Here is a 72,089-nt window from a genome sequence, read left to right as displayed (position 1 = left end):
GCAGGTACTATTTTCTAAAATATTTATTCAGTATGACAGCACATGGAGAGGTCAAATTGTAATCCTATTCTATATGAGAATGGTTGAAGTTGTATGAACCAGAATGAATCAGCAATAGTAAAAAGGAAAAAAAAATCTGCAGAAGATTTATAGGCATAATCTCCTATGGTGCATCTGGTACCTTTAGATAGCTAATAGAACCGATTTACCAGGAATGACATGTCAAAGCCTTAAGAGAAAATGACTCCTGCCAGATGCCACCTAATAATCACCTTCTGCTGGTTCTAATATCCATCTCTCTGTGGATGGCCTCAATCCATTCTGGCAGACAAAACAGAGAGAACAATGTCATTAGACATCAGAAAGGAGGGTGAAGTGTAAATGAAAATACTTCCACAGACAGAGTCACTTCACAGACTCAGGACATAGTGGTTTAAGAGTGTTAACAACTTGCTTCATTTTAATTCAATGTTATCCCAAGCTGTTGGAAGTATTTCTGAGGAAGAATGACCTTCATAAGACACTTTGTTGTTTTTATTGTTGTTTAGTCATTTTTTCAGTCGGGTCTGATCCTTTTAGAGTTTTCTTGGTAAAAATACTGGTATTTCATTTCCTTCTCCAATTCCTTTCACAGATAAGAAAACTGAGGCAGAGAGAGGGTTAAGTGCCTGCTAGTTACACAGCTAGTTAAGTGTGTGAGACCATATTTGAATTTCCATCTTCCTGTCTCTAGACACAGCACTTAATCCACATATGACCTAGCTGCCTTCATGAAAAACTACTCAATCCTTAAATCAAGGCAAGATTACAGTACTGTTTTATAGCACACTCTACTTTCTACATTTGCTTTTTTCACAAAATCAGACCAAAAGGAGGAAATGTATGCACATGAGACACATATCAGCACATCATCCAGAAATATTCATTACCAAGGAGTTTGAATTTTTCCAATTTTCAATGACATTCCAAGTATTCCCATTCCTTAAAAAATTTAATCTTAACATTCTTATTAGGTAATATGATAATCTTCCTTCCCTTACATCCAAATCTAGAAAAATCTATCTAAATTCATTTTCTCCTCTTTCTTCTTTCTACTTTTCTTTTAGAATGTTTATTGATGGTCTTTTATTTGCATGATTTTCACTTCACTTGCTCAAAAGAAATGATTCTTATGACAAAAAATTACACTCAAGCAAAAACAAATCACTATGTTAACTATGTTGGAACATGTGTGCCTCATCTTCCTCCCATAATATAGCACTTGTATGATGAAAGGAAGGTAGCATTATTCATCATCGGTCTTTTGAAGTTAAGATTAGTCAGAACTTTGATCATTTCCATAGCCTTTCATTGTTGTTTTCTATTATATTTTTGCAGTCATTATATAAATTGTTCTGGGTTGGCTTACTTCATTATCAGTTGATAAAAATCTTCACAAATTGCTCTGAATTCCAAACAGGATTCAAGGCTTTTAATTAACCTCATCTGTTGCACAGCTGTTCAACAGATTATTATTTAAGTTTTTTTTTAAGCTTTTTATTTACAAAACATATTCATGGATAATTTTTTTTCCAAAATTGACCCTTGCCAAACCTTTTGTTCCAAATTTGCACCCCCTTCACTCCACCCTCTTCCCTAGCAGGCAGGTAATCTAAATATGTTAAAATACATGTTAAATACAATATATGTATACATATTTATACAGACATCTTGCTGCACAAGAAAAATCAGATCAAGAAAAGAAAAGAAAAACTGAGGAAGAAAACAAAATGCAAGCAAATAACAACAGAGAGAGTGAAAATGCTATGTTGTGGTCCACACTCTTTTCCGATAGTCTTCTCTCTGAGTGCAGATGGATCTCTTCATCATTGCACAAGTGGAACTGGTTTGAATCATCTCATTGTTGAAGAAAGCTGCATCCATCAGAATTGATCATTGTATAGTTTTTGTTGTTAAGTGTATAATGATCTACTGGTTCTGCTCATTTCACTTAGCATCCATTCATGTAGATCTCCTCAAGTCTTTTGGAAATCATCCTGCGGGTTGTTTTTTATAGAACAATAATCCCCCATAATATTCATACAGCACAATTTACCCAACTATTCTCCAAATGATGGATGTTGATTCATTTTCCAGTTTCTAGTCACTACAAAAAGAGCTGCCACAAATATTTTGGCATATACAGGTTCCTTTCCCTTTTTTAGTATTTTTTTTGGGATATAATTACAGTAGTAGCACTGCTGGATCAAAGGGTATGCACAGTTTGATAAATTTCTGAGCATAATTCCAAACTGCCCTCCAGAATGGCTGGATCCATTCACAGTTCCACCAACAATGTATCAATATCCCAGTTTTCCCACATCCCTTCCATCAATCATCTTTATCTTTTCCTGTCATTTTAGCCAATCTGACCATCTAACATCTTAGTAGTATCTCAAAATTGTCTTAATTTGCATTTCTCTGATCAATTAGTGATTTGGAGCACCTTTTTTTTCATCTGACTAGAAATAGTTTCAATTTCTTCATTTGAAAATTGTCTGTTCATATCTTTTGACCATTGATCAATTGGAGAACGGCTTGAATTATTATAAATGTAAGTCAATTCTCTATGTATTTTAGAAATGAGGCCTTTATCAGATCCCTTGGATGTAAAAATGTTTTCCCAGTTTATTGCTTCCCTACTAATTTTGTTTGTATCAATTTTCTTTGTACAAAAACTTTTTTAACTTAATACAATCAAATTTATCTATTTTGTGATCAATAATGATCTCTAATTCTCCTTTGCTCACAAATTCCTTCCTCCTCCACAAATCTGAAAGGTAAACTATCCTATGTCTTTCTAATTTGTTTATAATATTATTTATATCTAAATCATGAACCCATTTCGACCTGATCTTGGTATATGGTGCTAGGTGGGGGTCTATGCCTACTTTCTGCCATATTAGTTTCCAATTTTCCCATCAGTTTTTTTTTTTCAAATAGTGAATTCTTATCCCAAAAGCTGGGGTCTTTGCTTTGTCAAATACTAGATTGTTATAGTAACTGGCTATTTTCTTCTGTGAACCTAACCTATTCCACAATCAACTTCTCTATTTCTTAACCAGAACCAAACTGTTTTGATGATCGCTACTTTATAATATAGTTTTAGATCTTCTACAGCTAGGTCATCTTCATTTGCTTTTCTTTTCATAGATGAATTTCATTGTTGTATATTTTAAGTCAGCAAAATAATTTCTTGGGAGTTTGATTGGTATAGTACTAAATAAATAGATTAGGTAGCATTATTATCTTTATTACATTTGCTCAACCTGCCCAAGAGCACTTGGTATTTTTCCAATTGCTCAGATCTGACTTTATTTGTGTGGAAAGTGTTTTGCTTATATGGTCCTGACTTTCCCTTAGCAGATAGATTCCCAAATATTTTATACTATCAGCAGTTATTTTAAATGGAATTTCTCTTTGTATCTCTTGCTGTTGGATTTTGTTACTGATGTACAAACATGCTAATGATTTGTGTGGATTTATTTTGTATCCTGCAACTTTGCTGAAGCTGTGGATTGTTTTTAAAAGTTTTTCAGTTGATTCTCTAGGCTTCTCTAAGTATAACATCATATCATGTGCAAAGAGAGATAATTTGGTTTCCTCATTACCTAATTTAATTCCTTTAATCTATTTTTCTTCTTTTATTGACAAAGCTAGCATTTTTAATCAATATTGGATTGAAATGGTGATAGTTGGCAACCTTGTTTCACCCCTAATCTTACTGGGAATGGTTCCAAATTATCCTCATTACATATGATGCTTGCTGATGGTTTTAAATAGATACTACTGACTGTGTTAAGGAAAATCAATTTATCCCTATACTTTCTAGTGTTTTTAATAGGAATGAGTGTTGGATTTTATCAAATACTTTTTCTTCATCTATTGAGATGATCATATGCTTTTTGTTAATTTGGTTATTGATAAAGTCAATTATGCTAATAGTTTTAATAGTTTACCTAATATAGTACCAGACCTGCATTCCTGGTATAAATCCTACATGGTTGTGGTGTGTTATCTTGGGGATGATTTTTTGTAATCTCTTTACTAATATTTTATTTAAGATTGTTGCATCAATATTCATTAGGGAGATTTGTCTGTAAATTTTCTTTCTCTGTTTTCATCCTATCTGGGTAGCAGTACTATGTCTGTGTCATAAAAGAAATTTGGTAGTAGTTCCCTATTCTTTCAAATAGCTTATATAGTATTGGAGTTAATTTTACTTTAAATGTTTGGTAGAATTCACATGTTTATCTATTTTGGGGGGATTTTTTCTTACTGAGTTGATCAATAGCTTGTTCTATTTCTTTTTCTAAAATGGGAGTAGGCAAATAATTTATTTCCTCTGTTAATCTTGGCAATCTATATTTTGTAGCTATTCCTCCATTTCTCTTAGGTTATCAAATTTATTGTCGTAAAATTGGGCAAAGTAACTAGTAATTATTGCACTAATTTCCTCTTTATTGGTGAATCGTTCTCACTTTTCATTTTGAGACTAACAATTTGATTTTCCTCTTTCCTTTTTCTATTCAACTTAACTAAAAGTTTATCTTTTTTTTTCATAAAAACAACTTTTAGTTTTATTTATTAATTCAAGGGTTTTTTTTTTTTTGACTTTCAATTTTATTGAGCTCTCCTTTTATTTTTAGAATTTCAAGTTTGGCATTTGATTTCTTCTTTTTTTAGCTTTTTTAGTTTCAAGCCCAATTCATCGATCTTCTCTTTCTCTATATTATGCAAGTAAATTTCTAGAGATAGAAAAATTTCCCTTATTACTACTTTGGCTACAGCCACAAATTTTGGTATGTTGTCTCATTATTGTCATTACTGTCATTCTCTTGGATGAAATTATTGATTGTGCCTATGAATTCCCGTTTCACCTATTCATTCTTTAGGAAGAGAATTTTTAGTTCCAATTATATTTTGATCTATTTCCCCCTGGCCTTTTATTGGATGCAATTTTTATTGCACTGTGATCTAAAAAAAAAAAGCACTTACATTTCTGCCTTTTTTATGTAAATTTGAGGTCTATGTCTTAATATGTGATCAGTTTTTTTTATACATTCCATATACTCTTTTCTATCTCCATTCAATTTTCTCCAAAGATCTATATCTAGCTATTCTATTATTCTATTTAGCTCTTTAACTTCTTTCCTATTTATTTTATGTTTTCATTTATCTAGTTCTGAAAGAATAAGGTTGATATCTCCCACTATTATAATTTTGCTATTTCTTCTTGCAACTCTCTTATTTTCTCTCTTAGGAATTTAGATGCTACACCACTTGGTGAATATATGTTTAGTATTGATATTGCTTCATTATCTATGCTACCCTTTAGCAAGATATAGTGCCTTTCCTTATCTCTTTTAATTAGATCAATTTTTGCTTTTGCTTGATCTGAGATCAGGATGACTACCCCTGCTTTTTTTTTTTTTTACTTCACCTGAAGCATAATAGATTCTGCTCCAGTCTTTTACCTTTACTCTGTGTGTATCACTCTGCTTTAAATGTGTTTCTTGTAAACAACATATTGTAGGATTCTGGCTTTTAATCTAGTCTACTATCTACTTATGCTTTATGGGAAAGTTCACCCCATTCATATCTATGTCAAATCTACTAATTCTGTATTTCCCGCCATCTTATTACCCCAAATTATACTTTTCTCTTTCCTTGTCCCCTTTACTTCCTCCCCAGTATTTTACTTATGAGCACCTCTTGCCTCAAGCAGTCTTCACCCTTTAGAGAACCTTTCCTTTTCTTATACCTTTTGCCCACTATTTTGGTTTTCCCTTCTATTTAACCTACTTCTTCCTTTTTCCCCTTTCCCCTCCCACTTTTCTAAAAGTTGAGAGAAGTTTCATGGTGAAACCAAATACATTTAATATTCTGTCTTTGAGCCAAATCTGATGAGAGAAAGATTCACACAATATTCATCATCCTCCCTTCATTCCCTCAATTGTAATAGAGTTTCTTTGCCTATTCCTGAGATGTAATTTACTTCATTTTACCTCTACTTCCCCCCTTTTTCTGTTACAATCATTCTTCTACCTCTAGTTTCTTTTTTATATGATAACAGTAAAATCAGATTATACATTTACTCTCTATATATACCCAAAACAAATTAAGTTGCCAGGATTTTTTGTTTGTTGTTTGTTTGTTTTACCTTTTGATGTTTCTCTTGAGTTCTATATTGAGTTCTATACTTGGAGGTCAATTTTTTTGTTGTTGTTGTTTAGCTCTGATCTTTTCATCAGCAATAAATTTTCATCTTCTTCCCTGGAAGTAAATGCTCAGTTTTGCAGGATAATTTATTCTTGGCTCCATTTAAAGCTCCTCTGCCTTTCAGAATAAGATTCCAGTCCCTTCAGTCCTTTAAAGTGGAAGCTGATAGGTCCTGTGTAATCCTTATTGTGGCTCCTCAGTATTTAAATTGTTTCTTTCTGGCTGCTTGTAATATTTTTTTCCTTGGTCGGATAGTTCTGAAATTTAGCCACAACATTCCTTGGGGTTTTAATTTTGGGGTTTCTTTCAGGAGGTGTTCAGTGAATTCTTTGAATGATCATTTTACCTTCTTATTCTATGATTTCTGGACAGTTCTCTTTGATTATTTCCTGGAAAAATAGTGTCTAGGCTCTTTTTTTCATCATGTATTTCAGGGAGTCCAATAATGCTTAGATTTCCTCTCCTAGATCTATTTTTCAGGTCAGGTGTTTTCCCAATTATGTAGTTTACATTTTTTTCTATTTTTTCATTTTTTTTTTTTTTTTGCTTTGCTTGACTGATTCTTGTCTCATTGAGTCATTCATTTCCATTTGTTCAGTTCTGAATTTTAGTGAAATATTTTCATGTATTTTTTGTCTTTTTTGTATTTGTCTAATTGAATTTCTAAATGAGTTGTTTTGTTCTATGGATTTTTTTCCATTTTGCAAATTCTGTTTTTTTTAAGGAGTTATTTTCTTTTTCTGTTTCACAAATTCTGTTTTTCTGGGAGTGCTTTCTTTTCCCATTTTATCAAATTTATCTTTTAATGTTATGTACCCTTTCCAAATCCTCTTGCAAAGTTTTCATTTCCTTTCCCCATTTTTCTTCTAGCTCTCCTTTAAGATCCTTTTTAATTTCTTTTAGGAGAGTCTTGTGTGATGGGGACTAGGTTACAACACCTTTTGGAACTTCATCTGGAGACAATCTTCTTTTAGTCTCCTCAGGATTTGAAGTCTGTTCTTTTCTAAGCTTCTTCTACAAGCAGCAGCTTCTTCTATAAATTGGCATGGCTGTGGTGGTTCAGTGCTGATTCATTCCTGGTGCTGGGTGGGCATGGCCAGGTCCTGTGAGATTCTGCCACTTCAAGGTTCACTGTTTAACTTTTGTGTTTGGGTTGGATGTTTTAAAACTTTTCTGCTTATCTACTAGGTTGCAACAAAGGCAGTGTGGCCAACATTGCTGTAGATTCCTTCCTATAGATTCTCTGCCATGCCACATGGAGTCTGTACCTCCCAGCAGAGTCTGCACTGGGACGCTGTATTGGCTGCCCTGGCATCTGTGCTCAGCTGCTTGAGGTTGGCTGCCTCCATCCCATTTCCAATTGAAATAGGCCTTTTCTGGAAATCTTCAAATTATATTCTGCTGGTACTTTATCGCACTCCCAATATTTGTGGGTTCTGCCAATCCAGAGCTAATTCAGAGCTGCTAACAGCTGCCACCTTATAGCTGTATGTATACATAAATACATATATATATATATATATATTCATATTTATGTACACATACATATTCCTCATGCTCATATCCTAACATTTCTGTTAAATGATAATTATAACTAACCTCTGTGTTAGTTTGTGTCTAAAATATTCTTAAGACTTCAGGGCAACAATCTATCATAATAAGGACTAAGAAAAAATGAAAGACACTCTTTAGTAATATTAGTTTGAAAATGTGATTTGCCAATACTAATATCTGGTAGACTGATAGTAATAGGGTATTCTATGTTTGATAGCAGAAATTTCAAATTAGATTTTTTTCCTTCCTTAAATTCAAGAATAATTAAAGGAAATTCTATTATAACATAGAGTCTGAAATAACTAATTTATAGCCAAATAGTGACTCAATTTTTCTTTCCCAAATATTAAAATCAACATTATATTATGACAATTAGCAATGTTCTTTACATTTATGACTCTCAAAATTAATCACTTTAATAATATATCAAGTTCACCTTTTCTTTTTTGATCCTGGTGATCTTGTTCTTTTCTTTTATTTTTCTAATCAAATTAAATAAATGTTTATCTATTTTGGGGGGGGTGTGTTTTTTCCCCACAAAACCAACTCTTAGTTTTATTTGTTAGTCCAATAGTTGTATTTGTTTCAATTTTATTAATCTCTCTTTTGAGTTTCAGAATTTCTAATTTGGTATTTAATTGGGGGGTTTAATTTCTTTTCTTTTCTTGCTTTTTAGTTGTATGCCCAATTCATTGATCTCTTCTTTCCCTATTTTATTCATTTAGCAATTCAGAGATATAAAATTTCCCCTAAGAACAGCTTTGGGTCATCTTATAGGTTTTGTTATGTTGTCTCATTACCATCATTCTTTTGAATGAAATTATGGAAGGTTTCTGTGATTTGTCATTTGACCCACTCATTTTTAGAATTAGATTATTTAATTTCTAGTTGGATTTGAATCTATCTTTCCCTGCCTTTTTATTGAATATAATTTTTATTGCATTGTGGTCTGAAAGGGAAGTATTTACTATTTCTGCCTTTCTGTGTTTGATTGTGAGAGTTTTATGTCCTAATACATGATCAGTTTTCGTGTAGGCACTGCTGAGAAAAAGGTGTATTCCTTTCTGTCCCTATTCAAAGAGGCAGGGAAAGATAGACTAAAATCTAATTAGAAATAATATTCCATTATTTTCATGTATACTACTTGTTCACCCACTCCTCAATTGATGGATATCTACTCATATTCCAGTTCTTTGCTACCACAAAAAAAAGAGGTGTTATAAACATTTTTGTACACAAACATTTTTTTTTCTCCTTTAAGATTTCTTTGGGATACAGACCCAGTAATGGGATTTCTGAGTCAAAGGGTATGCATAGTTTGATTACCCTTTGGGCAGAGTTCCAAATTGCTATCCAAAATGATTGAATTTTTTCACAACCCCATGGACAATGCATTAGTGTCACAGTTTTCCCGCATTGCCTCCAATATTTATCATTATCTTTTCCTGTCATCTTAGCCAATCTGTGAGGTCTGAAGTGTTGGATTTTTTCTATGAGTATTTCCTGCTCTGTTTCTGTAATACTAGGAAAGTTTTTCTTAATGATCTCTTGAAGAATGATATCCAGGCCAGATTTTTTTTGGTCATGCCTTTTAGGCCATGTCTCTTCTTGATCTATTTATGTTATTTTCCCAAAGAGGTATTTCACATTTTCTTCCATTTTTTTTCAACTGAGTCTTCCTGTCTTGCAGTTTAATTAGCTTCCATTTGCCCCATTCTAGTTTTAAGTGTATGATTTTCTTCATTTAGCTTGTGTATCTCTTTCTATTTGGTTAATTCTACTTTTAAAGGTATTGTTTCCTTCAGTGGATTTTTCTTTTGCATTTAACCCATTATGGTTTTTAAGTTGTTTTCTTCAATTTTTCCCTTCCTTTTCCATGCTGTTGACTATCTCTTATATATCTCTCATTTCTTTCCTCATTTTTTTCTTCTACCTCTTTTATTTGCCTTTTACAGTCTTTTATGAACATTTCCAAGAAGCCTCTTTTGTCTTGAAACCAATCCATATCACTCTTTGAGATTTCCTCTGGGAACATTTTTGTCCTTGTCTGAGTTGGTATTTTGGTCTTCTCCATAGTAGCTTTCTATGGTCAAGGTTCTTTTTTGTTCCTTGCTCATTTTCTTTCCTTCCCTTTTGATATTTCCTCTTTTTAAACTTTTATAATTGCCCTCTGATCCTGAGGTATAGGGGGCACTGTCCCAAGCTTCATGTGTAGCTCTGAGCTTTGCCTTTAAGCACTGTGCCCCCTTGCTTGCAGGGAATAATTTTTACTACTGTATTCAGGAAATAGCCTGATGTCCCAGAGTTCTGAGCTGGGGCTGGAGGCTGCCCCCCTGCTGTGCTCCTCTGCTGAGCCAGGCCTAAGGTTTTCACCTGCTGATTTGTTGTGAACAAGACCCTCTACTAGTTTTCTCCAGGTATATCTGAACTGAAGGGAATACTCTTTTTGCCCCTTTGAGACTGATCTTTCTTGAAATTTTTTCATTCTATCTTGAGCTGGAGAGAGGTTTAATTCCATCAAAGTTTGTTCAGAGCCTTGGTTTCATGTGATTTTCAAGGGAAACTTGAAGAACTTGAGCAACTTCCTGGCATTACTTCGCCATCTTGGCTGCAGCCCAGGAAGTTATGTCAGTGGATGAGATCCTTAAAAAAATGGACAGATAGAGAGGAAGTCTATCTCTTCATATTCTGTCATCTTTCAGGTAAGAATTTTTAACTTGACAAAACCTTTAAATGAACTTACAAAGATTTTCTTTGTATAGACCTTAAATCGTGCTGAAAATTTGTCCTTTTTTTTCATAAATTGAGGAAAGGATATTTGCTTCCCCTTCTAACAGACTGAGGCAGACAAAGATTTTTAAGCTATTATACCATCTTAGCAATTCATTAGTAATGTTAGTATGAATAGTAATGATAAACAGTTGAACAGAGGAATCATATTCCAGGAAACATGAGTTATAACACTTCTCAATGCATTTGAAGACACCAAGGTTTTGCTATTCTCTTGGACTCTCAGAAATTATTAATAGATGATAGAGATATCAGAAAATCCAGTCTTAAACACTTGCTAGATGGGCAGAACTGTTCTAGGAAAACCATCTTTTCTGTGAATGGCCCAAGAATTCATCTTAAAGTTACAACATTATACTTACACAAGAAAATTCTTATGGGATTAGAAGATATCTCTTTTGTTATTATTGTTGACATCTTTTCATTAGATACTATTTTAAAGAAGGTATAGCTTGCTCAAATGGAAGAAAAGCTTATAAAACAACCCCCCAAAGTTAAATGCATGGAATATATGGGGTGAATTGTAATATAGCAGTCACAAATTTTGAAGGCAGTTAATACATGTAATTAAAAAAAATAAGAAACATTTTTTTTGGAAAGGGAATAATTTGGAAATGTAAACAGCATAGGTATAGTGACAAAGTCCAGAAAGTCAGAATCAAATACTTTCCATATGGAAACTAGAGATGACCCATTTTCTCCTTCAATCAATAATCCTTCAAAAATATTTATTAAGTACCTATTACATGCCCACCAGTGTGCTTAGCACTGATGATATAGAGACACAAAAGACAGTATTTAATGTCAGGGAACTTTCAATGCAGTGAGAGAGGCAACATTAAAAGAAATATATGCAAAGGAAACTATTATCTATTTAGCTATCTAATCTTGAAAAATAGAAAATTATAAATACAAGGAAAGCATCAGAATCTCCTTAGTAGAAAACTCCATCATTTGAATGACCTATAGCTATTAGGATTTATAATATTTTAACTCAGATTCATTTCTAATATCTACCTGCCAGTTCAATAGACTGTTCTTCCTTCTGAGAAGCTTACACTTCTTTAGTATTTCGTATTTTATATTAAATACTAGGGAAATGCAAAGTTTAGAGAAGACAGTCCCCAAACTTATAGTGATTATACTTTGATTATGTAATAGATATACAAATAACTTTGGTACGAAAGCAAAAATTATAGGTGCATAAGAGAAGAATTTAAAAAAAAAAAAGGTATTTTTGGATGGAAAGAAAGAGAAAACAGAGAAAGACCAAAGAAGTCATAGAAATGATCAACTATCAGTATTTGCCAAGGAAGGTAAAATTTATATTGAACACCTTCTTTTATCATTATTTGTTTCTTAGTAGTAAACAGCATATACAAATGTTTACTCTTCAAGAGAATGAAAAAGGTTCTCAGAATTCCCATTATTTTGCCTTTAAAAGGCACTTCAAAACACAGATCCCTCCCCTCCCCCAAGGCCTGTCATCATATTATTTTTTAAAAGTTGATGAAAAATCACAATGAAAGCTATAAGGTACTGGAGCTATAGTGCAGTGTGTTGTTTAAGGGCTTTTATTTTTTTCAGAAACCATATACCACAAAAATTCATTGCCTTATTCTTTCCTATTTAAGTGTAAAAGTGATAAAAACCCACTTGAAAATGATAGTAACAATCAATGAGACCTATTCACCTAAATGAACACCTATTTCTTTGCAAAATGACTATTTCATAAAGAGCAAAAAGATGAGGTAATCATTGATGTAGAATCATTTAGTATTGATGACTCAGAGGAGAATTCAAAGATTCAAAGGCAGTTGTAGTGATATATTCAGTACCTAGAAAGAGCATGATGGCAGCAAGTGGGGAGGAATGACTTCGACCTGAAGTAAACAGATAAACTTCAATATGAATTTATGATGTTGGTGTTGAGAACACCATGAACACTATGTTCGGCTCATCTCTCTACAATCCTGTACGAGTGATAGTATGCATATATGCAAATATACAGATAAAGATGCAAGTATAGATATAAATCCATGTAATTCCCTCCTCCATGGCTGTTATACCAAGGACCCAAAGGTTTCCCCACTACCTCTCCACATACTGCACCGAGAATATTTTCCAGAGTAAGAATTCTACATTTTTAAACATGCTACAAAAAGATCTAGATAATTTGAATTCAAATATGAAACACACACACACACACACACACACACACACACACAAACACACATGGAGGCAACAGGACAGTAACCAAATCTCACTTGTAATCAAAGGGACTAAAGATTGTGTGTGAAGCTGTGTGTTATGGTCAAGTTGACAACAATGAGACTGAAGCTTTCTTTACTATCACCATGCTAAGAATTGAGAAAAGGAGTAAAATGTTTAATCTCACCATTCCCCAAACTCTCTCTACCATGGACCTTTTACTAATAGATGATTTGTTGTTTTTTTTTTTCTATTTTTTTCTTACTATTTCATCAAGTTGATTCTATTCTCTGGTTTTGTTTCTTTTAAACATAATGATAATCATATCTTCTAGGTGCTGCATGTCTGTACATTAATTAGAAGCAGAAAAGTTAAAATAGAGGAGTACAGAATGACAACCTGAAATTATAAAATATTCTATTAGATTATAATATTCATCCAAAGCATCTCTAATTGAAGACTCCTCAACCTATAGGTATGAAATGATATTATGATTATTATTATTTTAAAGAAACTTTTGTAAATTTCCAAAAAAAAATAGAATTAAATTGCATTTGGGATTTTCAGAAGGGTTTCCTCAAGAATATCTCTCTCAGAGTTATGGGGCTGCCAAAGAAACTTAGATTAAGGAAAATTCAGACCAAGCCATGGGAGGAAAAAAACAAACAAACAAACAAACAAAAACAATCTGCTTTTCCCCTTCTCTGTTGAAGGAAGAAAGGGGAAGAAAGAAAAAAAAAAAAAAGTTAGTAGTGCTGTAGTACCCAACCAAACCTTACCTCACAGTGACATCTTCTGGTTTACACAAGATAATTATTTTAGGTTCCTGTCATTCAAAATCCCTAGCAATGAGCTTATATTTTCAATATCCTGAAGTTGAGCAAGCTCCCTTTACCAACCTACTAAAGAAATGGATACTAAAACATATAATACTAAATAACCAAGCTAATTCCCTTGCCCAGAAATGATTAGATTATTGTAGTTCTTCAGTGAATAAACCATAACACGATATAACAAAGCAAAATTTCAAAGTGATGCTGAATATTGAAATTCCTTTAAGTTATCAGTTTTTCTTTTTCATGCAGCCTCTGAAAGTTTGTTTCAACTCTGATCATGTCATGAAGAACTGTTAACAGTGCTTAAAGTTAGTGACCTATGGTAATCATGAATTTCATGGCAAATAAAGTCACCATGGATAAATAATTTTCTATAATAGATTATGGTACTCTTTACGAGGTCGAGAAGAGTTGTTACATAATATTGAGGAAAGATAGTAAACATTTTAATTTTTAATCTGAACCTATTGCTGTAGGCTAACAGCAGAGATAAATTTCAGAACTGCCTAAAAATCTGAATGGAACTTTTTAAAAAGACAACAAGGGTTGTTTTTCCATATTAAAATATAGAAATCAATATTTTAATAAAAGAGTCATGATAAATTTATACTCTAATATACAAATTTTAAAATGATGATCTCCACTGAAAAAAATTATATTTTAAAGTGAAGCAGCTATTCCTCTGAGATTATGTTTTTTTTTTCTTTTTTTCTTATTTTTTTTATGAAATGCATGCAAAAAAGTGTTGTAATGTGGCAATAGTTGCCCACATCTATTCTTTCTTTAAGAAGAGAGGCAAGAGTAATTTTGAGGTCAATGGCATGAGCAGAAAAAAATTATGTTAGCCAGAATCTTGGGGGCACAGGCACATGGAAGAAACAACTAAGATGATGATCATGAATGCTAGAAATGTGAAATAATACAAATTTACACAACTATCTTCAAATAATAATGTTATTTCAATAAAATATAGATAGCATATTTCATCATGGGTTCTCTAGCATCGCAGTTAGACACTATATTGATTAAGTATTTGAAATTCATTTCAACTTTGTTATCTTTTTAATCTTGTTTTAAAAATTGTTCTAGTTCTATTCACTTTATTTTGCATCAGCTCATACATGTCTTCCCAGGTTTCTCTAACCCACTCCCTTTATCATTTCCAACTAAATAAGAGTATTCCATTGCCTTCCTAAACCATAAATTATTCAGCCATCCTGTAATTTATATCCATAAATTACAGGATGGCTGAATAATTTATGGTTTAGGAAGGCAATTCTTTCCTATTCATTGCCATCACATACACCCACACAAACACACAAACAGGCACATACTATGAACAAATACTTCTATAAATATTTTAGTTCATATATGCAATGTTCTGGTTAGCTTTCTGAAGGTCTCTGGACCAGCCTTGGTTTCAGCAGAATAATCACCTTGAGAATAGTCAGGTTGTCTCCTTCAGTCTCCCTATCTGCATTAGCAGTCTCAGTCAGTCGGCCAGTCAGCAGTCTGTACTTTTCATTGTAATGTCCTGCTTTCTAGAGCCCCCAAGTTAGGGTAACAAAATGTACCATTACTTTTTTAGAGCCCCCACACCAGGGTTGATTAAAATATAGTGTCCAGACTAGCTCTCTGGATGATTTCAGGACTAGCCCGAGTCCTTGGTCTTAGTGGAGAAGTGATAAAGGCAGGAGAGTCACCATGAGACTGGTCTCTCTCCTCTGGATGAGTTTATCCCCAGTTTATATACTCTATTACAATTAAATTAATTCATCATACTGAGAATAAGCTAATCATTATATTACTAAGGAACCATTATTTGTTATAAGATTTAATCTATCATCCTGAACCTGAACTAGAGAACTATAAAACACCATGCTAACCTAGATAACCATTGTCTTATGAATTCCACTGAGTTAACACCTTGTTGTAAGAATCCTTGCCTCAAGTATATTTCTCCAGAGTTCTGGCTCATTACACATATGAGTCTTTTACATTTTCCCTTTGATCTCCTTAGATTATAGGCCCAGTAGCATTATTTCTGTGTCATGAAGTATGTGTAGTTTACTCTCTTTTGTTCATAGTTATAAATCACTTTCTATAATGACTGAACTACTTCACAAATCTAGCAAGAGTATATCAATGTACTGTTTTTTTTTTTTCCCCCAGAGTATCTTTAATATGTCTTTTTTGCTCTCTGGTCAATTTTGTCGAAATGAATTGCTTTAATTTGCATTTTTTCTAATTATTAGTGATTTAGAGTGTTTTTTTTCTTTTCCATATGGCTATTTATAAAATAGAGTTATTTCTCTTAAAATGGCTTATGTGTATCATTTGACCAGTAATTATTTCAGAAATGACTTTAATTCAAATAAATTTAATTCATTTCCCTATATATCTGAAAATGAAATTTTTTTTTATTAGGGAAACATGCTAGAAACACTTTTCCCAATTTCCTGTCTTTAACCTAATTTTAGCTTGCATTGACTTAAGTATCAATCATATTTCTCTGTCTTGTTGGGCAAGCTCTTAAGTGTTTCTATTCGCCCTTTTGATTGGACTCCTCTGGCGTGGAGTTACTATTTATGACCTCTAGATTTCCTAATCTAGTTGGATGTCTTCATCTTTTAGTTGCTCAGTTTTCTAAAGAGTTGATTGTCCAACTAAGCTTATTATGCCCCATACAGTTTTCCATAAAGCCTTTCAGTGAACAGAGAGATACTATTTTCTGGATTTACATAAAGTATCTCCAATCTTTGTGCTAAATCACAACAGCATTTTAGGAGGAAGAAGCAGTGCATTTCAGTACAATTCAGTATAATTCAAGAAAATTAATATTGTGATTATTCTTTTCTATGTCCTTTCTTCCTGATGGAAAACAGTCAGCACTGCCTTTTCCTTAGGATGCATTTAGCTTAAAGCTAAAGTGGTATATGCCTATTCATTAAGCATAGTGATCAAGATAAAAACAAAAGTAGAATTTCTTTTTTAAGCTTATTAAAGCTTCTTATTTAAAACACATATGCATTGGTAAGTTTTCAACATTGACCCTTGCAAAACCTTCTGTTCCAAACTGTCCCCTAAGAAACATATAGTACAATATATGTTAAATATGGTAAAATATATGTTAAATCCAATATATGTATACATATTTATACAGCCATCTTGCTTCATAAGAAAAATCTGATGAAAAAGGAAAAAAACTGAAAAAGGCAACATAATGCAAGCAAACAATAACAGAAAGAGTGAAAATGCTATGTTGTGGTCCACACTCAGTTCCCCTAATATTCTCTCTGGGTATAGATGGCTCTCTTCATCAATATAATATAATTTCTTAAGCATTGTGGGTATTAGACTCTCTCTTCAGTCTATTAAAGGCCAGGGATTTTTTTCTCAAATCTTCTAAATATATTAAAACCATTTAAATTCATAGGGTTACAAAATAAACCCTGAATGCAAGCCATTCCCCAATTGAAAAATTCAAAGGATATGAACATACAATTTTCAGATGAAGAAATTAGAGCCATTTTTGTCATATGAAAATATACTCTAAATTACTATTGCTTACAGAAACACTAAGACAACTCTGAGATGCCACTTCACACCTCTCTGCATGGATAAAATGACAGGAAGAGATAATGACAAATGTTGGAGAGGATTTGGAAAAACTGGGACTCTAAGTGTGAAATTGTGAAATGATCCAACCATTCTGGAGAGAAATTGGGGTTATGCCCAACAGGCTATCAAACTGTGCTTACCCTTTCACGCAGCAGTGTCTCTACTGGGTCTGTATCCCAAAAGAGATCATTAAGGAGGGGAAAGGACCCACATGTGCAAAGTGTTTGTGGCAGCCCTCTCTATAGTGGCAAAGGATTGAAAATCAAGTAGATGCCTATCGGTTGGAGAATGGCTGAATAAGTCATGGTATATAAATGCTACAGAATATTATTGTTCTATCAGAAATGATCAGCAAGATGATTTCAGAAAAGCCTGGAAAGACTTACATGAAATGATGAGTGACATAAATAGAACCAATAGAAGATTGCAAATAAGAAGAGTATGTGATGATCAACTGTGATAGATTTAGCTCTTTTTAACAATGAGGTGATTCAAGCGATTCCAATAGACTTCTGATGGTAAGTGCCATCCACATCCAGAGATAGAACTATTTGTAAATGAATGTAGATTGAAGCATAATGTTTTCATCTTTTGCTGCTGTTGTTTGTTTCCTTGTTTTTTTTTTGTGCTTTTTTGTTTACATTTTGATATGGTTTTTCTTTTGCAATATTAAGAATATGAAAATATGTTTAACAGAATTGAACATATTTAATGCATAATGGGTTGCTTGCTGTATTGGGAAAGAGGTGAGGAGAGAAAGGGAAAATTTTGGAATACAAGATTTTGCAAAGGTGAATATCGAAAATTGCATGTATTTGGAAAATGTAAACCTCTTGAAAGTTTAAAAAATAAACATTATATTGAAATAATAATTTATTTTTAGTCGTTCTTTCTATCTATGTATTTATAACAACTTCAGAGACCTCATGTTAAGAATCCCTACTTTAGGGGAATGAAAATTTAGCCTATCTCATCTATAAGTTAGGAACTCACCCTACATATTTTGGCATTTTCTTGTATCTGAAATTACCAATGTGCTCTTGAGTTTCCCTTCTCCTAAAACTTATAACTTGCAATGAAAAATGCAAAAACCCTTATTCTATCTATTGGAAAAAATTATAATGATAGCTTAAGATTCCAATTTAAGAAACATACAGTATTTTAGAGGATGGAAAATGAAGGGAATATGGTGATTTCAAAGCAGGTACAAACATGTTAACCATCAGATGAAGCAAGAAGACAATAAAATCATTCCATCATTCGTGAAGTAACAGGGGAAGGAGAAAAGGATCATCAAAAGTGATGAATGAACTTGAGATAATTGCATGGGTGAGCATTAAATTTAAGACAACGAGATGCCTTGGGATTGCAGTTTGCTCAAGTTTGGAAATTTCAATGTAAAGAATATTTATGATTTAAATATATATTTTAAGCCATTTATTACTGAGACAGGAAAACATGAATAACTTAATAAATATGCATAATCTAAATGAGATTTTGGCAAAATATCTTTGAAATACAAGGCACTTGTAAATAGACTTTAAATAGACCTTGGTTAAAAGTCATTGGAATTAAAAGCATAATTTTTGGTCAGTGGAGTGTAATAGAAATATATTAAACATAATAAGATTTTAAAGTGATATGTTGTTCCCTCTGCTAAGCCAAGGCCTTTGTGCATGAATGTTCAACTTTACTGAATGTTCCACTTTAAAGGGGAAAAATATAAAGAAAAGAATATTTCACTGAGTTTCAAGATCAAAGAGTAATATTCAGAAAGAATATAATATGCATCAACCTTGGAACTTTTTTTGAAAAAAGTCAGGTATTTTCTTCACTTCAATTTTTTCATGAAAGAAATACATAAGGGAAAATAAATATGGTCTGATTATGACAAGAGTGATGGATAACCAATGGAAAATCCATATGCTCCATTGGCATCTTCCTGATATGAAAAAAAGGTAAGAAGAAGAGACTCCTTTGGTAAACTTATGGGAGAATAGAGATGAGAATTGCTGCCTAGAATGACTTTTCCTTTCATCATTGTCATTAAAACACCCACATTAATCAGACTACAGAATTATTTGAAATGTCCCCCACACATTTTTCTCTTCTATAGTCTCTTCCTGAACTTTTCATGAAGCTAATTGATTTGGTGAGCTACATTACTACATTTTCCCATCCCAACACATCTATATTCTTTTATTAATAATTATGATAGAACATTACAGAATGATACAATCTCTTCCAATCTCTAAACAGTTTCCAGGTTAAAAGCATCATTCTATCCAGGTGTGTCAAAAATTCAGTCTGGTACAGCAGTTAACACTCCATAGTGTGGCCAAAAACAGAATAAAATGTAATATGTTTATGCATTCATTTATTTTAATTAAACATAATTAATATTTATTTGTTTATTTTTGACATAAATAAAATTCAGTGTATCACAGATAACATTATATTTTAAAATTTAGTCAGTGTGAAGTCTGCAAGGATCTTTATGCCTGGTTCAACATTTCCTATTTTTATTTGAGTTTGACATCACTACACTTTACATTGTACACAAAATTTTTACTCTGGCAACAGACCCTGTTGGTTGAAGAAGAAAAGAAGCTCCAACCATAGTAGTAAGCATGAAGGATAATTTGAAAACAAAAGTATATTGGTTTCAATCTCTTCCATTCTCCAATTTAGTTGACAAATTGATATTTATGAGGAGCACATCTGACAAAATCACTTTTGCTCCCAAAAATTCAGTGACTTCCTATTTTCTGTGGAATAAAGAACAAACCTCTATGAAACTAGCCTACCTTTCCAGTCTTCTTTCATGTTACTTAATTTTTTGTACTTTATATTCCAATCAAATTGCTTTTTACTCTCCAGACTCCTGTCTTATGTTTTTGGAGAATTAACCTAACATTGTAATCTGTTAAAATCTTTTGGGATCTTTACTTGTCATTTAGTATGTCAGACATTTTTCTTAGCATTGAATGAGCATACCATCTACTATGTTATCCAAACTATTGATAAAAAAAATACCACAGTACCAAATACAGATACTTTGGGCATTCTCGTGGGAACTTCTATTGTTCTGACACTGAACATCAACAACTATTTCTTGAATTCAACCATTAATTTTCTCTGTAATTGTATTTATTCTCTAGCTCACATCTCTCCATCATTTTCATAAGAATAGAATGAAAGATATTATTAAATATTTGATAAATCTAAGTAAACTATATCTCCAACCTTCCCTGATGTACTTTTTTAGTAATCTTATCAAAAAATGAAATGTGCATTATTTAAGCACAACTCTTTGAAACCACACTGACTCTATTAAATTGGCATTTCCTTGACTAGATGTTAACTGACAACCACTTTAATGATCCACTCTAGAATTTTCCCAGGGGTTAACATTTAATTTAGTAGCCTGTCATTTGCAAGCTCTATTCACTTCCTTTTTCAAAAATTAGGACATTTGTCCTTTACTCTCCCCCAACTCTTTCAGTAGCAGAAAATGTAATTTATCTGAGCCAGGTGGTTTGAAATGATCAAGAGCAACTTGTTGCCTTTTTCTTGACACCTTACTTCTCTAGGTATCAATCCCTGATAGCCATTATTTTTAACAATAAAAGTTAGCATTTAATAGTGCTTTAAGCTCTGCAAAGCACATTAGAAATAATATCTCATTTTATCTCCAAGTCATGGAAGTAGTGCTCTTATTTTATAGATGAGGAAACTGAGGCAGACAGATTTAAGTGATATTCCCATGGTTACATAGCTAAGTCAGTATCTGAAGTAAGATAAGAAATCCAGGCATCCTGACTCCAGATCTAGTTCCCTATTCCTGCACTGTTTAGATGCCTTGCTCTGTCATGTCCATGTCTGCAAAGATAATTCTCCTGCCATAGTAAACAAACAATACAAGATTCAAACAGGCTGGCCTTCTCTTTATCGTCAAGTACATGTGTTCTCATCTACTCAAAGGAGTGATTTTATCCTTTCCTTAACATTAATTACTCTTTTGAATAGAATTCAAAAGAAAACAAAACAAAAAAATTTTTTTTGGCTTTGACTTTTCTTACTGAACTTTGCTCCTCCTAAGCTTCAATATTACTGATACTATTTTTAAACAACCATGATGTGCTCTTGGACTTTTCCTCTATTATATAGCCTCACTTCCATCTTCTTAATGAGTTTCCTGTATATTCATATCAGTCTCTTCAGATAATACTTAATTTTTCTTCCTCGTTAGAATTGCCTGCTTTTATGGTTTCAGAATTTCCTTATTGAGAGTTTTCCATTCTGTCCAGTGCAGAATTTTAAATTCCTTATACTTAAACTATTGAAATCAACTTTTCTAAAGTTCTTAAAATATGTATGTTTGATTACCTTACTTTCTTTTTTTTTCCATAACTCTGAGAGACTGTTCAATTCCTCTCACAGTTACGATTATTGCCACTACCATAACCAGTCTTTCCCGCCTAAAGAAAGCAAGTAAATGTCTAGATAAATGAAGTTTTTCATTGCTAGATTATGCCTCTATTCCAGGTTCATGATATATTCCCCAAACGTCTTAGCTAGTTCCTCTTTTTGTTCATTTTCATTACCAAATCACTTCAATTTTCCTTTTATAATCTTTATAGAAATCTTCTCACTACCCTAATTCTCTCTCTATTTCTTGGATATCTTCACAGAAGCATGCCTTCTTAATGTATAATGCTATTTTCACATTACTAAATATTGTGATAAAGCACTTGATTTGGGCAGAGCCAAGATGGCAGAGAAGGCACATAGCACCTTCTAATATCCTCATTACCAATAATTTTTAACATCAGTTTCAAAAATAGCCCTAGACTGGTAAGGTTCAAGAAGATTAGAAGTACAATAACTCACCAGCCGAAGATAATCTGGAATATCACCAGAAAAGGTTTGTCCTGAGTAGCAGGAACAGACCAGCACAGGCAGGAATAGAATTAGGAGGGAGGGAGGGAGGGAGGGGGCCTCTGCAGTTGGGAGGTTTACATAGAGCTCTCTGCCATACCCTGACTGCTTTGCTTTGGTGGCAGAGTAGTGGAACAGCAGAGAAATTAGAGCTTAGCGTAGAGGGTACTCTGAAGGATGCCAAAGATTAACAGGATCTGGCTGTGCCCACCCAGGACCAGAAGTGACTCAGTGCAGACCATAACACAACTATTCAGTGGTATTCTGCAGCTAGGAGTTCTTGTTGTGGGGCAGTCACACGCAGCAGAGGCACAGCCCAGAGCAGCCTCTCATCTTCACAGTGGGGGGGGGGGGCCTCGACCTGGGGTGATGGAATTTTCCCAGCTCAACTGCCGCAGTCCAGGTAGAGACACTTCCAGTGCAGTGAGGAATTGGGCAACTGCTAATACTCAAAGCGGGCTTTTGTGGGGGGGGGTGGAGGGCAGTGATACTTTTGCTGCTTAACCTCTAGTCCCAAGGCAGTTGCTAATCCTCACAGCAGGGCTCTTCGCAAGGCACTTGCACAGCCTGGCTCTTGATACCCAGGCCTAGTCACTTCTGGTGAGGAGCTCTTCCCAGAGCATTCCTGCAGCTTGCCAGCTCCTCACAGCCCATTGAGAGGACAACTACTGTCCATATACACACCCTTGCTCTGCAGAGGAAGCTGGTAAGCTCCTTGCCCTGAAGACAGACCCTAAAGGCTTTTTAAAAAATGAGTAAAACAATCAAGAGGATGATTGATAGCTTCGATATAGAAAGAGAGCAGGTTTTCAATCCTGAAAAGACTAATAGCAAACAGCCTCCAGATAATACCCCAAATAACTGTCTTGTAGAAGAAACTATTAAAAATCCCAAAAGAGAGAAGAAAAAAGGAAAGAGAAGCTATGCTACAGAATAACAATGTCCTGAAATGTGAATTGGAAAAGGTAAAGAAGTGCAGGGAAACAGAATTAGTGAATTGGAAAGTTTAAAGAAGTCACAGGAAAGTAAGATTTGTGAATTGGAAAAGATAAAGAATTCCCCAAAAAGTAGGATTAGTGAATTGGAAAAAGAAAATAACTCCTTAAAAAAATTAGTGAAATGGAAAAAAAATTCCATAGAGCAAAACAGCATGTTTAAAAGCTCAATTGGACATATACAAAAAGAAGTAAAAAAAGCTAATGAAGAAAGTAACTCATTAAAATCAGAACTGAACAAATAGAAATGAATGATTCATCAAGACAACAAAAATCAATCAAGCAAAACCAAAAAAATGAAAAACTGGAGAAAAATGTTCAATATCTACTTTGGAAAAATAACAGACTTGGAAAATAGATCTAGGAGAAATAATCTTTGGATTATTGGACTTCCCAAAAATTATGATGAAAAAAAAAAAAAGAACACAGATACTATTTTACAGGAAATCATCAAAGAAAACTGCCCAGAGGTAATAGAACCAGAAGGTAAAGTAGGCATTGAAAGAATTCATCAAACACCTTCTGAAAAAGACCCCCCCAAAAAAAAAAAAACTCCACAGAATATTGTGGCCAAATTTCAGAACTATCAAATTAAGGAAAAATATTACAAGCAGACAGGAAAAGACAATTCAAATACCGAGGTCCCATAATAGGGGTCACTTAAGATCTGGCTGCGTCCACATTAAAAGATCAAAGGGCCTGGAATCTGATATTCCAAAAGGCAAAAGAACTTGGAATGCAGCCAAGAATAAACTCCCAGCTATGCTGAGCATTTTCTTCCATGGAAGAAGATGGGAATTTAATGAAACAGATAAATTCCAATTGTTTCTAAGAAAAAAAAAACAGATCTAAACAAAAAATTTGATCTCCAACATAGAACTCAAGAGAAGCAGAAAAAGGTGAAAGGAACTCTTGAGAACTGTGTTTCTGTTGTGTATATACATTAAGACCACATGTATAATTGGATTTTACTGATATAACATAATAAAGGGAAATAGAAATGTAAAGGGGATAGTGTCACAAAAAGGGAAAAGGGGAGATAAAAAGAGGGAAACTACATCCCATGAAGAACCAAAGAAAACCTATCATATCTGAAGGAATTTAGAGAGGGGGAGGAACATTGTAGGAATCTTACTCTCATCAGAATTGGCTCAAAGAGAAAATAATTGACATGTTTGTTTTACAAAGAATTCTCTCTCACCTCATTAAAAATGGGGAGAGGAAAAGGGAAAAGGAAAAGAGTAATAAGGGAAGGGTACAAGAAAGGGGAAGAGATTTAAAGAAGGGAGGAGGAAGGAATACTAAAGAGGGAGGGCCCCTAAGTTTAATACTGAGGAGGGGTTAGGGGGGCAAGGAAAATAAAAACATAATCTGGGCATAATATGATGGCAGGAAATACAGAATTAGTCATTTTAAATGCAAATGTGAATGGGATATACTCTCCCATTAAGCAGAGGCAGATAGCAGATTGGATCAAAAGTCAGAACCCTATAATATGTTATTTACAGGAAACACATTTAAAGCAGGAAGATACATATAGAGTAAAGGTAAAAGGCTGGAGTAGAATCTATCATGCTTCAGGTGAAGTCAGAAAAGCAGGGGTAGCCATCCTTATCTCACATCAAGCAAAAGCAAAAATTGATCTAATCAAAAGAGATAAGGAAGGAAACTATATCCTCTAGAAATTAGATATGGACCCACACTTAACACCATATACCAAGATAAGATCAAGATGGGCCCATGATTTTGGCACAAAGAATGAGATCATAAACAGATCAGAGGAACAGAGGATAGTCTACCTCTCAGACTTGTGGAGGAAGAAGTAATTCATGACAAAAGGAGAACTAGAGACCATTATTGATCACAGAATAGAAAATTTTGATTACATCAAATTAAAATGCATTTGTACAAACAAAACTAATGCAAACAAGATCAGAAGGGAAGTAACAAATTGGGAAAATATTTTTACACTTAAAGGTTCTGATAAAGGCCTCATTTCCAAAATATATAGAGAACTGACTCTAATTTATCAGAAATCAAACCATTCCCCAATTGATAAATGGTCAAAGGATATGAACAATTTTCAGATGATGAAATTGAAACTATTTCCACTCATATGAAAGTGTTCCAAATCACAACTGATCAGAGAAATGCAAATTAAGACAGCTCTGAGATACCACTATACACCTGTCAGATTGGCTAAGATGACAGGAAAAAATAATGATGAATATTGGAGGGGATGTTGGAAAACTGGGACACTGATGCATTTTTGGTAGAGTTGTGAAAGAATCCATTCTGGGAGCATTTTGAAACTATACTCAAAAAGTTATCAAACTGTGGATACCCTTTGATACAGCAGTGCTACTACTGGGCTTATATCCCAAAGAAATACTGAAGAAGGGAAAGAGACCTGTATGTGCCAAAATGTTTATGACAGCCCTCTTTGTAGTACCCAGAAACTGGAAACTGAATTGATGCCCCTCAATTGGAGAATGGCTTAATAAATTGTGGTATATGAATATATACCACATATGAATATTATTGTTCTGTAAGAAATGACCAACAGGATGATTTCAGAGGGGACTGGAGAGACTTACATGAACTGATGTTGAGTGAAATGAGCAGGATCATTATATACTCCAACAACAATACTATATGATGATCAATTCTGATGGATGTGGCTCTTTTCAACAAGGAGATGAACCAAATCAGTTCCAATAGAGCAGTAATGAACTGAACCATCTACATTCAGAGAAAAAACTCTGGGAGTTGACTATGAACCACTACATAGAATTCCCAATCCCTCTATTTTTGTCCGCCTGCATTTTTGATTTCCTTCACAGATTAATTGTACACTATTTCAAAGTCCAATTCTTTTTGTGCAGCAAAATAACTGTATGGACATGTATACATATATTGTATTTAACATATACTTTAACATATTTAACATGTATTTGTCTACCTGCCATCTGGGGGTGGGGGGAAGGGAAGGAGGGGAAAAATAGAACAAAACATTTTGCAATTGTCAATGCTGAAAAATTACCCATGCATATATCTTGTAAATAAAAAGCTATAATAAAAATAAAAAATAAACTGAAGACAAAAAAATAAATTTATTTTAAATTAATCATTGATATACATATTATTTTACCACTTATTAAAAATTTAAAAATTGCATTCTAATGAGATGAATGTGCTTATTCATTTTCACACAAAGCATTAAATCTTAGTGGAATATTTGATACCTTTTGCTGTGACAAAATATTTTGTGACCCCCACATTCAGTTATGTGACCCCATAAAGAATAAGCAACCCACGGTTTAAAAAGCTTTGGGTGAAGTGACTTAAGTGATATCTGAGTTAAAATTTGGTCTCAGAAAATTATTACCTGTGTGATCCTAGACACATCACTTAATCTCTTTCTGCCTAAATTTATTTAAGTGTAAAAATTAATAGTATCAACCCCCAGAGTTATTGTGAAGATCAAATGAGATTATATATATATATATATGTATATATATATATATATATATATATATATATATATATATATATATATATATATATATATATATATATATGTCTTTGGAAATCTTAAAGTCCTATTTGAATGCCAGTTATTCTTAGACCATTTCCCATCAGCTGAGACTTTAAAGAGTTGTTTATGTAAATAATATAGCTAATATATTTTTCTGACATGCCCCTTTTGTGATCTATATCAGGAACTTCTCAACTATGTCATCCATTTATGTATTCTCTACAGTATTATTGTGTCTGATATTTTGTCTCTTCTAATCTAAAACAGGAAATATTCCTCATCATGCTTTGAATAAAAAGATATCATGTTTGATACTGTTGCCATTTTAAGATGACAGAAAAGACAAGGATGAATGTTGGAGGGGATGTAGGAAAACTGGGACATTGATACATCATTGGTGGAGTTGTGAAAATACCCAGCCATTCTGGAGAGCAATTTGGAACTATGATCAAACAGTTCATCAAACTGTGCATATCCTTTGATCCAGCAGTGTCTCTAATGGGCTTATAGCCTAAAGCTTAAAGGAGGGAAAGGGACCCACATGTACAAAAATGTGGCAGCCCTTTGTGTAATGGAAGAAGCTGGAAACTGAATGGATGCCCATCAATTGGAGAATGGCTGAATAAGTTTATAGTATATGAATGTTATGGAATATTATTGTTCTGAAGAAAAGACCAATAGAATGATTTCAGAGAGGCCTGGAGAGAAATACAGGAACTGATGCTAAGTGAAATGAGCAGAACCAGGAGATCATTGTACATGACAAGATTATCTGATGAACAATTCTGATTAATGTGACTCTTCCCAATAATGAGATGATCCAGGCCAGTTACAATGGTCTTGTGATGAAGAGAACCTTCTACTCCCAGAGAGAGGACTGTGGGAGCTGAGTGTGGATCACAACATAGCATTCTCCCTCTTTTTCTTGTTGTTTGCTTGTATTTTGTTTTCTTATTTACTTTCTTTTTTATCAGACTTATCTTGTGCAGCAAGATAAGTGTATAAATATGTTTATACATATTGGATTTAACATATTTAAACATCTTTTACATATATTTAAAATATATTTTAACATGTTTAACATATATCTAGAGGAGGAGGTGGAGGGGGAAGGAGAAAATCCGAAACATGAGGCTATATAAGGGTCAATGTTGCCAAATTATCCGTGCATATGTTTTGAAAATAAAAAGCTTCATTAAAAAAGAAAAGAAATTGTTGCCATTATTGAAAATATCCAAATCTGAAAGGCTAGGTTATTCTAAACCAAGTATTTCTAGAAAACATGATTAATCTTTTAAAGGTTTACAAATTTAATTTCTAGAGTATTAACTACAAACTAGGAAATTGAAAAAGTACTTATTGACTTCTTTTATACCACTAGCTTAAATCTGTATAGCATGCACCTACTTGATCCTAGTCTTAGCAAAATAGAAAGAAAGACAGAAAGAAGGTAGATGCTGTCCAAATCTTAATGTGGAAAAGAAACCAAAGCTGTTAGATCACAGTTTCTGTCCTAGTCAGCAAACTAAATTTACCTTGTCAAATTACTCCCTGCTCTCTGCTTTACCATATGCTAATCTGAACCACATCCATTTTAGCTAGTATATGTTCATGAACAGAATTGGACAGATTTGCCATTTTCAGACTTATAATAGGAAGTGCACTTCACCTTTACCTGCTATATTTGCTGATTAAGTGATTACCCCTCTAGAGAAAAGGTCACCTTGACAGTCTCAATATAGATTTTTATACTGTTGATCAGAAGAAAAAAGAGGTGTAACCCAGTTATTTATCTGTGACTTTCTTAGTCCTCCTAATTGACAGGACTCAAGCAGAAATTTACAGGAGACATAATTGGGAAGCATATGCAGAATGGATAAGGGTAGATTCAAAATATATCCTAAAAATTCCATGGTGTCGAAGTACTAATTAGTGTCTTCATTGTTTCTCAAGTAGAAAGATGAGTAAGAGGATTGCTAGATTTTGCCCAAGAGAGGAAACTAAAGCTTCTGAATTCTATTTCATCTGCATCTTCTTTTAGTCTTTAAAAAGAAAGAGAAGATAAAAATAAACTCATACCTTTTGTGAAGGGTTCCACCTATTGTCAATTAATTGAATCACTCAGAGGAATTGACTAATGGAAAAGTATGAGAGGTAATAAATATAGAGACACCAAATCATCTGGCTCCACAAGTAATTTCTCTAAACTAATCAAGGTAACATAGAAGAAAACCTAGAAAGAATTTCAGAGGTCATCAGGGCTAATCCCTTCATTTTACAGATAGAAAGACTGAGGGTTAGGGAAATTAATTGACTTGTTGAAAGTTACACAAGTAAACATTAGAGGTAGGATATATGAAACCATTGTCTTCTTGCTCTAGAAAATATTTGTAACACTATAAAATTATTTTACATATTTGACATAAATGGAAAATCAACATATTTAACATATTGGAAAATCAAACATATTGGTAAACAAGATTAAATAATAAGCAAATATAATAGTACAGTGTTAATAAAGTCAAATACACTGTGAAATTAAGGATTATCTATTGAGATATAGTCTTTGAAGAAATTTGAAAAGCAGTTTGATAGAAAATTGATTTAAGCCAATATCACACATTAAATACCACACAATATGCTCCAACTAGACATAGAATCTAAATATAAAAAGTCATGTTTTTTAAAGTAGGGAAGTCATGGGTATATATTTTATAATTTGTTGTGAGATAATTTTTTTAACTAAAAAGAAGTTTAGAAAGGAGCAAAGAGGAAAAAATGGACAATTTTAATTAAATAAAATTTAAAATCTTTTATACAGGCAAAATCAATACAGTTGAGATTAGGAAAGGAAACTATTAAGTGAGGGATGGAAAAATCTTTATAGCAAATTTATCTGATAAATATGTGATTTATTAGAAAACTATTAGAATAAAGCTCATTTATAAATAGAAAAATTTTCAAAGCTAAAAAAGAGAAAATATTTCTTTTTCTTTCTCAATTTTCAAGTACTTACCCTTTCTCTATTAGGGAGAGAAGAAAAGGATGAAGAAGGAAAGAAAAAGGGAGGAAAAGAAGAAAAGAAGGAAATGTGGGAAAAGAAGAAATGAGGGAGGAAGGAAGATGATGTAGATTTATATGCATCAAATAAAAGAACTCTCATTGACAACTAAACTTAAAGAAAATGGTTCAGGATAAATAGTGCCAGAGCACTTAAATATATTTGGTTGGCTCTTTATTTTTAGCACTTTATATTAAAGGCAGGGATTTGCCTCTTCACTCTCCCCCCAAAAAAATTTTGGTACAAATTAAAACAGTTGCATATGTGTTGCTTCTTATTAGAAAGTATAAGAAGCCTTCAATTCTCCCTTGGATGCTATCTCGGGTAAATGTCTCCATCTATTCTAATTGATATCTATGTGTGTGCACAAAAACATTTACATAAACATATTAAAGCACTTATAATTCTTATTCCTGATTTAAGAGATCTTTTATCTATTATGGATTATGATTAAAGTTTTCATTCATCCACATGTAAATGTTTTTCTTCAGAGTTTCCATTTAAAGAAGCAATAAGGTACTAACCTCTCTTAAACTTGTGAAAAATTCTAAAGGTTTGAACTCATAGGAAAAGTTTTCTTCTTTCCTGTTCACCAGAAATTCAGTTATGGATCACTGATTAGGAAAGAGAAACAGGTAAACATTATTAAAGGAAATGTACATTCGCTTTTAAGGTATCAATATTTAACTTAGTAGTAATGAACTATTAAACTATCAAACCACAAATTGTAAAGAATAAAGATAAAAGAAAAACAATAAATCTGATAAAGTAGAAATATTTCTTTACATTACCATCTTTTATTAATATTTACACAATAGACCATCTTTTTATTTATTTTATCAAATATTATGATTTTTCAGCTATTGTATCTTCTGTGAACTTCTGATATGTACATTCCCTCCATTGATATAGATAATTTCTGTCTTCATTATTTCTCAAGTAGAAAGATGAGTAAGGATTACTAGATTTTGCCCAAGACAGGAAACTAAAGGTTCTGAATTCCATTTCATCTGCAACTTAAAGTCAGAGAATTTCAGAGGCATCAAGAGCTTAGGTAATTTGTCTATAGATCTATGTATCAGAGGCATTATGAAATGCAAGAAAGATCATTTTGATTGCATTAAATTTAAAAGGGTTTGCATAAGTCAATGCAATCAAGATTAAAAGGGAAGCGGAAAGTTGGGGAACAATTTCTACAGCTAGTATTTCTAATAATGGTTTCATTTCTAAAATATAGAGAGAACTGAGTCAATTTATAAGAATACAACTCACTCCTCATTTGATAAATGATCAAAGGTTATGAATAGGCATTTTCCAGATGAATATATATATATATATATATATATATATGTATATATATATATATATATATATAGTCAGATGAAAAATACTCTAAATCGCTATTGATTAGAGAAAAGCAAATTAGAACAAATCTGAGGTACTACCTCACACCTATCAGATTGGCTAATATGATAGAAAAGGAGAATGATACATATTAGAGAAAATGAGGAAAAATCGAAATACTAATTTATTGTTGGTGGAGTTGTAAATTAATCTAACCACTCTGAAGAGCAATTTGGAGACTAGGGCTATAAAAAACTGTGCAGACTCTTTGGTCCTGCAATACTTCTACCAGGTCTGCGTCCCAAAGAGATCGTTTTAAAAATGGAAAAGGACCCACATGTACAAAAATGGTTAAAGCAATTCTCTTTGCGGTGGCAAAGAATTAGGGATAGAAGGGAAATCTCAATTGGGGAATAGCTGAACAAATCGTGGTATATGAATATAATGGAATACTATTGTCCTAAAAGAAAGGATGAGCAGATAGATTTCAGAAAATCCTAAAAAGACTTAGATGAACTAATGCTGACTTAAGGGAGCAGGACCAGGAGAACGTTGTACATAGTAACAGAAGATGATGAACTTTGATAGACTTAACTTTGATAGACTTTGTTCTTCTCAGCAATACAATGATCTAAGACAATTCTCCTGGAAAATGCTATCACGAGGAAGAAGTATGGAGTCTGAATGCATATCAAAACTTGCTATTTTTGTTTCTTTGTGGGGATTTTTTTTTCCTTTCTCACAGTTTTTCCCTTTTGTTCAGATTCTTCTTTCACTACATGAATAATATATAAATATGTTAATAAGGTTATATATGCATAACATATCATATTGATTGACATGTTGGGGAAAGAAGAAAAGAGAGAGGAAGAGAAAAGGAAATAAAATATCAAAGTAAATGTTGAAAACATTTTGAATGTTTGAAATGTTTGAAAAAATAACTTGAATTTTCTGACTTTAAGACCAAATCTCTCTCTACTGTGCCATGATGCCTCTCTCTGTTACTTCTTGCTTATTTTTTTTCTGCCCACAACATGGCTAACTTGCTCCTTTTGTGTTCTTAAGATTTTCACAAGGCTTGTCTCCCTGAGGACTTTAGCTAGCTTAAGACTATTTTTATAGAATTTCCACCTTTATCCTATTATAAATAGGTACTTCTATTCTTTATACATGTCCTTTTATGATACAAGCTCATAAGAGAGCTTCCTAAGATATATAGTTTTGTTGCACTTAACTCAGAGATGAATGAGGGCCCTTCCATGTACCCTTTGCTCAAGAGAGATAAGCAACTAAAATAGTTTTGCTCAAAGTAAAATTTGAGCTTTCAATTGAAAATTATAATTAGGGGAAACTTGTACCTATCACCCTAAGGTTGACAGCTTCCTAGATCTTAGAGGCTTTTTTGAAGAGACTGATAACAATACCAAAGAATGTGGTTTTTGATACTGCATATTGAAATATGTTAACAGTTGGTTAATTTGAATAAGTCAGTTAAATCAATATTTTCTAAATGAGTAATGCATGATGCAACAAAATCATGGATAGGTAAATATACCATTAAGTTGTTCCATTCAAGGAGCAAAGAAAATCAATGGATTGTAATATAGCAGAGTACAGACTAACCTTTCAGAAACAGCCACTCATTGAATTTGGATGTAATATCAAAGAAGACTATCCACAATTATCTAAAATATTATTAAAATACTTAATCCTCATCCAACTACAAATCTAAAGAAGACTGTTTTTTTCTTCAAATATTTCAACCAGAACAATATATCGTATCAGATTGAATGCAGAAACATATATGAGAATCAGGGTGTCTTTGATTAAGCCAGAAACTAAATATATTTGCAAAAATATAAAAGAATATTCCTTCTTTTTTTTGGAAAATATACTTATTCTTTTCTTTTAAAATGCCATTTGTGTTAGCATGTAATGAATGTTTTACTATGATTGTAAGTGACAATAAATTATTTGTTTAAATTGTATCAGCTTTAATTTCTACTATGGTAAATAATTTTGCATACAATTCACATAATCAGAAGTTTTAGGAGTCTTCAATAAATTCTAACAGTATAAGAGAAGCATCTTCAGTTAGTTATGGAGCTATAATTGGAATATATTAAAAATCTCATTAATGAGATAAATTTTGAGGTATGGACTTTCTTGATTTGTCCTCAATGAATGAGCTGCTAAGGGTTATGAAATGGGCTTCTGACAGTCTCTCAATAGAAGTGTTCAATGGCAAATCTTTCTACTATTGATTCCTACTGGTAGTGTCCTTTCTTTATTGCTTCAAGGTGAGACTAGGAATGGTTATGACTTTTGGGGCCCAGACATATCAGTAAATTGGCCATTAGAGATTCATAAGCAGAGTCCACCACTAGATTTGCTAGAAATGAGAGTGACAATCAAAATGTCAAACAACCTATCCATTCTATCAGTTTAGGATTGTGGGTATTAAGAATGACCTTCAGAACCCAGCCCATTATTAGCTGGAAAATTACTCATCCAATGGCTGCATGTTGCATTTGAATGTTAACTTGGAGGATCCAATGCTGTGTTAGATCTGAACTCACTGTTCCAAGGCATTAAGGTGAGATAGGAATAAATGTGCCCTTAGGTTTTAGAAGAAAATCTTCATAGTCATGTTGGTTATATCTGCAAAGTAAATATTCTTTTGTAAAAGTTGGTTGATGTTAATTTATTAAATGGAACCTGAGGATCAAGCACTTGTAGTTAAGAGGATTTATTTGAGGAGAGGCAAGAAAAACATTAAAATATGATGTTATTCTGATAGCATGAGTGAAGTAAAATCTTGATTCCTCCAGGTTCTATAAACTCCCATTATTTAATATTTCTTTTCTATGTATAATAAATATAAATATAATTATATGTATACATATAATATAACAGAAGTTAAAGTTCAAACACTTTTGTTATTAAAATATAGTTATAAAATCATAGATTTAAAGTTGGGATGAACTTTAGGGACCTAATTGTCATTAGCAAAGGAATAGAAATAGAAAGACACATAATAAAATATTAAAGGAACCAATGAGTACAGAATTCTCCTCTTCCTCTGTTAACCTGTCACGCTCCCAGCCTACCCTGAAAAATTCTTCCTAGAGAACCCAAAATAAAATAACCTAATTAGAATCCAGAAGCTTGATCACAATCTTGTCTTTTCTTGTGAGAATGGAGGAATAATGCTTTATTCTTCAACTGTTACTGACTTCCTCTTATGGTGATTTAATTCCTCAGTCATTTATTGGGTTTCTGAATGCTGAAGATAAAAAAAAAGCTATTAACAAGTCAGTCCCTAACCTTAACAAGCTTACATTCTACAGAGTAACTTGCTTATACTCCCATGATGGCTGACAGAGTACCGTTAAGCTCCCAATTTCAAAGGAAATGGAAAGAAGAAGTTGAATAATATCAAGCTAGCTTTTTAAAAAATAGAAAATGTTGATGAGCTGGAGAGTCTCAAGGTGAAAGTATATTAGCTGAGGCTCATAACTTGTCCAAAACTTTCCTCTTGGTGACCATTGTAGATGATGGGTTTCTAATGAAAGGCTTAAGAAAAAAAATATGCATTTGAAATTATGGACTATGGGCCTGGAAAAAACAGAAGCTTCAGCATTTTGGTGGAAATCAAGCATCTGGGATAGTTGGCTGAAAATCAAGAGATGCAATGAGGCTAAAATAAGGGTTATTGCCAGGTTATATGACTCTTCTTCATGAGATTCTGGGACATGAGAATGCTATTAAATAGACAAATTCCATAGAGGATTTTAAGTCCAAACATAAACAAAAAATTTAGTAAATATTTTGAGGAGGTGAATTCAACTCTTAGCCTCACATTTTTTTTAAAATCACATCAAACACTGTAAGTCTAGAAAAATAAGATATTCCCAGGGTAAGAAAAAAGGAAAAGTTGTTTCATTCAACTAGGTATTAAAACTGAATCTAAAAGTGAGATAAGACTCCATCTAGTCCATTTCTCTGTTTCCATATAGTGCTACAGAAAAATTGCTCCATGTAATTCCATATCTACATATTTTAAAACCTTAAGGGTTTTAGTTTCCAAAACTTTTCCCAAGTAGAGTTTTCTAAATTCTTTTTTTTTGTCAAGATGGCTGCATAAATGACCAAATCATCTCTTCTCTACAAACTTATAAAGATAGATGCAAAAGATTTCTAAGTGCATTAGATCTCTGTATTATTATACACATTAATAAAGTATCACCTCCACAAAAAGAGAATTGCATACCAATGTATTGTTAACTTTGCTTTCCCCCTGCACCTTTTGGAGGGGAATGCTTGCATTTGGAATGAAATTGAATCTGCCAATGTGTAATTAAAGATGAAGCCACTGATTTTCAAAGAATGCTTTGGAGACTCCAGGATAGAATGAGCCATTGAAAGCTGGTCCTGGCACACACAGCTTAATATGCTGGAAGGAAAACCTAATGGTCTATGCCAGGCACAGAGGGTCTAGAAGCTGCCAGGCTAGCAGTGGAAGAGTGCCTGTTTGGAAGAAAGTAATCACTAAAACCTGAATGGGCTCCCTGTGAAGTAAGGCATCAGCTAAAACAAAGCAAAACCAAAAAAAAAAAGAAAAAAAAAGTCTGGCCTTATTCATTATCCTTATGGCCATCCTTTCAGTTATTAACAGTACATTGAACATAGCAAAAACAAGACTGCCTTCATCATTATACGCTTTCCGCCTTGGGTCAGGAATGGTTTTTGCATTGGGTTTCTCATGTAAAATGCAGAAGTGGATTATTTAATCAATTAATCCATGGAAGTAAATTCTCCTTGATGAATTAATTCTTTTTGTTATTAAAATCATTAGCATTGATGGAATAGTAGAAAATCAAGCATACACTACTGTGCCTAAAAATGTTTTACAAACTTGGTGACCTCCTTTAATGCCATCTTGCCAATCAATGGGATCTAGATCCATTCATTAATTAAGAGGAAATGACAAGTTTTCAAATTATTACTATATATACTTTGGATTCTGATGATTTTGGAGTTAAAATTGTGCCTGTTTACATTCTATTTTTGTAGGTTTAGGGATCAGAATGAAAGCAATACAACACTTGGAGTATATTCAATAATTCCCCCACCTCTGTTTCAGTAACTTCAATAGCATCTTTAAAAAAATTTTCCTTTAACTCTAGTGCATTTCAAATCACTAGTTTTATTTGACAAAACCTAGCCAAATTTATTTGCAAATGTTTGAAAACATTTGTGGCATGTAGGCTTTCTGCTATTTTCAAATCATTATCAATTGATATTACTAATTACTGTCCCGTCCAAGAAAAAATGTTTTTCTTCTGATCCTTTGGCAATGGAATTCCTGATAATCATATCCATTGTGTATAAATATTATATTTTAAATAAAATGTTATATCCTAAGTCAAAGGGAATTTATTGCATGCTACAACCAGTTCAACTATCTGGAGACTGGTTATTCATTTGATGAATTATTTTGGCTCCTTGCTTCTTCTCTTCTCTTTTGTCTATTTTTAAAGTATTTGTTTTATTGTACAATAACATCTCCATTAGAAATGTGGGAACTATGAGAGAGAAATTAGTGCATTTTGTTTCATTATAGCATTTCAAGAAGTTTAGGAGGATATTTCATTGAACAAGTCATTGAAAAAACCTTTATTGGATACTTGTGATATGTAGATACAAAGAAAGGTAAAATCATATTTGACAACATGTGAAGAAAAATAAGCATGCTGTTTACAGAGTAGATAATTATCTGAAATGGAAAAATGTTAACTAAGGATACTAAGTAAGATTTGCTAGAGAAAGTAGGATTTGAGCTTCCTGAAGGAAGATGGGAAAACCAAGAGGCAAAAATTAGAGCATGAGGGACACTTCAAGCTTGGAGGGTAACCAGTGCAAAGGCATAAAGATGAAAGATAGAACATGTTCCAGACCTGGTATATGGGATATTATGGCTAGAAATAAAGTATATGGAAAAGAATGAGATGTAAGAAGAGTGGAAAGATAGCAAAGGGATAGGTTGTGGTAATATTTTATTCTTGATGTAGCAAGAAACCATTGAGGAACAATAATAAAGGGATTATGAGAGCAAACTTGATACTTTAGAAAATTCACAGAACCATGGGGTAAATCATAACATGGTCTGTCCATATATGTCCAGGGTATACCATATGACATGGATGGAAAACTAGCAAAATAAACTGAGGAATTGTTGGACAATAAAGGAGGTCCAGAAAGTTCTCACATTCAATCCCTATTCTAATTTTGCTATGATCCTTCTCTCTTTTTTTCACTAAATTTATCTTTCTCAAATAAAACATTGCCAAAGGGCAGCAAGTAGGTAGTAAATTTCCTAGCCTTTTCACCATCTTGAATAACTTGCTGCCACTGCTATTCTAAGGTTTCTCCTCATAAAATTATGAAGATAAAATTAGAATACATACACATACACATAAATATATGTATATAATTATTTGAAAACTCTAGAGCACTTCATAAATTTCAGTTCCTTTATTATCATTATTAGTTCAATAAATATTTCCAAAGTTTGTACTGTGTGAGGGACACTCCTAAGTACAGATTATAGAATAACAAAATCCAAATAGGTCCTTTTCTCAAAGAGGTTGCTATGTGGATGGAAGAAGAGTAAAACAAAATAAACAGAAATAAATGCAATTCAAAGTATACTGGGAAAAACACAGTCACTAAATAGATCAAGAAAGATTTGGAGGAAAATGCCAATAAACCAAGTCTTTTAGGAAAGTAAAGATTTGGGGAGGAAAAAATGAGTGAGTCAATTCTATGTGTGAGAGGTGATCTCTGTGACTCTATGGAAGCAGAAGATAAAATGTTGAGTTTAGAAAATAGAGAATAATTCAGTTAGACTGAGACAGAGAATCCATGAAAAATGTGAACTAAATTGGATGGATAATTGATTGAATGGGTGAACAAAAAAAAAGTAAGCATTAATGTTTTATCTACTTGGACAAAGGTCTGTAATAGATTATTTTCAGAGTTATGCATGCCATAGAACTGCTTCTTCACAATACCTTTAAGGCCTAGATAGAATACTTAGTAAATATTCAGATGACAAAAAGGTGAAGAACAACTAAAACATTAGATGACAAAGTCAAGATCCAAAAATAGTTTAAGGACATAATAAAACATCACCTCAAATCAAATAATACTTATTTTGATAAAGGTCAATAGAGATTTTTATCCTTGGGTATAAAAAGATCAATTCAAGAAGCATCAGAGAGAAGGATTTATCAGATATATAATTTTTGTTGGGATAGCAAACCATGTAAAAGTCTCTCTGGATTGTAAACTTTATATGAGTCTGCTACAAAAAATTCATTTGTTCTTAGGGGTCATGATGACTGATGTGATGTCTAGTTTTAGGGAAATGAAAACTCTTCTATGCCCTTTCATGGCCACACCACATCTATACTACTTCGTTTAGTTCTAGCTACCAAATTTCAGGAAATATCTCATTCAGCAGTTTAATCAAGATTAAAATCCTTGAGATTATGTTTTATGAGAATCAATTGAAGGAACTAATGATTTTTTCCCTAAACCGCATCATAATTATGGGACTGTATTAATGGTTTTATAATTCTAAAGATTATCACATGAAAGAAGGATTAGATAGGTTCTGTTTAGACTTAGAAAATATAATTAGAAGCAATGGATTCGATTTACAAAGAGACAAATTTTGGTTTGATGAAAAGATAAACTTTGAAACAATAAAATTACTTAAAAATCACAAGAGCTTCATATAGAAAGAGGGTTATTTCTCATCAGAAATTTTGAAACAACTGTGGTCCTCAAGATTCTCTTTAAGGAATGGGTTTTATTATATTGACTCAAATGATTTTTACAGATCTGAGGTTTTGTGGTTCTGTGATCTTAGAACAAAAAAACAAAAACAAAAACAAAAACAAAAACTATTCTTTCTAATCAAACTCCAAAAGTTCTTCCTAAACTATACTAAACTTTTATTTCACCCTGTTCTGAATTCTTAGAATACTTTATAAGTTCTATACCAAGTAATCCAGTATTTGATTGTATGTTAGCATTTTTCAGTAGATCCTCCAAGTTGTTCTTTTCTTGTCAAATAGATTGTTAAATCCTTGAGTGAAGAAATCATTTTTTATAATTAAGAATCTCAAAACTCTCCACCACAGGGATGAATCTAATTGATTTTTTAAGCTGATAATATCGGGATAGGTAGATTCTGTTATGGAACTTCTACCAATGAAAACAAGGTCTGTACTATCAAAGGCAAGACTTGAATACAGATCTCCTGGACTTTGAAGAAATCTTTCTTTCCACAATGAGATGCTGCCTCTCACTGATTGATTAATGAAACACTTACACAGATACAGAGAAGATAGATTCACTGCTTTTTTTTAAGTCAAAGCATAATAAGACCCAATTTATTTTAAAAGGCCAACAAAAGAATAATGATTCTTCAAGAGAAAGCCGAGCAAAAGATATAATCAGTAGCCTAAGTGTCTTCATTGAATGTCTATAACATGGAAATAATTTCTTTTCACATATTGTAAAAACACAGAATATAGGAGTTTGAAGAGACCAGAGTGGCCTCTTATAGAGTAGAGGCACATAACCTTAAAACCCTGTTGGGTCCTTCCGGCCACACTCACTCATGAAGAATAATATTATCAGCAGAAGCAATATGAAATGCAGGTTATATTCTTGATTATTGTGAATTAACATGGGCCTCTTCTAGGTAGTGTTTTAATATGCTAGTGATTAGACCATCATTTTTATGATAGATTTCTGGTGAATTTTATATGTCTACAATCTCCCCAATATAAGTTTATTTTTTCCCAGCCCAGGATTTTAATATTTTTTTTAGATAAAAAGGTACTGGATTCCACTCTAGTATAGCCTAGTCAAGATTTTAATTCCTAGCTTCTTCTCCTTTTTCCTATTAAAGAAGAAGAAAACTGTAACACTTACATTACATACTCTTTTTCTCTTTCATACCCACCTCCTGAACATGAATTATTCCTAATTCTTAATAGAGTTTCCAAATAAAATAACATGTTTATGGCTTTTATTGTTGCATTGCATCTATTTTGAAGCCAGATCTCACTTCTGGCTTCTTCTTTATTAGTGCAAGAGAAGTTGAGTACATAATTCATGTCCCATTAATGATCTGGCAACAGACAAAAATCTTTTAAAGACACTGCACAAAAGGCCAATTTGACTAAACAGGGGCTATTTTCCAGTGCTTGAATGTACCCAACAACTATGTCTGGGGATTAGTCAGGTTTAGGAGGTGCATACTTAAGCAGGGAAAAGTACTTTAAGGTTCATTTTCTTTGTGCAAACAGATTTTTTTCCAGGAATTCTTACTCAAGAAAGTCTATAAAAAACTGGATTGTTTTGCATGCATTATCTGAGTAGAAAATTCTTTATTTAATAATTAACAAATATCTCTTTCCATGACTCTGTAATAAACTCACCTCTTACTCTCCCCATGGATAGGAAAACATTGCTTTTGCCACCATTAACTCTGATGATTGGTTGTGGTGATATTTAAGATATGTATCACAATAGCCCATCATCTGTTCAATATTTTATTCATGTCTGGTCAGTAAACAGCTACATGAGGCAATCTTTAGATATTTCCATTTCTAGCTGTCCCTGATGGGCTCTCGATCTAAGCTTTTCATTTTTCATAGAAACAGGTATAATGATTCTGTCTGCTTTCAATAATATTCTCCCTTCCAGGGCTAGTTCATCTTGGAATGGATGATATTGCTTGCATGAACTATTGGCCAATGAGTTTCAGATAGCTCTCTGTACTACTGGGCTTTACCCTGTTTCTGCAGCAATTTTCTCCAGCTGTGTTGCTGATACAGGTAATGTAGCAAGCACTTAGAAAATATTTGAAATCTTTCTTTTCTCGCTGAAGTCATGTTCATTGCTTGCTCTGATCCAACTGTGGAAGCTGTTGACACGTTGTATACTTCTGAAACCAGATCAGAACTTTTTTTAATCCAAGTTGGAGAACTTCAATGAAAAAAAATACTGAAGTGCTTTGAGAACCAGTGGGAATTTACATTAAGGTATCATTGTAAGCATCACATAGAATGCACAGGCTGAATGGAGCTTAATGTTCAAAGGAAGCTATTTATTCTTCTGGTTATAAACACCTTCGCCATCTCTGCAGGGGCAACTCTGTGATCACTAGATTAACATCCCACTGTTCTTCATTTAAAACCTTCCCATTCAGACAGACCTGAACCTAATGCTCAAAGCTGTTTCAGTCCTAATGCCTGGGAGTAGAGCTTATATGACACACTCTATAAAAATGGTATTGATAAAAAGAACAGTTTTAACAGGACATATGTTAATGTAAATGACTAGAGTTGGAATGCTATTTAAAATTCAGCCTACAACAAAAAGGAAATCATAAATTACTTTGGGAAATACCATGTTCCTTACATGGAATCATAGGATTTTAAAGTCAAAAAGAAATTTAGGATTCATAAAGCCTATTCCCCTTACTTTACAGAAGGGAATGTCTTGAAAAGGAGAAGAGATACAATACCCAATAACTAATCTGGGGTAGAATCAAAATTCTGATTTTTTTCAAACCTAGTTCAGTATATTCACTACTATATCTAATAAATGTGTTTTGTCTTCCATCTGACATAGAAAGACCATGGAAAAGTCTAGCCGCAGAAGGAGAATTCTAGGTAGATTTTTAATACCATAAGTTTCAGACAATATGGCAGCTTATATTAATAGGGGAAAGCTTCCTCACCTGGAAAGCTCCTTATACACAAGAAAAACTCCTGGTCTACAGTGCCACTTGTGCAGTGATGAAAAGACCCATCTTCACCCAGAGGAGAGGACTAGGAAAACTGAGTATGAAACACAACATAGCATTTTCACTCTTTCTATTGTTATTTGCTTGCATTTTGTTTTCTTTCTCAGTTTTTTTTTCCTTCTTTATCCAATTTTTCTTGTGCAGCAAGATAACTGTATCAATAAATATATTCTTATATGGGATTTAACATATATTTTAACATATTTAACATATATTGTACTACCTGCCATCCAGATGGCAGGGGGGAGGGAGGAAGAGGTGATAATTTGGAACAGAAGGTTTTGCAAGGATAAAAGTTGAAAAATTACCATGCATATGTTCTGAAAATAAAAAAAAGCTTTAATAAAATAAAATTTAAAAAAAAAAGAAAAAATCCTGGTCTAAGCTCTAAAATTACCATTGTCTTATGGGAACTTACAGTCTAAAATGACAAATACCAACTTAATTTAAAGTTGGGAGTTATTCTGACTGAAAATTAACGAGAAAAATTGAAATAAGATGTGTAGGAAAGGATGTCAATTTTGATAGTTAAGTTAAATGAGGTTAACTTTAATTTCATAGATCAAGAATTTCAAGAACATATTGGAAAAAGGAATAGAAAAACAGATGATATCGTGCTGCTTGAAATGAATCATAAAAATAAACAAGGGATATTCATACAATGTGAAAACCTGAGAGGAAAGAAAGGAAAAGAGTAAGATAAGTTAAAAGTAGATAAAATATGTACAAGAAAGCCTGACTTGTGGACTCATTACTCAAAAACCTCCAGTGGTTTCTTATTGGCTATATAATAAAATCAGAAATTGTCATTCTGAGGCTCAAATCTCATTAAAACCTGTTTCAACCTTTCTAACATCCCAACTGAGATTTTTGCAATGTGATAAGTTCAATGAAAATATAGGCTTTATGTTGAAGACTAATCTAGTGATTTACTAGATGGGTTGAAGTACAGAAAATTAAAGTATAGAAGTAAAAAAGGGTAATTATAGCCATCTAATTAGGAGAATAGATCCTATGCTGAAAGAAAAGAACGGTCATAAATTTCAAAAATAATTTCTGAAAGAAAAATACTTATAATGGAATTTGGCTAGGTTACCTAAGATGGAAGAAACTAGAGAACACGTTTCTAGGAGATTAGATAACTGGTACATCAATAGACATTCTTTGGAATATTAACTGGTTGGGTAGCAGCCCCTTTTCATTGGTTACTTAACTAGTATTCTCTGGGAAGGTCAAAACTCCCAAAGGCATTCAGTAGGAGATTTTATAGATAAAAACAGTTGCAACTAGCAGTGAAAAAAAAAGATTGTTACTAATGAGGATATAGGTCAACTTAAAATGGACAGAAAGGTTCTAGTTTTACAGTCTCTGGGAAACCTGTCTTTCACATCTTTCTTGAGGGGGAGTAACATCTGTGTGGTCTAGGTAAATGGAAAACCTCTATAACTATAGCATCAAATAGTATTCATTACAATTCTATAGTATTGTACTATAACAGAAAACTAGTCATGAAAACTTGTTTCCAATTCTGCCTCACACTTACTATGTGACTGCATAAGAGACTCGAATTTTCTATAATATTCTACTTCTTATCAGTAAAGCAAGGGTATTAATAGCAACTATCTCACAGAATTCCTATAAGTATGACAATGAAACAATATATGTGATATATTTTAGAAATCCTGAGACCCTATGTAAATATTATTATAATACTACATATTACAATATGTATTATAATTATTGTTATAAAAACTATATTATTATGCAAATATTTCATGTCTTTGGATCCTAATAATAGCAAAATTCATAGAGGAATATCTAGTTTACCTGTTATCTCAATAATATATCTGTGCCTATCATGGATTTTCAAAATTCATGTGTTATATAAATATTAGCTATTATTACGTTACTAATGGTGTTACTGATGCTTCTTCTGCTACTAGTACTACAGGGCTTTAATAAGATTTTCCAGATTCTTTTGATGCTCACAATTAGTCTCTGGGTTAAATTCAATTATTATCCCCATTTTAAAGATTAAGAAACTGAGATTGAGAAAAGTTTAAGTTATTTTTTTTTGAAATAAGCAGGATTATGATCCAGATTTTCATTATTTTAAATCTACTTTTTCCATCAACTATGCCTCATTGATATATTTGAGGGTATATATAAATATATGGATATATAAATATATAATTAGATAGAAAGAGAGACAGCGAGAGAGAGACAGAGAGAGAGAGAGAGAGAGAGAGAGAGAGAGAGAGAGAGAGAGAGAGAGAGAGAGAGAGAGAGAGAGAGAGATTAAGCCTCAAAATTTCAAAAGGAGGAAAGAAGTTGGGCAAATTAGGTGTTTGGGAATATGCTCCACAGAAACTTCTGAGACATTAAACACAAAGTACTGTAAGGATAGGAGAGGAATGATAATATTGAACATTTGCAAGTGGTGAATCTAAAAACGAAAGAGTGGGCAATAGTGTTAGCAAAACTTAATTTTCAATATCAGTAGACATAAATAAAAACATAATATTATAAAAAATAACAGATAATAGAGATGATCAATATTTAACACATTTGCACTAAATGACATCACAACCTAAATTTCAAAGGGAAAAGGTTAATATTTTTTTAAAGAGAGAAAAACAAAATAATAGAAGAAAACTAATAGTCCTTTATTTTATTTATTTAGAATTTTTTTCCACAGTACATATGCATGAGTAATTTTTTATAATATTATCCCTTGTATTAATTTTTCCAAATTATCCCCCCTCCCCTCTCTCCCTCCCCCCAGTGACAGGCAATCCCATACATTTTACATGTGTTACAATAAAACCTAGATACAATATATGTGTGTAAATACAATTTTCTTGTTGCACATTAAGTATTAGTTTCCAAAGGTATAAGTAACCTGGGTAGATAGACAGTAGTGCTAACAATTTACATTCACTTCCCAGTGTTCCTTCTCTGGGTGTAGTTGTTTCTGTCCATCATTGATCAATTGGAAGTGAGTTGGAGCTTCTTTATGTTGAAGATATCCACTTCCATCAGAATACATCCTCATACAGCATTGAAGTGTACAGAGATCTTCTGGTTCTATTCATTTCACTCAGCATCAGTTGATGTAAGTCTCTCCAAGCCTCTCTGTATTCCTCCTGCTGGTCATTTCTTACAGAGCAATAATATTTCATAACCTTCATATACCATAATTTACCCAACCATTCTCCAATTGATGGACATACATTCATCTTCCAGTTTCTAGGTACAATAAAAAGAGCTGCCACAAACATTTTGGCACATACAGGTCCCTTTCCGCTCTTTAGTATTTCTTTGGGATATAAGCCCAATAGCAGCAATGCTGGGTCAAAGGGTATGCACAGTTTGATAACTTTTTGGGCATAGTTCCAAATTGCTCTCCAGAATGGTTGGATTCTTTCACAACTCCACCAACAATGTATTAGTGTCCCAGTTTTCCCACAGCCCCTCCAACATTCATCATTATTTGTTCCTGTCATCTTAGCCAATCTGACAGGTGTGTAATGGTATCTCAGAGTTGTCTTAATTTGCATTTCTCTGATCAGTAGTGATTTGGAACACTCTTTCATATGAGTGGATATAGTTTCAATTTCATCATCTGAGAATTGTCTGTTCACATTTTTTGACCATTTATCAATTGGAGAATGGTTTGATTTCTTATAAATTAGGGTCAGTTCTCTATATATTTTGGAAATGAGACCTTTGTCAGAACCTTTAACTTTAAAAATATATTCCCAATTTGTTACTTCCCTTCTAATCTTGTTTGCATTAGTATTGTTTGTACAGAAACTTTTTAGTTTGATGTAATCAAAATCTTCTATTTTGTGATCAATAATGATCTCTAGTTCTCCTCTGGTCATAAATTCCTTCCTCCTCCACAGGTCTGAGAGGTAGACTATTCCCTGTTCCTCTAATCTATTTATGATCTCATTCTTTATACCTAAATCATGGACCCATTTTGATCTTATCTTGGTATATGGTGTTAAGTGTGGATCCATATCTAATTTCTGCCATACTAATTTCCAGTTTTCCCAACAGTTTTTTTTCCAAATAGTGAATTTTTGTCCCTAATGTTGGTATCTTTGGGTTTGTCAAAGATTAGATTGCTATAGATGTACTCTTTTTTGTCCTTTGTATCTAATCTGTTCCACTGATCTACTGGTCTATTTCTTAGCCAATACCAAATGGTTTTGGTGACTGCTGCTATATAATATAGCTTTAGATCAGGTACACTTATACCACCTTCCTCTGACTTGTTTTTCATTAGTTCCCTTGCAATTCTCGACCTTTTATTCTTCCATATGAATTTTGTTGTTATTTTTTGTAGGTCATTAAAATAGTTTCTTGGTAGTCTGATTGGGATAACACTAAATAAATGTATTAGTTTGGAGAGTATTGTCATCTTTATTATATTCGCTCGCCCTATCCAAGAGCACTCAATGTCTTTCAAATTATTTAAATCTGACTTTATCTTTGTGGCAAGTGTTTTGTAATTTTTCTCATATAATTCCTGACTATTCTTTGGTAGATGGATTCCCAAATACTTTATACTCTCAACATTTGTTTGGAATGGAATTTCTCTTTTTATCTCTTGCTGTTGCATTTTGTTGGTGATATATAAAAATGCTGAGGATTTATGTGGATTTATTTTGTATCCTGCCACTTTGCTAAAATTCGGAATTATTTCTAATAGCTTTTTAGCAGAGTCTTTGGGGTTCTCTAAGTATACCATCATGTCATCTGCAAAGAGAGATAGTTTGATTTCCTCATTTCCTACTCTAATTCCTTGAATCTCTTTCTCAGCTCTTATTGCCGAGGCTAGCATTTCTAGTACTATATTGAACAGTAATGGTGATAGTGGGCAACCTTGTTTCACTCTTGATCTTACAGGGAAAGGTTCTAGATTATCGCCGTTACATATGATGTTTACTGAAGGTTTTAAATATATGCTCGTTATTATTTTAAGGAATAGTCCATTTATTCCTATACTCTCAAGCGTTTTTAGTAGGAATGGATGTTGGATTTTGTCAAATGCTTTTTCTGCATCTATTGAGATGATCATATGGTTTTTATTAATTTGATTATTAATATGGTCAATTATACTAATAGTTTTCCTAATATTAAACCAGCCCTGCATTCCTGGTATAAATCCTACTTGATCATAGTGTATTATCCTGGGGATGATTTTCTGAAGTCTTTTTGCTAATATCTTATTTAAGATTTTAGCATCAATGTTCATTAAGGAAATTGGTCTATAATTTTCTTTCTCAGTTTTCTATCGACCTGGTTTAGGTATCAGTACCATGTCTGTGTCATAAAAGGAGTTTGGTAGGACTCCTTCATCCCCTATTTTTTCAAATAGTTTATATAGCATTGGGGCTAATTGTTCTTTAAATGTTTGGTAGAATTCACATGTAAATCCATCTGGTCCTGGGGATTTTTTCCTGGGGAGTTGATTAATAACTTGTTCTATTTCTTTTTCTGAAATGATACTATTTAAGCAATTTATCTCCTCCTCTGTTAATCTAGGAAGCCTATATTTTCGGAGGAAGTCATCCATTTCACTTAAGTTATCAAATTTATTGGCATGAAGTTGGGCAAAGTAACTCATTATTTCTCTAATTTCCTTTTCATTGGTGGAAAGATCCCCCTTTTCATTTGTAAGACTAACAATTTGATTTTACTCTTTGTTTTTTCTGATCAGATTTACCAAAGCTTTATCTATTTTATTGGCTTTTTCATAAAACCAACTCTTGGTTTTGTTTATTAATTCAATAGTTTTTTTTTTTTTTTACTTTCAATATTATTGATTTCTCCTTTTAATTTTTGTATTTCAAGTTTAATTTTTGGTTGGGGGTTTTTAATTTGGTCTTTTTCTAGCTTTTTAAGTTGCAGGCCCAATTCGTTAATCTTCTCTTTCTCTATTTTCTTCAAATAAGCCTCTAAAGATATAAAATTTCCCCTTACTACTGCTTTAGCTGTATCCCACAGATTTTGGTATGATGTCTCATCATTGTCATTATCTTGGGTGAAATTATTAATTGTTTCTATAATTTTCTGTTTCACCCAGTCATTCTTTAAGATGAGATTATTCAGTTTCCAATTACTTTTTGGTCTATTTACCCCTAACTTCTTATTGAATGTAGCTTTTATTGCATTGTGATCTGAGAACAAGACATTTATTATTTCTGCCTTCATACATTTAATTTTGAGATCTTTATGTCTTAATATGTGGTCAATTTTTGTATAGGATCCATGAACTGCTGAGAAGAAAGTATATTCCTTTCTATTGCCATTCAGTTTTCTCCAAAGTTCTATCATACCTACTTTTTCTAATGTTCTATTTACTTTTTTAAATTTCTTTCTTATTTGTTTTGTGGTTTGATTTGTCTAAATCTGAGAGTGCAAGGTTGAGATCTCCCACTATTATAGTTTTACTGTCTATTTCTTCTTGCAGTTCTCTTAACTTTTCCTTTAGAAAGTTAGATGCTATACCACTTGGTGCACATATGTTTAGTATTGATATGGCTTCATTATTTATGCTACCTTTCAGCAGGATATAGTTTCCTTCCTTATCTCTTTTAACTAGATCAACTTCTGCTTTTGCTTGATCTGAGATAAGGATAGCTACCCCTGCTTTTTTGGCTTTTCCTGAAGCATAATAGAATCTGCTCCAACCTTTTACATTTACTCTGTATGTATCTCCCTGCTTTAAGTGTGTTTCCTGTAAACAACATATTGTAGGGTTCTGATTTTTGATCCAGTCTGTTATCCGTCTCCGTTTGATGGGAGCATTCATCCCATTCACATTTACAGTTAAAATTACTAATTCTGTATTTCCTGCCATCATATTATCCCCTCCAAGTCCCTTCCCTTATTCTCCTTTTCCTTTTCACTTTTCCTCTCCCCCCCCCTTTTAATGAGGTGAGAGAGAATTCTCTGAAAAACAAATATGTCAATTATTTACTCTTTGAGCCTCTTCTGAGGAGAGTAAGATTCACACAATGTTTCTCACCCTCTCTAAATTCCCTCAGATATGGTGTATTTTCTGTGACTCTTCCTGGGATGTAGCTTCCCTCTTTTAATCACTCCTTCCCCTTTTCCTGATACTACTCCCTTCCCTTTACTACACCCCCCTTTTTTTCTTTTATATCAGTAAAATCAAATTATCCTTGAGTACTTTCTACATACCCATAACAAAGATACAGTTCTCAAGGGTTCTGTGTACCTTTTTCTGTTTCTCTTCAGTCTTGTGGATGTAGATCAAATTTTTTGTTTAAGTCTGGTTTTTTTCTTAGAAACATATGGAATTCCTCTATTTCATTGAATGACCTTCTTAAAGATGCTAAACTTAGCTAGGTAGTTTATTCTTGGTTGCAATCCTTGATCTTTTGCCTTTCAGAATATCAGATTCCAGGCCCTTCTATCTTTTAATGTGGAGGCAGCCAGATCTTGTGTGACCCTTATTGTGGCACCTTGGTATTTAAATTGTTTTTTTTTTTTCCTAGCTGCTTGCAAGATTTTCTCCTTTGTTTGGTAATTCTGCAGCTTAGCCACAATATTGTGTGGTGTTCTTTTTTTAGGGTCTATTTCAGAAGGAGTTTGATGAATTCTTTCGACATCTACTTTCCCTTCTGTTTCTATTATCTCTGGACAGTTCTTTGATGATTTCCTGTAACATAGAATCTAGGCTCTTTTTTTGGTCATAGTTTTTGGGAAGTCCAATGATCTTCTGTTAGGATTACCAGGTGAGTACTCAGGTTGTCTGGACAATTACAAAGTGAGAACTCAGGTTGACTTGACAGTTCTCTGGCTCAGACCTTTGGTTTGGGCCTTTAAATGGAGTTTACACCTTAGGAATTCTAAGAGGAGCAAGCTCATTGGTTGGAGTACTTCTTCCCAGAAGCCCTTGCATTATCCCATGCCCATTAGTTCTCACCTGGTAATCCTAACAATCCTCAGATTATCTCTCCTAAATCTATTTTCCAAGTCTATAGATTTTCCTAGTAAGTATTTGATGTTATTCTCCAGCTTTTCATTTTTTTTTGTTTTGTTTGACTGATTCTTGGGTTCTCAATGAATCATTAATTTCTATTTGTTCCATCCTGAATTTTAAGGAGTTATTTTCTTCATTCACAGTTTTTAGTTCTTTTTGTAAATGCCCAATTTCATTTTTAAATGAATTATTTTGCTCTATTGAATTTTTTTCCATTTCCCTAAATTTTTTTTTGAGAATTATTTTCTTTTTCCAATTCAGAAATCCTATTTTCTTGAGACTTTTTTATCTTTTCCAATTCAGAAATCCTACTTTCCTGTGATTTTTTAAGATTTTCTAATTCACAAATTTTGTTTCCCTGCATCTCCTGTGAATTCTTTATTTTTTCCAACTCCAATTTCAGAACGTTGTTATTCTCTATCACAGCTTCTCTTTCCTTTCCCCATTTTTCTTCAAACTCTCTTAATTTTTTAATAGTCTCTTCTAGGAGAGAGTTATGTGATGGGGGGCAGGAATCGTTCCCCTTTAGGCTGTTAACTGCTGACTCTCTGCTGTTAACTTCCTCGGGGTTGGATACCCACTCTTTCTCTGTGTAGAAGGAATCGATCATTTTTCTTTGCTTTTTACTCATATTTAAAAAATCTTTTGGGGTCTGTCCCTGGGGTAGGAAATTATTTATTTATTTCTTTACCAGCTTCCTCCCAGACCGGATGGATGCAGCGGCTCCTGCGCCTGAGCTAAGAGAGAGCTCTGGGAGAGAGTTCCCCACCCCCTCCCTGTAAGTGTCTCAGAGGTGATTAGCGCGGCACTGCTTTGGGGGCACTGTGTGTCCTAGCAACTTTCCTGAGGTTTAAGACTGAACAGTAAAGGCAACACAAAGCCCAGCCTATGCATCCCCGTGGGGCATGGATGTCAGCAGCAGATAACGTGAAAAGCCCCTGCACTCAAACTGGAAGTGTCTGCCCTGAAACCACGGTCCCTATTTCAAAGGTTCCACTTCTCTGGGACTTCTGGGGCTGAGTTCCACAGCCTCCAGCTGAGCAAGGCACTATGTTTTACCTTGGGTTGTGTCCACTTTTCAATCTCTTAACTACCCCCAGGTGAAAGCCTGGACGGCCTAAGTCGGCCACACCCACAGTGCCAAGATCTGTTGAGATACCTCAGGGTTGGGGTGGTTCTAGTATCTGGCTTTATATTTTAAAGTGGCTAGATTTCTCCTCTGAACTGCTATTTTATAAGCAGAGAAGAGCTAACAGCCTGTGCCAGATTCTTCTATCTCAGTGGCTTCTCTGATCCCAGAGCCCTCCCCAGCACGATCAGCGCAGTGTGCCACCACCCAACCATCTGTGCTGGCCTTTCTTCTTCCTCCCCTGGGAACTGACCTTTTCTGTTGAAACTCCAGATTCTCTTCAGCTGGTAAGTCGTGCTTCCAGTCCTTGTGGATTCTATCAGTCCAGCGCTATTTTTGATGCTGATTTAACTAATTGGTATTGAGGGAAGAAGGGAGCTCACAGAATCCCATGTATCTTCTCCGCCATCTTGGCTCTGCCCCATAATAGTCCTTTCTTAAAGCTAGATAAATATATGTAAAAAGGACAAGCAAAAGGGAAAATAAAGAACTGAACAAATAATTGGAGAATTTAGAGCTAAAAGATTTATGACATCTTAATGAGAATATTAATTATAGAGAGATACATAGAAAGACAGACAGACAGAAAGATCTTTGTACAATGAGGTACTGTTTCCAGAAATAAATAATTTATTCATGCATAAATATAAAACTTATAAATTCTAGACATATTCTATATAGATTATGATTCAAAGAAAAAAATAATCAATAAAGGAATAACATGCCAGAAACAAAATATAAAATGTCCACTACATAATGAAAACCTGAAAAATGATTTAGTCCAAAATAAATTAAAGAAATAATGAATAATTATTTTTATGAAAGGTGCTATTAATCATTAAATAACAATTTTTATAGCGTGTGTAAATTAATCCTCAGATGGGAAAATATCCTTAACAACATCCATTAAAAAAGTAAAGATTAATGAATTGATATACAAGGTATAATAATGATAGTAATAATAAAACTTGTTTAACATATTAAAGTTTGCAAAGTGATAAAAAATAGAAAACCAAAAGTTAAACAAAAAACCTAAAAGAGTATTTTTTTCTTATTTAGAGGAAAGAGATATAAAATTAGAAAGACTATAGGACCAATAAAGAAAACTATAAGCTGAACTGTTTTTTGGGGGTTTTTTTGTGTTTTTTTTTTTTTTTTAGAAGAAGAATAACAAAGCTGATCATCTTTTATCCAACTTGGTTAAAATTAGGAAGGGAAGGACTAAATTTTAAAAATAGCATGTGATCAGAGTGAAATCACAACAGAAAAGAAATTTTAAAAAATATTAGAACTTGCTTTTCACAGTTGCATGTTACCAAAACTGAAAATTCACAAGATATAGAGGATTATCAACAAAAATATAAAATATCCCAATTAATAGGATACTAAGTAGAAAACACAAATGACACAATTTTATAAGAGGAAAATAAACTTGCTGAAAAGTAAATACCAAAAGGATGGTTGATAGAATAGGGGAAAAATAAATGGGGAGGAGGGTGGAGGTAGAGCTTGTCTAAATAGGTTTAAAAAAGAAAATCCCTCCAACTAAATGCCTATACCAACTTACCTTAAAAAGTAAAAAAGAAAAACACTCAATACTTAATACATAAACTAAAATAATGGATTCAAAAAAAATATTAGGCCAATATAATCAATGAGTATTAATTCAAATATTTTAATATCACCCTCTCAAAAAAAGCCCTCTACAAATAATTTTAAAAACATTCACTGTGATCAAGATGGATTTCTACCTGAGAAATGATAGTTGAACATTAGGAAGTAAATGTAATTAATCATAATAACACCCAAAAAATTCAATACCACACATATCTATCTATATATGAATATAGATACTTCCTAAAATGTCTTATGCTAAAAATCATACAATATATACTCATAAAAAGAAAATTTTAATAACATTTTTAAACAGCATCTTATACCTACATCTAGCATCATACTCGTTATGAAAACATTAGAAATATTACCATTAAATATGGAAATAAAATAAGGCTATTCTCTTTGCATACATACACAGTATTATTTTTATTATTTGTCATCTTTTTAGAAATACTTTCAATAGATATGACAAAAAAGGAAATTAAAAGCAAAAATAAAAGCAAAGAAAAATCCAAACTTTCTTTTTGTTGATACTATGTTATTTATTTTAAAAATTCCAGGATCAACAAAAAAACAAATTGAGATAATGGATAATTTTAGTAGAATAACAGGTTAAAAATAAGCCTGATAAAAATCAATATTTTTTTAAATTACAATAAAAAATTTCAAAATTAATAATAGAAATTAAATCCTTATTTAAAATAATTGCAAAATGTCTCAAATACCTGATAGTTGATATACAAAGAGCACACTAAATAATTATATAGAAAATTATAAATTTCTTCTTAAAGAAAAAAAGAACTTAAATAAATGCAAGATAAACAGTACTTATAGCTGGCTCATGTCAACATATAATGCTACCACAATTAAATTATACATCTACTGTTATTCAAAATTATCAGAAAGATAATTTATAGATTTAGATAAAATAATGATAATTCATGTGGAGGGGGAAAATCTAGAATTTGAAAGGGAATGATGGGAATAAAAGAAAAAATAAAGGGGAAAACAAATTTTCATACCTTGAACTATATTATATCAGTAATCACTGAAATTCTTTGCTGACTAAAAAATAGAGAAATAGATAAAATGAAAATACCAGAAAAGGAAGACTTGGGAACAGTTGATGTTAATAATCAACTTTTTGGTGAACCTACAGATAGTGAATATAAAGATATAAATTATTTAAGAAATAATCACTTGACAAAAATGTCAAAATGGCAAATATTATATTTAATGCAGTGGCTCATGAAAAAATAAAATTTAAATACTTTACTTAAATATTAAAGGTTCTACCATTAGAAAGATAAAAGAGAACCAAGTCTAGTGCTTTTTACAGATATGGAGTGAATGCTTAATCAAAAATGAGATAGAAAAGACCTAAAAAGATAAAATAGATTATTTAAATTACATCATATTGAAGTATATTTGTATACATAAATTTTACACACTTAGGATAAGAAATATATCAGTTAACTGTGGAAAATATTTATATATCAAATATATCTGATTCAGTTCTAATATTTAAGATATATGTGAAAAAATATATTAGAACAAAAATCATTCCCCAGTAAATTTGTAGTAAACAAAACAAAAAGTTCTTAAAATAATTGTGAACTATTAACAAACATGAAGTCATGTTGTTGTTTTATTGCTGAAGATTTTGTTCTTTTCTACTTTAATTTTCAGCTTTCACTAAGACCATTTGTGGTCCAAGATTCTCATAAGGTAAATAAACATTGTGCCTTCTCCAAAATGGCCATGCTCAAAAAGGAATTTATAAAAACTTTTGAGGTGGTGTTCAATGGTCATGGATTTATTTTAATTACTTGGCATATGGGTGTCTTCAACACTCAGGACCATGTCATATTTGGCAAGATTTGGAACTTTAAGAAGCTGTGATCATGGATCTGGAGCAATATCAGAAAGTATTCACATAGTAAGAATTTGTATTAGTACTCTTGTATTTCCCTACTCTAGAATCTGGAGGTAAGAGAAAAAAGGAATTCTATAGCAAGGAGCATTCATGAATACTAAGGCAATAATTTTTGAGTTTCATGGCATATTAAAATTTTCAGCAACTTTATTTTTTTAAAAAGGCAGCACAACTGCATCATTCACACAGTTTCTAAAGTGATTTTTATAAAGCATAAATCTGACTAAATTATTTTTCTATTTATTAAATGCTACAAACTTTTTCCTTAAGGATCAATATAAATATCTGTTTTTAATGTAAAGCTTTTGCAATCTGATACAAACTTACTTTTCCAACTTTATTACACATTTTATTTTTTCCTATACTCAGTAGCTAAGCTAAATTGGTCTTTGTTTTATTCACACAAGACATGTCATCTACCACATTTATGCCTTTGCACTATTGGTCCCATGACTGACATGGACTCCTTCATCAATTCTTCTTCTTGGAATTCCTGGTTTCCTTCAAAACTTATTTTAGAAGTTATCTTCAACAGAAAGTCTTTTTTTCTAATTTCTGTCATCTGCTAGTGCATCAGCCCATTTCAAATCCACCAAAGAACTTTTTACTTATTTTGTACATATTTATATATGTACATTTTGTTTTTCCTATAAAATATAAGTTCTTTGAGAATGGAGGCTATATGTGTGTGTGTGTATTTGTGTGTGTGTCTGTGTGTCTATCTGTGTGTAAATGTATGCTTACCATAAAGACTTTTGGGAGAACTCACATATGGCAAGCACTCACAAGATGGTCAGAAAGGTGATACAAGGACACTCTCAATATCTCTATTAAGAACTTTAGAATTAATTGTACGACATGGGGGACACTGGCATAAGACTACCCAGCATAATGTGCCCTCACCAGAGAAGATGCTGTGCTCTATGAGCAGAGCAGGATTGAATTAGCTAAAAAGAAATGTAAAGTGTTCATTTTATGACCTCATAACAGGTAACTTCCCTGTTATGAATCTATGAAATCTGAAACCTGACAATTACATTAAAATAAAATATTCAATTTGTCTAAGAAAAATTTGTTGTGTCCCTCCCTTCTTTCACTGATCTTTTCATTTGTAAAATGTTTATCAAATCTTACTAAATATCTGACATATAGTAAATATAGTAGTCATAAGTCAAATTTTGGAATCTTTAATATATTATGAAATATGAAATATATTAAGCATATATTAAATATAGAAATACATCAAATATCTGACAGTTTTACTATATGTAGTATATATTAAATACCTGATACATATTATATATGTTAGACATATATTAAATACAGGTATATATTAAATACTTGACAATAAGATATATGCTATATGCTTAGTAATCAATTGCTAAAGCAAATAGCTTGCTCTCATGAATGTAGTAGGCATACAAGAGACCTCAGTTGTAGTCCTAACCTCAACATTGTGTGAGTATGGTATGTCAATTACCATATTTCTTTCTTCTTTTGTTGAATTTTCTCAGGAATAAAAAGAAGATACTAAATACCTCTAATAGAATATAAATGAGCTCATGAATGGAAAATGTATCATAAAAAACAAAAATACTCTATTTAGCTAAATGGTATTGTCACACCTTTACCTCTAGACAAAAAATAATAATTATTGAATAAATGGAGTAGAATAATTATAATTCACCACTTCTTATTTTACAAATTACCTCTTTGGTTCCTTTCCCCCTATTGGTCTTAGTGAGACAATTGAGATCTTTCTCTCATTCTTGGTCTTACTCTTTTTAGAACCATTCAGTCTAAATGTCTTTAATGTAAAGGATGAAAGGTGAAGAAAGAGGTACTGCTTTCAATTGGATTAATCAAAATATGTCTCCTGCTCTTAGTCTAGTTATCTCAATTAGGTTTGACAAGCCCTTTCACCAAAGGTACCAGCCTCCCTAAGCATATACATTCCATTCTTATTGTCCATAGAATAGAATACTAGTTCTTTAATATTTAAAGGTCTGTTCCATCTGGCTCTGATGGACTTTTGTTGTCTTATTTCACATACTCTCCTTGCCACAAAATACATTCTGGCAAAACTGCACTATTAGCAATTGTCTAAAGTCATCATGTTGCCTTTTGCCTCTGCATTGAGAATCTACCCCCTACATCTGAATTACATTGAATTCTCATGTATATTTTTCAGAATCCTTTTTTTCCTTACAAACTTCATTTCATTTGCCACCTCCTTTTTGGAAATCATTCTGATACTTTCAACTTAAGGTATTCTCTATATCCTCAAATTTTTCAAGAGCATTTTATCTAAATCCTTTCTTCATCCCAGAATTCCCTACTATGATTACAAATGGTTATTTACATGACATTCCATCTACCACCCCATTCAACTGCAATGTAAGCTCCTTGAGAAGAAAAACTATTATTTTAATGAAATCTTGAAAACAGTATACATTTAATGAATATATGTTAAGCAGATGAGCAGATTTAGATATTATATTATTCTGTTCACAATATAAAGATTCTATTGGAGATAGGATATCATGAGGTAACATTCAAGTGATAGGAATAAGGATTTCTTCCAGGGTAATGGCAGTGAGAATATAGGGGATGTAATGAATACCAGAGATAAAACAGAAATAAAATCAGTAGAACTGGTATATATGAAGGAGATCAATAAGATGATTGTGGTGAATCGCCATGGTTTCATCTGAAACCTTGAAATATATGAAACTTGGTAAAGCTTGGTACCATGGACAGTAAACATGAATTAAGAAATTTGAACACAATTGGGCAGAAATAAGTTTTCTATTAGAAATATTGAGTTTGAGGTACTGATTAGACATTGGAATGGAGCTGCCCAAGAAACAATTAAAGAAATATGTCCAGAAGACAGGCAGAAGAGAGGCAAAGGCTTGAGATTTAGATTATTTTTTTTAGATTTAGATTTGAGAATGATCCAAGCAATTAGTGTAAACCTCTGACATGTGTTGTTTTTTCTTATGCTCTGAGGTCATATTCATCAAATAAAATCATAGGGATGTTTGTAGATTTCTTTAGCACATTGCCTTGATTTAAAATTGCTCTTACTACATTTTCTTCAAACTGAGGCTCTGATCATTGCTTATATCATCTCTTGATAGTTTCAAACCTCTATTGACCATATGCCTTGTTGCTGTTTAGACATATTTGTCTAAACATTGTATTTGATTAATTAAATTCAAGAAATGGAAACTACTCCCATCATGTACAATTCCATATCACTTATTCTTCTTTTCACTCCTCTCTTCCCTTTTCTCCACTTATTGACCTTCTTTTGGAATTTTTTACAAAATGCCCATTCCTAAAATAATGGCATTTTATGCTTAATGGCATGATCAAACACTCAGCTTTTTTCTTGAATCTATGTCTCCTTAGCTATCTTGGAGTTCCATGAACAAGACATTTTGCCTCTTGACTCCAGATATTTTTTTCTGCCTACCCTCTATTGCCAGAATGCTCTCACAATAATTTCTGCCTTCTCTTGGCTTCCTTCATTCAACTAAAATCCCACCTATCATAAGAAGCATGTCCCAATCCCTCTTAATTCCACTACTTTTTCTTTGTAGAAAGATTATCCTTCGTATTATTTCTTTTTTCCTATATATACTTTATTTGTACTTTGTTGTTAACACATTTTCTCCCTTGTTAGAATGTGAATTCCTTATGGGTAGAAACTGTCTTTTACCTCTTTGTGTAATCTCAATGATTAGCACAATCGCTGGCACCAACTTGATGCTCAATGATTAAATGACTGACTTTCTCTAGTCTCACCTCTTCTGGCTCCATGTCCCTCAGATCTGATGCTTTGTCCAATATTTTATTATTATTATCTCCATTTCAGTTTTTACAATTTAGACAAAATCTATTATACCAGGCATTCACAAGATACTCATGCTACCAGGAAATGTGGAACCATTTTTTTCTTACCCTAAAGCTTAACTTAACTCAGTTATTTGGGGAAAATACATGGATTTTCTAGAAAGGTTTTATATTGGGTTATTCACAAGCTGACAATATATTTTATCCAAAACTCCAATAATATTAGAGTTGTTTATCAATCACCCCCACATGACCTATAGTGTTTTACTATAATTCAACCAAATGATTGGAAGGGAAAAAAAAGAATTACTAGAATTCTATAGCTAGGATGGTTTTTGTTTGTTTATGTGTTTCTTTGTTTATGGGTGTAATGGTGTCCATAACAGCTAACAATCTTTCTTAAAGTTTTGTGTATCTCTGAGGAAATATAGCCAATCAGATTTATAGCAATAGGTAACTACTCTAGACTACAAATAGCTCAGAAAGTGGTTAAGTAAAAGTAGATGTGATAGTCTTTGTGGTGAATTGCCATTTTTCAAAGAATGCTTTATCTCACAATTTAGGAGTAGAAAAGTTGCCATCAATTGTGTAGATAGACAAATGTTTCAGTGTTTCTTTTTCTTTGGCAAAACTTCTTCATCTATCTATTAAGAATCATTTTACAGCTAAATATTAGAATTATAACAAGCAAGACATTTGGAAATGTATATGTCTATTAAAGTCCATCTTTCTAATATTCATTGTATGTCTACCTCAACCTAGAGCTCTATGCTAGGAGATAATGCACAATTCTGAGAACAAAAGGAATAGTATTAATAAAATATTTTAATTTCCCAAATAATAAAGACATATGGGATAGAAAAGAGACAACATATGTAATAGGGGGCATTTATTTAGCTGATGTCAAATTCAGGAAAAGTTGGGTTCAAGTTCTACTCCTGACATATGATGGTTTTGTGATCCTGGGAAAATCACTTATATTTTCAATAATTTAAGCAACTCTTTTTTTTTTATAATTTGAAGAAAAGGTGCTGACCTACATTGGCAGAAGAAGTTTCCTCATAGCAATGAAATCAAATGGTCCATTCCTATGCTTAAGGAAGGAAAGATTTCTATAACAGGAGGTGGAAGTGCACTGGATAAGTCAAAGACCAAGAAAGAAGTGACACTTTTTGTATGCTTATTGATGCTTATATGACATTTTACTGTACAACAAAGTGAGATCAAGCCTGAGAGTCACTAACCTAAACACAAGAGGACTTTAGTAACTAGGAAAGCATTTACATAGCAACCCATCCAAGGACTCTGTTTCCCTGGGACCATGTCTGTTAGCAGGATGCAATCAATAACTACTATACACATTTCTTAAGAGCTCAAGCATAGTCCTGTCTCATTTTGCAATACCTATGTTATTAATATAGTGGCTCTCCTTTGCTCAGGAGATAAAACTATATTTCATAGCCAGCTTGCCTATGCAATCTGACACTGACTTTTTGTTACAAATATATCTGCAATTATTGTAGTCTCTTTTCCAGATAGACTATATAACCATAATTCCCTAAATATAATAGTCCTATCTCTGACTCTTTCCTTCTCTTTCATGGGAAGATTCTCTTCAACTGCCTTACCTTAATCTTGCCCATACTTCAAAGGCTTAGATTTAGCACTCCCTCTTTCATTAATTTCTCCCTAACTTTCCTAGCAGAAAGTAATGTCTTTCTTTGGACTCTGTTGACTACCATATATCTGCAATATTCTCTACATACTCATCTTACTAATTAGATTTTTCCTAATGATATAGTCTCTTTGTCTACAAATCTGTGTTTGCATGTATATGCCTTGATACCTGCACATTTGGACGTGTGTTGTATATATAATATTCCCAAACCAGATGCTCCATTATTCATTTCAGCTAATTTACCTTAACAGGTAATTTTATGTTGTTTTATCATGTAAAAACAATGGAAAGGCAAGTTTCTGAGAACAATGTAGGCAACAATGATTTTCTCTCTAAAGCAGAAATTTTCACAAAAGATCTTTGGTGAAATTCTTAATAAATCAGCAAGTTCACCCACCGAGCCCCACTGCTGCCATTTCAGCAACACACTCTTCTTTCACAGTTGAGAAAACTGAAAACAGAGCTTGGGGCAGAGAGGATTAACCAGAATTTATCAGAGTAGATAGCATCACACAGATTTCACCGGTGCCAGTAGAGAGCAGCAAGAGGCCTCATTAAGGACCAGGGGTGAGCCAACCTTGCTCAGCTGTGGAACGAGGAACTCCAGAAAGGGAGGGTCCATGGACCAACTACAGACAAATCCAGCTCAAGTACTGAGGAAGCAGGGGGACTAATCCAATGACACCAAGGGATTAGATAAAAGAGAAAAAGTCTGAAACACCAGTAATCATGATCTGAGATCATGCTGAAACTGCAGAGCTCTGAGTTGAAATGGCTAGGACAGAGTAAGCAGAAAAATAAGACCGAGTTCAGGGTTGAGGTCAGTACAAGCAGAGGGATAAACAGCAGCCAGCTGCCAAGTCAGAGGCAAATTGCCAATAGCTGGGGAGTCTCTGGTAGAGAACAATTTTGCTGCACACTGCATCACATGATCCTCACCTTTTGGCATAAAAAGGAAATGCCTCCTATAGTTCTTGGAAAGTGCAGCCCCTGGCAGTGATTCAATGATTCAGTGACTCACAAAAGGAGCTTCACCTCTTTGACAAGTTTTAGATACTTCTGTGATTAGCTTTTTCCTTTTTTAAAGCACAGAAGTAGTATTCCTCACCATCCATAATTTCTTATTTTCAGTTTCTTTCTATACTTACTATACTTCTACACTTATATCAAATGGGATCCTGATCTCAAAGTCTATTAGTATGGGACTCTTCATACTAGTGGAGCTAAATGCCCCACCATGCATGAGGGGTAGAGAAGAGTTGGTGACAGCAGGAGAAACGAAAGAAGCCTCCATCTATCTTCCCAGAATTTTTTTTACTTCAGCACTCTGGTTGGAGTCAACATCCTCTTTCTTGCCTCTCAAAACTGAAAGTCAGAAGCATCCAGAGTAACTTCAGGGTCCTAACTGACCTGAATCTTGAAGAAAGCTCAAAGATCCTCTCAAGAAAAAAACTGAAGAGAGATTCCTTTTAGATCCTTAAGAAAGGACAGGGTATAAATCTCTATCAAGAAAAAAAAAATGACCCTTATCAATGGCTTGAGGACTGGTGTTACATATGTACTAAGAGTAAATAGTTATTGACATTGAAGCTTTATGAATGAATATGTGATACACTTTAAAAAAAACAGAAATTCCCCAAAATGATTCCAACATGTTTGTAGAAGAAAAAAAGTAAAAAAAATGGGGTGCCATCATTTCCAGAAATGCTTCAGCTATTTAGGGGACCTCATTTGCTACAATGAGATTTTTAAAAGATGGCCCAATCTGTAAACATTTTTTTAAAAATCAGTGATTAGGATAAACACACAGATGGTATCCTTATCAAAATTGTAGATAACACAAAGGATAACAGACTGGATGAAAGAGTTGGGTTCAAAAATATCTTGGCAGACTTAAACATTGTGATAAAGGGAAAGCAAAGGGAACAAGCATTTATTCAGAACCTACTATTGTATCATGCACTGTGTTAAGCACTTTACAAAAATGATTTTATTTGATGCTCACAACAATCCTTTGGAAATAGATGCTATAACCATTCCCATTGTATAGTTGAGGAAACTGAGGAAAATAATAATTAAGTGATTTTCCCATAGTCATTCAGATAAAAAAAATCTAAAGATAAGTCTTATAAGATGATATGTAGTAGGGATTAATATGAAATTTTGCATTTGGGTTCAAAAGCAACTTCACAAGGAGAAGATAAGGGCAATTACTATTATGCAACAGTATGTCTGAAGATTTTTTTAATTTCAGTAAGCTTTAAAACCCAATATAATGCAGATGTCCTCCAGGAAAGTTATAAGGATGCGGTTCTGGTAAAACAAGAGAAGGGAATTATAAGGGTCCTTTAAATGGGCGGTGCCACAGCACAACAGGAGATTGAGTGGCCCAGAAGTAATCTCTGTGGATATAGGACTGCCCTGTGGGTGGGATCCTGGCCATATTGATATAGCTTCTTAATGGGTGATGGCTCTCTCGCTGGTTGGCTGTGTGTGTGACCTCACAGGCCCTTTATAAGCCCACTGCAGACAGCAGTCACTCTCTTTAACCTGGCTCCCTAGCCTGGGGTAGCCGAGCCAAGCTGATGGATAGCCAAGAGGTAAGGAGTTTGGTAGTGAACATGTGGGTCTTCAGACCAGGTGTTCACTAGGGAACTGACAAGTCAGGGCATTATGTGAGTAGGTATAATAAAGGCTTTTAAGATTACACGTGGCTGTTCTTGAGCACGCTACCGGTTATTAAGCTATAGATTCAAGAAATTGTGGCCAGAGACCTTTGAAGGCCTCAGAGGAGGCGAGCCGGGTAGAGTTCACACTGCAAAGCTCAGTGGTCAAAGGTACTCTGTTGGGCCTGGGGCAGACTGGTAATAGTAACTGCCAGGAGGGCATGTTACAGAAAGTGAATGAGATGCTTTACTCCATTGAGAGGCATAGTTTATAGGAACAGGAGATAAATAGCCCATTGTACTGTGCTCTGGTCTATCACATTGAATATTCTACCTAATTCTGCTTGCCTCATTATAGAAGGATATTAATAAGTTGTTAAATAAGATTAACCATGATTACCACTTTTGCCTCTTGAAGGTCATTTAAAGAAAGTAGGAGTGCTTAGCTTATAGAAGAGAGGACATGGGACATGGGACTGTTTTTTCAAATATTTAGAGGTGTAAGAGCTAGAAGAGATACTAAACTTAGGAGATCCCAAAGGGCCACTCACAGAGGGTTAGATCTCAGAGGGAAAACCTAAGAACACTATGGATATTTTAACGCACCAAAGAGAGGCTCAATATAAAGAAAATCTTCCTAATAATTAGAGCTGTCCAAAATTCATATGAGCTGTTCTTGTATAGAAGTGGGTCACATTCAGTGAAGGTCTGGATAGACAAAGTCTGGATAGACATGCGACAGAAACACCATAATAAAAAGGCTTATATTTTAGGTGTGAGTAGGACCAGAAGGGAAGAATTCTAGTAGAGCATAATTAATTCTAGTGGCTAAAAGCCAGTATCACTCACTCATTTCTACTCCGTTGATTTAATTATATGGCTGTGAACATATATATGGATGCATGTGTGTATATGTGTATATATATACATATATATATATATATATATATATGTGTGTGTGTATGTATCTACATACATATACACATATGCATATATATGCATATATAAGCACATTATGTGTGTTTAGATATGCAAAATGTTATCTATTATGTGTATTTATATGAGTGAATTTATATATACATATATATATTGAAATCTTAATTTGCATTTATTGAACACTTGTTATTTTTAATCAAATAATTTGGTAATAAGATGGCAGACAACATTTAGGCTAAACAATGTGAAGTTACAGATTGTCATCTTTTAATAATTTCCACATGTTCTTTTAATGATTTAAAATTCAACTATATAACCAACGGCACAGTGACTGTGGAAATGAAATTTGACTCTAGAGAGAATACTATCATTTTAATGAAAGGAAACTTCAGTCTGTTTGCAAAATTGTATTTTTAGGGTTCTGAATTGCTATTTAGAAACATGCAGACATAGGGAGACCTATGCAAATATACTTTGAGTATTTGGATATAGGCACACAAGCAGATTCTTGGAGACTTGCCACTTTTCCCTTTGTTCAAACTCCAACAGTTGGCTAACCATTTGCTGAGGCTATTCGGGTGTTTAAAGAATGAAAGGATTGTAAAAGGCTGGATGAAAGGTAGGAATAATATGAGAATGTGAAATAGTAACAGCAATCTATATATAGTATAGCGCCTTCTAGTCCTTTATAGAAAAGATTTGGTGAACTTTTAAAAGCCATTTTCCGATAATGTCCCTTATATCTGACTGTCTTCTGATAGAGAGGACACAAGGACAGAGGGACACTATAAAATTAGGGTCAGCATCCCAGGACACAGCCTCAACACCTGAATGGCAGAGGTGGCAAGTTATCCAAAAGACAATGAAATGACTGAAGAACCTTCTACTTGTTTTCTGCCATCAACCATGTATCATTTGAGAAAGAAAATAATTAATTAGAACAAAGATACTAAGAAAACTGAAAAATGAACATAGAGATTGGATAAGAGAAGGCCTTGAACCTCATGAAAGCAGTGTGAGGGTGCTATGTGATGGAAAGTCAAAGACTCAGTACCAGGGTTGTATATGCAAGGCTCCAGAAACATGGATTATTTAGGGAATAAAGGGCTTCCCCCCCTATTTTCCTCCAAAGCATCTATTTTTTAATTAATTCTTCTCTCTGGTCATTATATTGTCATTATATTCCCCCTTTTTCTGTGTTTGAACAAGGGATAGAAAGTCAGGAAAATTGGGCAAAAAATAAATTTATTATTCTTAACAATGCTAATGATCCTATTTAAATGGGACATTAGATAAATGGCAATGAAAATAACCATCTGGTAATGTTTTAAGATCAAAGGAACAAATCTTTAATTTAAAAAAGCAATATGCCATAGCAGATATTAGATCAAACTTGTCATCAGACAAATTAAAGAGAAGTCTGTCCATCTTATAAAGAGTTATTCCTTACTTCATCCAAATTGTGACCCTGCTTTCATATTATATATGCATCACATGTCAATCAGTAGAATTATTCTGTGTTTGGTATAGCTGTTCTAAAATGGGTGGACATCATAGATAGAGCTCTGGAAGAAGAAGGTCTGAGGTCCACTTTATTAGAGGTACCATGAACTCTTTAACAAAGTGCCATTGGGTCAGATCTCTGCCTCAGGCTCTTTTATTGTAGTTGGGAGAATTTTAATCCCCACAGAAATGAATGAAAATGTAATATTTTAGAGTACTTTAAATGTTGAGTTGAGGAGTTGATATTTTATGCTAGAATAAAATAGAGCTCATGAACATTTTTTTTATCTTTAATAGTATTTTCCCCAATACATGTAAAAATAGTTTTTGTAAGATTTTGAGTTCCAAACTACTTTATCCTTCCCCCTTTTATCTCCTCTTCCCCAACAAGCAAGCAATCTGACATAGATTATACATGTATAAACATTACCTTGTATTGCAATTTTTCTCCTTTCCTCCATCCCTCAAGATAGCAAGCAATCTGATATAGATTAAAGCTGTGCAATTCTTCTCAAACATATCAGTCAAAAATGTTTTTCAAAAAAAAAAAGAAAGTTTTTTGATCATGCAAATGACATGGGAAGATCAGGAAAAAATATAGCAAGGAATATATGAATGATACAAAGTGAGGAGAGAACTGGAAGATCATTATACATGGTAACAGTAATGTTGTCAAGATCAACTGTCAAAATATTGGCTACGCTGATTGGCTACTAAAATGATCCAAAACATTTCTAAGGATTCATGATGAATAAAAATGTTATCCACTTCTGTAGAAAAAAATTGATGAACTCTGAGTGCAAATTGAAGTATAATTTTTTTTTGCTTTATCTATCTATCTACCTATCGCTTTATTTAAGTATTGCTTTTTGGTCATATGACTAATAGAGAAATATATTTTGTTCTATTTTACATGTATAATTATTGTGCCTCTCAATATGTGAGGAATGGGCAAGAGAATTTGGAATTAACGATTTAAAAAAGAAAACAATTTTAAATAAGTAAATAAATGTTTTAAAAAGGAAAGATATTGCAATAATCCAGCTAAGGATGATAGTGTTTTCGATAGAAATAGGGAAGTTTAGGAGGTAGTTACTTCAAAGAAGTTTTGTTTTGGAGATGATGAATTAAAGAAGTTATCTGGCTTGCCTCTCCAGCTATACTCACCTTCTCTCTCTAGGTCCCAAATGCCAGAGACTTCTGGACTCCTCTTGTCTTCCAAGTGAAGGACAATGGGAATGAGAAGAAAATAAAATAACTTTACAATTGACAATTACAAGGAGGGTGGATTTAGGTTTCAAGTAATAATATTTGAAAATAATTGCACTCTATATGGAGGCAACACAAATCAGGATTGCTCAGTTTTTTCCCTGTTCATTTCCACACATTGCTTGCCTATTCTAATCACAGAATTAAAGTTCAGAGTACTTTTAAAGGAGAGACTTTTCAATATAGATGAACTTTCTCAGAGGTTTTCTCTCTTGACAATTGAACCACCTCACTTCCCAATTAACTGCTTTCTTAGTTATGCTTTGTGAGATGAATGCGTGATCTGCCAACTCAGATTGCTAATTCTGTTTCAGTCCTTCTTCAAGGTCTTGTTTGAAACCTAATTCTTATTTAAATGAAAATTCCATATGCTTATGTAAGGTGTCTGTGTGTGCTAAGGAATCATGAAAGAAGCAAGTTGCTGCAGACATTTAGGTGGGCACCAGAATGGGAACCAGTCATGGCATGGAATAAGCATTTATGGCTAGTTAAGGATACCTTTGATATTAAGCAAAAGGTAAGGTGAGGACACTTATTCAAGATCATACAACTAGTAAGTGTCTTAGGCAGGATTCAAATCTTGTCAGTGCACTGCACTATACAGTTACCTCTAAGAAGAAAGTAAGAGAGAAATAAAAAAAAATGTGTTAGCATCCAACAAAGAAACAGAACACATGGTTAAAAGAGCTCCTTAAAACATACTTCCTGGCTTCCTGAGAGCAAACACTACTATTTAGTAATATGGTATATGGCATGTGGTAAGCTGTTTGAATAAGAGAAATTGATCCAAATTATATGCACTTTTTTTTAAACTGAGGCAATTGGGATTAAGTGACTTACCCAGGGTCACACAGCCAGGAAGAGTTAAGTGTTTGAGGACCCAGGTCCTCCCAATTCAGTGTTGGTGCTCTATCCACTGCACCACCTAGCTGTCCCAAGATTACATTTTATTCTGAAGTATTTCATTTAAATATCAATAAGTAATATTTAAATATAATAAATTCTATTTATAAACAAAACTGAATTTTTCTTTTTGCAAAACTTAAGATCAAATTTCCACATATCAAGTTGGAAGGACACAAATAAACTTTTTGATTCAAGTCTCACATTCATGATCTTTTGGATTTTTATCCCCCAAAGGACCAAAGACACTTCATAGATAGAGACAAGAATAACTTCACCCATCTCAAAGTTGAAGCCTCCCTAGGAAAGAAATCAACAACTTTTTAACAATGTATAACACCTTATGACATTCTAGGTTATGTTTTGAAAGAAAAAAAATTTGAATCATGACTCTATTACATTGTCTCCTCTAACCTCCCTCTCATCACTCTATAGTCTGTCGTCAACACAGAAATTTTTATTCCTCAAATATAACTTCTCATAAACAAGGTGCCTCACCTCTTTGCCCTTCTGCCAGATGTCAGAATCTTCACTGATCCATATTTTGAAAGTACCTCCAGCTGACTTTGAATTATATATTGTGAAGTATACAGAAAAATGAACTGGTCTTGAATACATTGACTCTACCCTTGCTTCCAGCACTTTTGCAAGTGCCTTGAACTCTTCCTCAATTCCATTAGGACTGGAAAAGTTACTACTTTCATTCTGCCACTGATTGCAATGTTCTTATATCATAAATGTGTAAGCATGACTTTCCATTTAGATAAACAGATTATATTTGAATAGATTCCAAAGTCTGAGTTCACTCATGAGCCTTATGTCAAAAACAAATTGGTTCATTAAAAAAAAAATTTATATGAGTCAACAATCCACATGAAAAACAGCCAAGATATTTTAATTATCTTTGAGGAGACTAAGTTCTCCCAAAATCCCCTTTGAATAACTTTAAAACAATTCCTCAGATCATATTCTGGAGTGAAAGAGAAACAAACAAAAAACAGAAGTCAGGATGAGAGACTCTTCTACCTCAAAACAATTTAGGAGGTGAGAAAGACAAAGGCAGGAGTGGAGGCTGACCCAAGCCCACATGCCTGAAATCAATGGTGGGACTATATGGTAGTGACTGAAGAAACAGCAGTTTTGGTATCTTTGAGGACAGAGACAATAAGGAGACCTGGAAACTGGTCAGAAAGCAATGAGATGGAGTCCTTTTATTAACACTAAATGCAGGAGCAGAGACTTTGGCAACTATGTCCAAACCCCCGCTTCTGGCTGACAGTTCAATGGGCAGAAGATCTGAGGAGCAGTATCACTTTTTTTTCCAATGAATGGGAGACCCTCAGGAAAAGTAACATTTTTGGTTTCAAGAAGGCAGGGGTCCTGAGGAGCTGTATTGATTAAAATACCAAGGGAGATCAGTAGTCCTAGCTCTCACCAAATCACATGTTGGAAGCACTGAAAGCATCCAATCCTACAGAACTAGTTCTGAAAACATTAATGTAGGGAAGGGGAGGAGGGACTAATTCCTCTAACAACATGTCTTCTCTGTACCAGGAACAAAACCCGATTTTAACAAAAGTTAAAATTCAAACAATAGGGGAAATGAGTAAACAATAATTTAAAAAGAACTTGAGCATAAAATTTTACTATGATGACTGGGAAGACCCTAAGATACATCCTCAGAAAACAATGTCAAAACAACTACAAGCAAAACCTCAAAGAAAAAAATCTGAATTGAATAATGATCCAACATGAATTCCTTGGAATAGCAAAAAATATTTTGAAAATGAAATAAAAGTAGAGTAATTCAGGAAATGATTATTAACAACCAATGACAGGAAATTCCAGAATTCTCCCTTTTTTCTAAAGTCCTGATTTTCAAAAGTTCAGTCGTTTGAAGTACATTACTCTAATGTGCCTGAATTAACTTTCTTGTTCAGATCCTTTCAGGTATGTTCTACTCAGTTGCACATGGGGATAAATTCATTGTATAGATTTCTCAAGGCTGGAGGTAACTTAAATAATAAATGACATAATCAAAGTTTAAGTCAAGCCCTTCATTGTAATATTCATTCTCTCATTAAATTTTAACCAAAGTTGATGGCCACTCTCAGGAACACCCTTCTTTTGATAAATATAAACCATGAGGCAGCAGCTAGATGGTGCAGTGAATAGAGCCCTAAAAGTCAGGAGAACCTGAGTTCAAATCTGACCTCAGACACTTAACACATTTTAGCTGTGTGACTCTGGATAAGTCACTTAACCCCAATTGCCTCAGCAACAACAACAATAATAATAATAATAATAATAATAATAATAATAATAATAATAATAATAAGCATGAGCTAGGTTTCATGATTATGTTTGGTCTAAAAGAGAGATAGCCAAATGATTAACCTTTCATTTATAAATATGCTAACATTATTAGTAAAATTATTAAATAACCCAGAAATTATCTCTGAAATATTTTAGATGTACAGGAAAAATTAGGAAAGAAATAAAAGCAAGGGAAGAAAATTATAAAAAATGAATTAACAGCATAGTAAAAGAAAAAGACACAAAAATATTGATGAAAATAATACCTTTAATACAGGAATGGCCAAAGGATAAAAGAGGTATAAAATCATTAGTGAAAATAAATCCTTTAAAAAGTAGATTGTCAAAATGGAAAAGATGATACAAAAAAGCTCACTGAGGAAAATAATTCCTTAAAAATTAGAATTGGGCAACTAAAAGCTAATGACACAATGAGATATTAAAAACAATAAAGCAAAGCCAAAGTAATAAAAATATAAGAAAATGTGAAATATCTCATCAGAAAAAAACACATGACCTGAAAATAGATTAAGAGATAATTTAAGAATTCTTGGACTACCTGAAAACTTTGTTCATAAAAAGATCCTGGACAAAATATTTCAAGAAAATATCAAGGAAAACTACCCTAATATCCCAGAATGAGAGAATAAAATAAAAATTGAAAGAATCCACTAATCACTACTTGAAAGAGATTGCAAAAAAGTTTGCAGAAATATAATTAGTCAATTTCAGAGCTCCTAAGTTAAGAAGAAAGTATTTCAACATCCAGAAAGAAATCATTCAAACACCATGAAGCCATAATCATGATCTCACAAGATTAGTAGCAACCATATTAAAGGAGTAGAGAGCTTGAAATATGAGCATCTAAAAGGCAAGAGGGCAGGGATTACATGCAAGAATAATCTACTCAGCAAAACTGAGGATAATCCTTCAAGAGAAAAAAAATTATATTTTAAAAAGTAGACTTTCCAACAATCTTGATGAAAAGAATAGAATGAATAGAAATTTTAACTTTCAAATACAAAACTCAAGGAAAGTATTAAAAAAGATAAACATAAAAGAGAAATCATAAAAATGGAATTAGGTTAAACTATTTGCCTTTTCTTTATAGGAAGATGATACATATAACATCTCAGAATATTGTCATTATTGAGGCAGCTAAGGATTCTAAGTAGAAAGAGGGAACAGGAGTGAGTCAATTAGGTTGGGATAATGTAGAAAATAAAAGAAAAAATGGATAAACAAGAAAGAGGGATGCCCTGTGAGAAGGGGAAAGGGAGAAAAATCGAGGAAATTTTTTTTCACATGAAAGAGACATGCAAGAACTTTTACAGTGGAGGGAGAAGTGATGGTTGTGAGAAGCAGGAATATATGTGACATTTAAATTCATTCAAAGAGATGAAGAAATACACACATATTCTCCTCTCCCTCCTTCTCTCCCTTCCCCCCTCTCCTCCCTCTACCTCCTTCCTTCTCCTTCCTCTCCTTCCCCCTCCCACTCTTTTTTCCTCTCTCCCTCCCCCTCCTTTTTCTCTCCCCTTCCCCCTCCTCCTTTCCCTCCCTCCATCTGTCTCTCTCCCTCTCCCTCTATCTCTCTCTAATAGAAATCCATCTTACCCAAGTGGCAACAGGGAAGTAAAAAACAAATGGAATAAAGAAAATAATTATATTAAAGGGGAAAAAAAGATGTAAGGAAGTAGTAGTCAGAAACAAAACAGACTTTAGGGAATGGACAGGACAAAAACAGACTGAGAGAGAAGGATAAACAGAAGAAAGTAAGATGAATGGAAATGAACAGTTAGTAATCATGACTGCAAATGTGAATGAGATAAAATCACCAATGACACATAGAAACTAAAATCCAATAATATGTTATTTACAAAAACTATACGAGAAACAGAATGACACACAAGTAAAAAATAAGGGGCTGAAAAGAATATATCTATATAATAGATGAAGTTTAAGAGAAAAAGAAGTAGCAGTCATTACTTCAGACAAAATAACAGCTAAAATAGACTTAATTTTAAAAGACAACCAGGGAAACTAAATCTTGCTAAAAAGGAACCATAGTCAATAAAGTATTATCAAAAACATATTTGTACCAGATGTTATAACATACAGAATCTTAAAGGAAAAGTTAAGTTAATTACCTGGGGAAATAAATAATAAAATTATGGAAGTGGGAACCTCAATTTTCCCTTAAGAA

At 33.1% G+C, this 72,089-nt stretch overlaps 1 long non-coding RNA gene across 1 annotated transcript; it reads right to left on the bottom strand.

Moving 5' to 3' along the window:
* Positions 1 to 51,486: 51,486 nt before the first annotated feature.
* LOC141546622 (uncharacterized) lies at positions 51,487 to 68,091 on the bottom strand. Its single transcript, XR_012483341.1, has 3 exons — positions 68,066 to 68,091; positions 66,563 to 66,610; positions 51,487 to 51,641 (listed from the first exon to the last, which is right to left on the bottom strand). It is a non-coding gene; the product is annotated as an uncharacterized LOC141546622 (long non-coding RNA).
* Positions 68,092 to 72,089: the final 3,998 nt, after the last annotated feature.

The sequence above is a fragment of the Sminthopsis crassicaudata genome, chromosome 6, assembly GCF_048593235.1.
Source record: "Sminthopsis crassicaudata isolate SCR6 chromosome 6, ASM4859323v1, whole genome shotgun sequence".
NCBI lineage: Eukaryota > Metazoa > Chordata > Mammalia > Dasyuromorphia > Dasyuridae > Sminthopsis > Sminthopsis crassicaudata.
The sequence above is the reverse complement of the archived record's forward strand: the minus strand, read 5'-3'. Positions and strand labels throughout refer to the sequence as shown.